This window comes from Phyllostomus hastatus, unplaced genomic scaffold, assembly GCF_019186645.2.
Source record: "Phyllostomus hastatus isolate PE091 unplaced genomic scaffold, TTU_PhHast_1.1 phas_scaffold_39, whole genome shotgun sequence".
In the NCBI taxonomy this organism is placed as follows: domain Eukaryota; kingdom Metazoa; phylum Chordata; class Mammalia; order Chiroptera; family Phyllostomidae; genus Phyllostomus; species Phyllostomus hastatus.
In genome coordinates, this window is record NW_025334028.1 from 29,849,556 (window position 1) to 29,921,644 (window position 72,089).

The following is a 72,089-nucleotide window of genomic DNA, read 5'->3' on the forward strand; positions in this document are numbered from 1 at the left end:
TTTTAAAGATATTATTTATTTATTTTTAGAGAGAGAGAAAGGAGGGGGAAAGAGAGGGAGAGAAACATCAGTGTACGAGAGAAACAACATCCATTGGTTGCCTCTTACGCACCTCCAACTGGGGACCTGGCCCACAACCCAGGCATGTGCCCTGACTGGGAATGGAACCAGAGACCTTTTGGTTTACAGGCCAGCACTCAATCCACTGAGCCACACCAGCCAGGGCTATACCAAAATTTTAAATTTTTCAGTGTTTACCTTAGGACCCAGCACTATAACTTCTAGGAATTTAGCCCAAAGAAATAAACAGATGTGCAAAGAGACAATCTTCATTGCTGGTGTTTCACAGCAAATATTTGCAAATAATCCAGATAGCCATCAACTGACAATGAAATGTTTGTGTATCTTTAAAAAGATAAGATCTTTACAAATTGACACGGAATGTTCCCCATGATATACTATTCAATAAAATCAGCATTTTGTCAAACACTAACTATAGTATGAGCCCATTTACAGTGGGTGTTATCTCTGGGAATGACATTTACTCTCTGCACAATTGTAGTGTTTAATTTTGTGAATCAATGAGCACATTTTACCATTTTGAAAACAAGAGTGAGAACAAATACCCTGCAGGGTGCTGGGTGGATCCCCCACCCCAGGATCCCAGCCCTCTCCCCGAGCCCCACCTGCCTTGGGTAAGGCCGAGGTTCCCACCCAGCTACACTACATTCCCTGCACTATAGACAGGCATGGTCTGTGTGGGACCCTGGGTGTTCATAGCAACCACAAGAGTTCACTGTAAGGATTGCAATTATATTAATGGAAACATGCATTTTTAACTTACCATTAGAGGGATAATTTTTAAATTTGTATAAGGATTCCACCTCATAGAAAACTATGGAGCCCAGTGGTTGCCCGGAGTTAGGGTCAGGGGAAGGGAGGAACAGACCTAGCACAGGGGTCTTTCAGGCAGTGAAACAATGGTGGGTGCAAGTCATTGGTGGGTGCAAGTCATTGTTCAAACCTGGGCGACGTGCAACACCAAGAAGTACACTCAGGACTTGATGCCTCAACGCAGGTTCATCGATGGTAACAAATGTATCACTGGCAAGAGCGTTGAAAGGATGTTGTGCCTGTGCAGAAACAGAGGCTCCTGGTAACTGTAATTTTACTGAATTCTGCTGTGAACCTAAAACTGCTGTAAAAAAATAAAGTCTATTTTTAAAAAATCCTGTAAGCATAAAAATGTTCTTTTGGGGAAATATCTTCTATTTCTCTCATTGGGAGAAAAATTAACCGGTGTGAGCTAAAATTGGAAAAGCTTTAACTACTGTTTTACTAGACAGCATGTTTCAGAATACCCACTGACCATAGCAGCCTAAACAACACCCACTCTTCTCACACCTAGAACATTCATCTGCCCAAGGATGTTTTGTGCTTAGAGATAAGTTTTCTCCCAAAGCTTTGCAGGCATAGATGAAATCAAATAGAGACAGTTTCAATCACTTGCAGTGCTTAAATATTTATAATCCTTTCTGTAGCCAAAGGCAGCTAGGCTAATTATTTACCAAGCAGGTGGAAATGACTTCCCCCCGGGATATGGCAGAACTTGTGCAAGAATGGGGAGAAAGATTGGTAGTTAGTTGGAGTTCTGGGAGTCTCAATAGCACCTTTGAGCAGCTCTCTTCCAGGCTCAGAGAAGAACGGGAATGTTTGCTACAAACGACACATTTACTACTGAAAAGATCAAAAAGGGTGCTGGGAGGGCTTCTGTAGCTACTAGTCCTCACGTCCATTTTGAGCATTTCCAAAGGGCTGAAGCAAGACAAACCTGCTCTCCGGGGCTAGAAGGTCCCCAAATGGAAACAGTCTCTAGATTCCAGGAGAGAGGTTTAATGGAGAGGGGAGATTACCGGGGCTCCACAAAGGGCTTTAAATTTCCCAGCTGAATCGCTTTTTATTGGTAATGATGGTGATTTTATGGGTTTTACTAATTAGAAGACCAATTAAAATTTACTTTCAATTTTTTTGCACAGCACAGTAACATGTAGACTTGAAGTGGATGCTTCCTGTCATCTCCCACCTCCAAAAATAACAACAGTAACAGCTTAGTTATATCCTTCCAGATGTTTGCCGATGCCTGTACACATGTATATGTTAACATCGGCTATGTATTTAGATACCACATTACAAATTTTGTTGGTCATTCCTAGCTCTTCTTGAAATGTCCAACTTAATGACAGTTGGAAGACTTGAGGGAAAGGTCAACAGCCTGGAATAACGTTGCCCAACAATTGATTGTCTAATGCTGAAATTTCTAATTTTTGCCTCATGTCAGTAATGGTAACACTTTCAAACATTGCCAGCTGTGTTTTCTAAATTTGAAAAACTGGTGAAAATTTTGCAAGCCAGAAACCTAGAGGTTATCCTTACCAATATCCTCTCCCTCACTACCGAGTTCGATCGATCCACAACTCTGTCCAACTGATTTGATATCCTTCCCTGGTCTTGTCTCTCCACTTTCATCATCACTGCCTTGGTCGAAGTCATTGAAATCTCCCATCGGAACTGCTTCAGCAGGCACCTTATGTTCCTGCCCGCTCTTAATCCATTCTCCACAAAACAGCTGGAGAGGTTTTTTTTTTAAAACATAAATCTAATCCTATCATTCACTTATCAAGGGCTTTGTGTTGGATATACAGCAAAATTCTTGCTGTTGCTGTTGCCATCAGCTCTTACATATTACTGCTCTGCCTCCCTGTCCAGCCTCAGCCACTCTCCTCTCATTTCTCAGGCTCCAGCCACTCTGGTTTTCAATTTCTGAAGCGCCATGTTCGCTCCTGGCCCCGGTAGGGGACGCTGCTGTCCTCCTTGCCTGGAATCTTCTTCCTCAGCACTCCCTACTTCATCCAGTTAACTTCCATTCAGTCTTCATATCTCAGCCTGAACACCACATTGTCAAGATAACGTTTTACCACGTGTCTGTGTGATTGTTTGGTTAATGTCTCTGTTGCTCAATAGACTGTAGGCTGCATGCAGCCAGGTCTGTTTAGTGTCCGGTTTTCCCCCACCCCCCAAAACTAACCAAGTGGCTGCCACATGGCAGGAACTGGCATATTTGCTGAGTCAAATTACTTCCCAGTGAAGCAACTTAATTTGCTAACAATTAAAGACCTAGTTCAAGTGAAGCTGCTGTACCTTGTTTTCTGGTAAAAGAGCCAAAAGTAGGAGTTTTCTCTGCTCTTCAGAGACCACCCCTGCACCAACCCATCCGGACTCCAGACTTGCCCATTCATGCCTAGATAAGCAGAGACATGACACATATGGATAGCAATACAGAATTACCCCCCTTTTTGAGGTGAAAGGAGGACATTTCAAATGTTTTACTTAGCTTTCATTAATTAATTTTTTAATAGTGTTTTGAACTGGGAAAATAAACTGAAGCCATCAAAAATTACTTTTTCATCCTTTGGCGCCCTCTATTGACAGTAAACTCAGTTGCAGTAATTTTATAGCGTTTTCTAGTGAGGAGAGCTAAGAGGAGGGTATTTTGGGGTCTTCTGCCAATATAGACTCTAGGTGAATTTATAGTCTTTGGGAAAATACTACTGCTCTTTTATCAAAAGCTGTGTTCATGCATCCAAACTTTTGTGCCACATCTTTAGGCATCTGTATCTGACCAATGTTAGAGCCCTGAGTAAAATTGTGATAGAATTTCCATGTCTCTGATAGTAAGAAAGAAATATCTTTGCCCTGCAGAAAATATACTCTAGAGCTGACAGATTACCTTTTTATTTTTCCGGTCTGGGGGAAAAGCAGACTTATACTGGAAACAAGAACAAAACAAATATTAAAACATAACATTTATTTAAATATTTCAACTTTGAAATAATTTTAGTTCCACAATATTGTTAGTTTTTTTCAAAACATACAGCCTGCTTCTCACATAAAAATGGGCGATTCTGTAGAAAACAAGATATATCTATTTTTGTATCTGATCTTCATCAGAAGCACAATCATTCAGGTAGAAACATTTTTAAGAACACTGAAAATTGAAGCAAAAATATAAGAAAAGTCCCCAAACTGAATTAACTATATGTGTTTGATTTTCAGAATTCTTAAGAGACAAGTGTAGAACAGAACCCAAGAACCTTAAGGCTGGCCAATTTAAATTCTTCAGTGGTCAGCCAAGGGGACTGTCCCTCTTCTTTTCCTACGAATGGTCAGTGGAGATAAGTGAAAGAACAATGAATGGCTGCATCAGAATCTACACTCGGTTTTGCATGTCAGTAGCTGTTTGGATGCTGAGCCACTGTCTGGAAAGCAAGAATCCCTAGAAAAAGCACTGGCTGCCAAGCCAGCCAGACAGGGTATCATCTTGCGTCTGTCACTCCCTTGTGGTTTGATTTTATGCAAATACATTAACTCCTGTCGTTCTCAGTTTCTTCATCTGTAAACTGTGGAGAGAGCATAACATGGTGATAGCTGTTGTACGTATTAAGTGAAATAAACTGTCTAGCCCAGTGCCATCCACTGGACATACAATGAAAGCCATATGTGTCACTTTAAATTGTCTAGTAGCCACACAAAAATAGTAAGAACAAGTGTCATTTTAATATTATATTTTATTTAACCCAATATATACCAAATATTATCATTGCAACATATAGTCAATACAAAAATTATGAGTGAGATATTTTCCACTCTTTTTTCCATATGGAATCATGAAAATTCTGTGTGTATTTTACACCAACCACACATCTCGGTGGTTGGTGTAAATTTCCAATGATTAATGTGAAATGTGAGTCTACCAAAGAGTGAAGTTGTCTTTAATGAAAAGTTATTTTATGCTGTTTTAGTTTTTAAGGTTAAGTAAGATTTGAGATTTAGTACCATGATCCATCTTGTCACATTTCAAGTGCTCAGTATCCCTGAGAGGCTAGTAGCTAACCATGATGGTTAAGTTTATGTGTCAGCCTAACTGCTACAGGTGTCCAGATTAAACACCGTTTCTGGGGCTGTACTCGAGGGTGTTTCTGGATGAGGTTAGCATTTAACTCAGTGCACTCAATAAAGTAGGTTGCTCTCCCCAGTGTGGGTAGACATCATCCAATCTGTTGAGGACTTGAATCAAACGAAAGGCAGAAGAAGGAGAAATTCACAACTTTTTCCTGCCTCACTTCTTGATGGGACATCTCATCTCATCTTCTCCTGCCCCTAGACTAGAATTTACATGACTGGCTTCCTTGGTTCTCAGGCCTTTAGACTCGGAGTAAGTTAAACTGCCACCTTTCCTGGGTGTCCAATTTATAGATGGCAGGTCTTGGGGTTTTCAGTCTCCCTAATCATGTAAGCCAATTCCCTCATGATAAATCTTCTCATATATTGTTTCTCTGGAGAACCTGGACTCTTATACTACTGTATTGGATAGTGGCATGGGTCTAACACATTCCCAGCCTATAGTCGTTTCTGGAAAATTCTAGATCCAATACCATCTCCACCCTGGCTCTGCCACCAACTAAGCATCCTTGACCAACTCATTGACCTCTCTGGACTTCCTTTTCCTCATCTGTAATACAAGAGTGTTGAACTACATGATTTTTGAGACCCTTTATAATCCATAAATTTTATATTTTTTAAACTCTTTCCCACAACCCTTGATGTCCCCCAATTTTCAGAAAGAAAAGAAGAAACTCTCTATTTATTCCTACACCACTAGTTCTGTTCTATGATCTCTTTTGAAGTATCAGCTATGTGAAGACCTGAAGACACAGAAGTGACTGTGGCTGGCCCTGCTTACAGCTGAGTGACGTAATTTACTATAACACATAGAGAATAAGCTATGTTCAAGCTGTGAACAATCTCTGTGGTAACACAAAGGACAGTGCAATAGTTCCACTGAGCTCACAAAATGATTGTTTTTATTTAGCAAATTCGGGGAAAAATCAGTTAAACCATGTGTTTGGCATCCCCAAACAAAATAACCAGTGCATTGGATTTTTTCTCATTTTTGAACCTATGCTCTCAGTTTCACTTAAATAGCTGAGAAAAATATACATACACCCTTTTCTGCAGCATGCTTTTTTAGATTTTATGTATTTATTTTTAGAGAGGTAAGTAAGGAAGAAAGAGAGAGAGAGAGAGAAACATCAATGTGTGGTTGCTGGGGGCCGTGGCCTGCAACCCAGGCATGTGCCCTGACTGGGAATCGAACCTGCGATGCTTTGGTTTGCAGCTCACGCTCAATCCACTGAGCTACGCCAGCCAGGGCTGAAGCATGCTTTATCAGGTCCATCGGGTCTAGGAACCATGTGGCCTGATCTGTTTACCAGGACTTTCCTGAGAATAGCAAGTCCTCTTACCAACATTTGCTGAGCAGATAGCAGCTAGTGAGTTGAAAGTTTGCATAAAGCAATTTCCCACTAAGGCAAAGTGTTCAGAGCCCCCACTGGTGTAGTCAGCAGTATCTCTTTCAACTCACCTTGTCCAAATGCTGCGCAAAGTCTGCGAAATAACTCATTTCAGCCTCAGCTGCTAAGACTGACAATTCACCTCTTCCACTTCAACTCTTTGTGACTTAGAACCCATGCTGGATCCATTGCTAATGGTGGCCACAGCCCTCCCTCCAAATTCTGTCATTGGAGGCCAAAGAGGTAGCTGTATATGTTTCACTCAACCCTAATGTGTAAATCTATTTAGTGTTTCTTAGGGCTCTAAAGCATTTATTTCTGCCCCAAATAGATGCTATTCTCTGCAAAAAAAATGGGGAGATTTCTCAAAAATCATTTCATGATCTAGCAGGTAAAAACATAAAAATGATTAAAACAGAGGCAAAGAATCCACATGTTGCTGTTACCTTAATGATTAAAACATGCAGCTCATTAATTTAATATGACAGCGGGCCCTTTTGTGGGTAGGCAACTTACATGTAATATCTGACTCCCGCTGAAAAGACTTGTCTCATGCTGAGTCTGGCTCCCCATTTCTTTTATTACCGAGAAGTCATTGGTACAATCCAAAATGATTAAAGACAAAGAGATCGAATCTCAGACAAAGAACTTAAAACTGGACCGGGGATGGGAAAATGAAACTTCAACTGAGTACAGGACTCAGGGGAGGAATGATTAAAACATTCAAGTTTTTTTTTTAGAAGCCAGAAGATTCAAAAATTCCTAGTTTATAACATGGTAGAAAAAATAACTGGCATAGTTTATTAGTAGATCAATACTTTTTCTGTGGGAGGAGTTCCTCCAGGGCCCCTAAAAGAGAATCCTTAAGATCATATATGTATTGTATGCAAAATGTCAGAAGTATAAAAAAATTAATGAAACAAAGATTCCTGGATTCAGCTCTCTTTATCCATGTGAAGTTACCTGTATAAAACTGGAGAATTTTTTGAAGTTGATTATTGGGATGACTATTAGCAAAATAGCGTCTTCTAAAACATTTAATCACAAAACACAACAGACTCAAATTAACATTTCCACAAAGTTAGAGAAAAATTTTTATAAAAATTCTTCAAGTAACTTCCATGTATCTAGACCATGAATAAGAAATTTTCCTATTATATCTATTCCTTTGCACAAATCAAAAACAAGTAATTCAAACCTTCACTATTACCCAAAAAGTCAAGAAAGTCTCTTCTATTGCTAATACTCTGCATCTCATTTTTAAAATCCATCTTAAATAACATCTTGGAGTTGAGACTTGTTCATTTCTCAGGCTACTTTTTGATGCTTCTTAAAAACCAGTGGCTCATGTTGGAATAGATCATATTTTAACCAAACAGGACACTGAAGTCTGCTAATCCATTGTTAGACAGTCAGTGCTTTCGATGGAAAGGCAATCAGGACAAATGCTGTGTGGGTCTTGCCCACTTAACTATGGGTGAGCTCTTCTTATGTCAAAATAAGCTTATCTTTGGTAATAAAAATACTCAAAAGCTCTTAAATGGAATGGTGCTGAAAGCAACCCACCCTGCCTGAGTGCCGACCTGAGAGCTGCGTGGCCCGCGGAGACGAAGAGGGTGAGGAGCTGGTGCTGCCGCAGGTGGTTTTTCTCTGTGTAGATGGGGCCTAGTTCTCGTCGCTATTTCTCCTGGCTTGGCAACGTCCAGGTGACTAAGAGTGATGTTTAAGGCAAAATCTCAATATTTTAAATAAATTCTTTCATTTAAATTTCTCTTTGTAACCTGCTGCTTAACATGTTTTACATTTATTATATCATACTTCAGTATTAGAACTTTTAGTTTGTGATTGACTCAAATAGTTCAGCTAATGAAAATAATTATTTTTTTCATGCCGTACTACCTGGTAATTGAAAGCATTTCAATTAAACAAGCTGTCTAATTAGAGTTCCTTGATGATGTACTTGAGTTTGCTTCAATTTTGTCAGAAACCCCAAGGATGCTATTGGGAGGCACCCTACCTTCATACCAACGTGCTAAGGAAGGTTACCACCCACCGAACATTTCAGAGTGCCCAAACGACCTGCTTTAAAAACCTTTGAAGCCATTTTGTGGTGGGAACCCAGAACAAATTACCCTTGTTCGATGAGTATCTTCCAAGTTGTGTTCCCCAAGAGATCCAAGTCCTACCACAGAGATCAGTTTTTTAAAGTCCATTTTTTTCTCCTACCATATCTTAAGATTATTTGGAAGCACACTGTATGTAAAGCTTTTGTTGTCCTGTGACGCTTTGTTTTTCATGGAATAGCCTTATAATGAATGTTATAACAAAAAAAGTCACTGTTTTTACATCATATTCCCTATCATTTTCCCCCAAAAGATTCTAGACTCAGTTGGACATTTCTCTAGAAAACAAAAAATTAAGTGCACAAACTTAATTGGTGAAAGTACCCAGATACTCTTAAAATAATTTAAATGTTGTTATTTTAGGTTGAATATTCAAATGCCTTTAGATACGCTGAAGGTTTAAAAAGAAAAGAAATTCTGTTCATTTAACTGTGGTTGAAAACAAATAAAAAAATAAAAATTTCAAGTTCTTTATATGAGAAGCGAGACATTTAAATTTTTTATATCACCAAAACAACTAGTCTCCTGAATTTAAATGCCTATTAGTTTAATTTAAATATTAGACAAACCAATTATTAGATAAAACAAATAGCACAATATTCAACTGGCTGAATTTTCAACTAGTTCTTTTGTAATTGTATGCTGTGGCAATAGAAAAGTATAAATTTTGAGATTTTGATTCAAATCCAATTTAACTTGTGAAAGTAATGCAAGTTTATTTATTCAGGCTTGCTATTAATAACACTATCTTTTATCTTGATTGCAAAGACCATTTCTGTATTAGTTCAAGCAAGTAATGCTGGCTGCTGAAGCAGACCCCAAGATCTCTGTGGCTTCACGCAATAATGATTTCCCTCTGACACAGTGTCTGATGTGGTCATTCCACCTTGTGACTTCAGAATAACTGGGGTCTCAGAGTCCTCTCTTGGATCATATAGTCTGAGGACATCAGAAAGAGTATGAAGATTATTGTAAAATTTGGCGGGAGGGGAGCCTGGGCCTGGAAGTAACGTGCTTCTCGTCTACCCACATTTCACTGGTCAGAACTCAGTTGTGTGGTCACAATGAAGTACAGAAGAGGCTGGGAAATGTAGGCTAGCTGTCTGGTCAGGAGGCAAGAAATGGATTTTGGTGGACAAGTAATGAACTTGCCACAAATCTATACAGCCTTGGCAGGAACATGCTAAAAGGAATATAATCTCCCCATGACTCATGCAACAAGAGAGATTATCATCTTGTCTTTAAATTGTATGATAAATACAAGCTCTATTTAGTCACACTTAAAGAACTATTTTAAGTAAAAGGTATTGTGTATACAATAACCATCTCCAAATATGATCTTTACTCACCTTTGTTTCAGGCACATATGGATTCTGTTTTTCTCATGACATTCTCTGAGTGTCTGAGTTCTGAAATTATTTTTCCTTTCCACTCACCTGGCCATCAAAAATGGCAGACACAGTTACTTTACCTTAACTTTAATCTTCAAAGCTGGAATGAATCAAGTTCATTATCACCCCAATGTTTTCTCCCCAGCCTGTGTGACCCAAGCCAGTGTTTGAAAAGTGTACCTCACAAACCAGTTTGAAGCTGAAGCTGTGTGTGTATTTTAACTTGTGTATTTTTGAAAGCTCGAAACTAGACAAAACCTCAATAGAATGTCAAATAGTCTCTCAATTGATATTTCATTGGGTTTAAGTTCCTACCAGAGATCTGATTTCACGAGCCCATGATAATGACCAAGCTTTCCTAGCTTTGTGCCATGACCTCTGATGCAGAAGACCTACCCATTGTATAACTAGTCTCCAAAGTGAAAATTAAACAGAAATTTGAGGCAAGTACTAAGGAATCTAGGCAAAACCTCAGAGCTTGATTTCTATCTTCTTTTAACTATCACAACCCCAGAACAAGACAACACATAATTGATCGGCAACATAGAGAAGAGTCATGGGCGGGATTGAAAACCTGCAAGGAATGGCCCAGAAAGAGACAGAAAAGGGGAGACAGATCTTACCAGAGTTCTGAGAGGTAGCCACATCTGAGATCTGGCCCTGTCCCATCCCTTGATGATCAAACACATTGCTCAGTGTTTCTACTGTGGTAACTCTTACTTTTTCAAATGGGGATCACGTGAAATGTGTTCTATTTCATCTCTGGGCTAAGGTGCATTCCCAGTACCTGCGCTTTTATGTAGCTTTTAAGCATTTGTTCTCAAAAACTGTGAGGACTGAGAAAGGGTAATGTTGAAATAGACATTGCTGCCTGAACCCAAGCTCCTCCACATGGAGCTCAGCAGATATTTGCCATGAAGCAGCTCTTTACTCACTGGAGCAGGAACGGCGAGTGTGTGGTGGTTGCGATGCCCAGCTCTCCTCCAAAATGTGCATCTGCACAGTCTAATGAACACCTATATCTGCTAATAGATCACCAAGCTCTTCCTCAAAGCCCAGACTTTTCCACAAAATCCTTTTCAAAAATACCTCGGATAGTCTCTGCTGACTTATTGGCCACTACTAATCTATTTCCACTCCCAGGTTATCATGTAGAGTGAAGTATATTTAACATAGGAAGGAAGGCTTTAAGAAGAAAAAACTGATGTTGACGTCTGTTTTGGTTTTCTGAGTCTAGAGACAGGGAAGAAAACCACTATGATTAAAGCCAATTCTTGATCATCTGTGATAATGGAGAGTGTAGTGTAGCATGAATGAATCAAATTAACAAATCTCAAAAGCTTCTATTAGAAATGAAGACTTAAAAGAAAATGATGTCTAAATAAAAAACATTAGAGGAACACAAGAAGCTTAAGTTTCATTTGAAAACGAAGAGAAAAAAGATCAATGTTATGCAACCTCCTCTTTTGTCTGAGCTTATTAACAAGTAACTAAGTCTACAGATTTTGTTTTCACCTCCTCTACCCTGCACTGTGTGTAGACTAGCAGGTGGGGTAAAGTACCTGCAAAGGACAAGAGGCAGGAAGGAACAGAGGCAACCTAACAGGGAAACCACAGGCATGTTGATTGGTTCTTGAATAATCCATATCTGTAAGACTATGAAACTTCAGGATTCAAGTTAAGGTAAAGTGTTTGTGTATCAGAGCTAAGGAGAGAGACTTGTTAAACAGCAGTGTGGGGACCCTACAGGGAAAAGCTAAAAATATTTCAAAGAAAAATCTAAGAGCTAGAAAAACATGTATCTCCATAAGCAATTTTGTTCAGCTCTTGGATACAGGACAAGATCATCTGTGTCAGCTCTGGGTAAGGATGCTCTCGGGCCACTGCCACTGAGAGAAGCAGGCGGCATAGCAATGGACAGACTCCAGAGCCAGACTCTCTGGGTTCAACCTCAGTTCTGCAACTTTCTAGCTTTGTGACCTTGGAGAAATTACACAACTTTTCTGTGCTTCAGTTCTCTTCTCTACAAAGTATGGCTGACAATAGAACCCACCTCACGATGTTCTGAAAAGGTTTAAATGAGTTAACATATCTAACATCTAGAACAGTTGACACATACTAGGTATTATACTTGCATATTTGCTATTTTTCTTAATGGCTATAGCTTATTAATATCAAATCTCAAAGGTATAATGGGTACTTTTAAAAAACAATAAGATGGTAGGATGTATTATTGAGTTTTGTTATCATGTGTTTTAGACACTTTGGAGAGTATATTGGTTTCCTATTGTTGCTGTAACAAATACCCTCCAATTTAGTGGCTTAAAAATACAGGTTTATTATCTTACAGTGCTAGAAGTCAAAAATCCAAAATGAATCTCACTGGGCTAAAATCGAGACGCTGGTCAGACACTGCCTTTCTGGGGAAAAATGCATTTCTCCTGCCTTTTCAGTTTCTACCAGCTGCCTGCATTCCTTGGCTGGTGGCCCCCTTCCCCTGTCAAAGCCAGTGATGTTAGTGCACACAGACATGGGGAAAGGCACCAGAACTGCAAGACTACCTCTGTGAGCAAAGGGCAGAGAAAGATAGATAGGCTGGCCATTCTAGTCTGCTAATTAAGAGATTCTTAAGAGAAATGTACATATGAGACACTTCTTGGGCAGCTGCAAAACAAAATGGATCCCTATGCCAGTTGGTATAATTAAAGAATTATACAGAGTAAAAGGGGATGGTCATGGGCACCAGTATATGAATGTTACCAGGTACGGGAAATTACTTCACATGTTTGAGCAGGTCAGGACGATGGCCTCTTCTAGGAACCAGCACATAGTGGGAGGGAGGGAGGGGTGCTGATTTATGTCCGAATGAGCATTCATGATGATCAGACAGTCTCCAAGGAGGGTTTGTGGTAAGCAACTCCATTCTGGCCCAGGTCCAGCCTGCAAGGTCACATCATGAAACAGTCTCTCCTCCACAAATGTCCGGTCAAGCTTTTCCCGCATGATGTCACTCTGACACTAACTCTCCTCCCTCCTTCCACCTTTCAAGACCTCTGTGAATACATTGGAATTCACCCTAATAATCCAGGAAAACCTCCTTATTTTAAGGACAACTGAGTAGCAACTTTAATCCCATCTGCTACCCTAATTCCTCTTTGCCAAGAAACAAAAACATTCACTGGTTCCAGAATGTAAACATTATGGGGGGGGGGGGGTGAGTTGTAACTTCTCCATGTATCACAGTGAATTAAAAAAGAATCTATCCTAAACACTGGAATGATTTATACAGTCAGAAGAATTCTGGAATGAGCTGGAATGAGCCAGCAAGAGATCTGAGTTTACAATTGTGTTGGATTAACTAGTTTTACGACCTTGATAAGTTTTCAGCCCCTAGAACTCCCTGGACCATTGTGCTATAAGAGTTGGTGTTGCTGTGCCAAAGTCTGCACCCCTATCTAGGTATTCACCTCAAAAACAGTAATTTAGTAACAGGGAGCACAGAGCAGAAGAGCATGAGATCATCGTCTCTAGTGCGAAAACAACTCAAGATGCTTGAGTGACAGACAATGGCCATGAACACTGTCTACCTGACTTGTGAAAAACAGCACATCTCTGAGCTCTGGTGGACTGCTAACTTTGAGACAGCTTCTGGTTCCAAGTGGGAAACAACAAAGGTCTTGCTGGCCTTTCTGATCTTGTCTGTTTTGAGTTCTTACAGAGTTACACAGATGGTTTTAGCCAGTGGTATTCTGTTGCCTCCAGAAGTTTGTCATTTACAGAATCTTGGAAAGTGGCACAAGTGCCCCCTGCTCCTCTTCCAGGGAAGAAAAGCTGTGTCACGGCAAATCCGTCAGGCGTCCAGCTGCTCCGAGTCCCAGACCTCCAGGATTGGCCGATGTTTCCAAGCAAATTTAAAGCTGCTCTCTTCTCTTTGTTCCCCGAGGCTATCTATGACTAGGGGGTGAGTCTCAGAGCTGTGTGGTCTTGTAGGGATATTTTGGACTAATAAAATCCATTGTGCTTAGAAACTTACATTCTTTTGGTACCACAATAAAGCTGCTGGGTTGAGTTTGCTTGTGCATGCCTGAAACATCAATGGGCCACTGAAAAGAAGCCAAAGCCCAACAAGAAGTGAGAGAGGGGTTGTGCCCAGCAGATGGTGTTGAGCGAAAAGGTAACACAGACTCTAAGGTGAGTGACTTAGCTTTATTGTTGAAGGCATGATCTTGAAAATATCATGAAGCCAGACACCACCGAGTGAATTTCACATAACTTCTTCATTCCCAAGCAAAACAAATCTCCTCTATCTTCTCATCATCAGAGTGGTTCATTAACAAAAATTCTGCCATTATAGAAACTTTTTCTTGCTTTCTCTAAGTTTGCCATGTGGAAAGAAATCACACACTGTATTTTAGATTTAATTTTCCTAGGTGGAAATATCTGGCTGTGCTAACAACAATGCATCAAACACATACACAGCAAGGTCAGTGGCGAGTCTCTGTGTTTAAATGATTTTAGTAGATGTGGCTCTTGGCCGGCAGGAGCATGAAATCTGTTTTTCTTTATTGGTTTTGTATACTAATATCCAGTGAATCCCTTCCTTTTGTCCTTGCATTTGAAATTTTTAATTGAACGTTATATGAGAGTTGGATGTCCATCAATGTTGTATATATTTTTACTGAATAATGGAAAAAGTTGTCCTGGCTGTTGTGGCTCAGTGGACTGAGGCCTGATCTGTGAACTAAAGGATCACCAGTTCAATTCCCAGTCGAGGCACATGCCTGGGTTGTGAGCCAGGTCCCCAGTAGGGTGTGTGTGAGAGGCAACCACACATTGATGTTTCTTTCCTTCTCTTACTCCCTCCCTTCCCCTTTCTCTAAAAATAAATAAGTAAAATATGTTTTTAAAATGATGGAAATAGTTGATTGATTAATCAGAATGCTTGATTACTAGTCTGAATAATTGTTACTATTTTTAATTACTAAGGTTCACTTAGCCAGAAAATCCTTTTTCTTCAACCCTTGTGAATAAAAACGTATCAGTTGACACTGGTTTGATTTCTTAAAATGGGAAGTATAATGCGCCAAATTGAATTTTTTTCCATGGTCACTACCATATTAAGGATTTTGTAGGGTATGCAAGTCAAGACTCTGGACATGGTTAGCCATTTTAAAGCCATGGACTGAAGATTGAAATGGAGTTGTACTAACCTTAGTGCTTGCCATTGTAGTTATTACTTTTTATCAAGTGACTGATATCACATTGTGTTTCCTAAAAGCCAAATGTAAATGCTAATTCCAATTAATTTATGGTTTCATGTCATTGAGTTCCACTTAAATGAGATTTTGTAACATGATCAATTCTATGAAATTTATCTGGAATAAAATTAACACAAGCAGGAAAAAAGCAAATGTCTTTAAAACTTCAAAAATAAACTTCCAGTCAAGATGAAAGTGTAGGTAAACACTACCTGCCTCCACACACAACTACAGCAAAAAGTACAGCTATACTACAAAACAAATACCACCCAGAACTATCAGATATTCTAGCTGTGTGGAAGTCTGACACCCAAAGACTTAAAGAAGCCACATTCATCCATATGGGTAGGAGGGGAAGACACAGAGAGAGGCATGGAGAGGCATGAGGACACAGAGTGGCTCAGAGAGGCATAGAGACAGGAATAGGTTGTACTACATCCACTTGTGGTAGGTGAGAAATGGGAGGGACACCTCAGGAGCAAGGTATCCCAGCCCCAGCCTAGACCACCAAGCCAAGGTTCCAGCACCAGGAAGATAAGTCCCCATAATTTCTAGCTGTAAAAGCCAGTGGGGGTGGGGTGGCAAAAGAAACTGTGTCCTCCTAAAGGTCCCACAGTAGACTTAGTACTCACACAGATCTGCCCCTCTTGAATTCAGCACCATGGCAACAGCTGGAAGGGCACCAGTGGCAGACAGGGAAAAAGTGAAGTGTGAGTGGGGAGATAGCCTCTCCATCCAGGCAAAACTCCAGAGGCCAGGCAGCAGCATTGCACCCTCTGTGAGCCCTCCTCCACATGGAGCAACAGAGCTGTAACATGGGTTGCCTGCCCTGGCGATTACCTATGCTCCACCCCATACAACTTAACATGTGTGCTAAGGCAGGAAGTCACAGCAGCTCTACCTAATACACAGAAACAAACACAGGGAGGCTGCCAAAATGAGGAGACAAAGAAATATGGCCCAAATGAAAGAATAGAACAAAACTCCCAAAAAACAACTAAATGAAATGGAGATAAGCAACCTATTAGATGCACAGTTCCAAAACAATGGTTATCAGGATGCTCCAGGAACTCACTGGGTACTTCAATGACATAAAAAAAGACCCAGGCAGAAATGAAGGTTGCTTTATGTGAAATAAAGAAAGTCTACAGGGAACCAACAGTGGAGGGGATGAACCTGAGAATCAAATCAATGATTTGGAACATAAGGAAGAAACAGCATTCAATCAGAACAGCAGAAAGACAAAAGAATTTAAAAAAATAAGAATAGGCTTAGGAACTTCTGGGATATCTTTAAATGTACCAAAATCCAAATCATAGGGGTGCTAGAAGGAGAAGAAGAAGAGCAAGAAATTGAAAACTAATTTGAAAAAATAATGAAAGAAAACTTCCCTAATTTGATGAAGGAAACAGACATACAAGTTCAAGAAGCACAGAGAGTCCCAATCAAGATGGACCCAAAGAGGAACACACCAAGACACATCATAATTAAAATGCCAAAGGTTAAATATAAAGAGAGAATCTTAAAAGCAACAAGAGAAAAACCAAGAGTTACCTGCAATGGAGTTCCCATTAGACTATCAGCTGATTTCTCAGAAGAAATTTTGCAGGCTAGAAAAGACTGGCAAGAAGTATTCAAAGTGATGAAAAGCAAGGACCTATAACCTAGATTACTCTATCCAGCAAACCTATCTTTTAGAATGGAAGGGAAGAGAAAATATTTCCCAGACAAGGTAAAACTAAAGGAGTTCATCATCACCAAGCCATTATTACATGAAATGCTAAAGGGAATCACATTTAAAATAAAGAAGATGAAAACAATGGACATTAAAATGGCAATAAATTCACAGCTATCAATAACTGAATCCAAATAACAAACCAAGCAAACAAGCAGAACAGGAATAGAATCATAGATATGAAGATCCTTTGGAGAGTTATCAGTTTTGGGGGGGGTGGGGATGGGGAGAAAGGTATAAAGATTAAGAAGCTCAAAATAGTTACAAAATAGACAGGGCGGTGTGAAGAATAGTATAGGAAGTGGAGAAGCCAAAGAACCTGACCCATGGACATGAACTAAGGGGAGTGGTTGCTGGAGGGAATAGGGGTACTGGGTGGAGGGAAGCAAAGAGGAAACATTGGGGCAACTGTAATAGCATAATCAATATAACATATTTTTTAAACTTAAAAGATAAGGTTTCTTAGAACATATTTTCTGCATGCCACACAGGTGTGCCTATTTTCAGTCAAACCTAACTCCAATCACCTCTTTTTACGTCTAGGAACTGGACTCTGATTGTGTCTTTGCTTTGGTGACACCCTGGTGGCTTCTTTCTGTTCAAAACTTGTAAAAAACAAACAAACAAACAAACAACCCGTGGAACATCCTGATGAACTCAGTCTGTTGGATGCATCACTAGGCCAAGCCTCCCCATCTGAGGAGTCCTGATCCTTATGTCTGCCTCTGAGGTTGACCCTGGAGCAGGACTTAACTCTGCCTCATTTTAAATCATGTGCTCAATTACTTTCTCTCTCTCAGATAATGAGAAGCCACCAAAGAATAGCTTAATGCATAAGGAAAAACAAATTCCAGAAAATTATCTATCTGCTTATAAATAACAGGTTAGTGTATACAAGGTACACAATATTAGGCATTCCTTCCATGAAAGCTAGAGAAATGAAAAGACCCCAGAATTTCTTTGTCATGCTTAAAAGTCTCCCCCACTCTAATTGCCTAATTTTTAAGAAGAGCTATTTGTTCTCTATTATAATCTAGAAATACATGTGCTTAATTGAAATAAGATGTACTTCTTAAATGATGAAAATAAAAAGTGATCAAAATAGATTTTTGTTATCCATTGGGCATTGGGAGTTTAAATGAAAACTGCATGACTTGCAATGTGGGGAATTAATTATTGGTAATTGTAGTTGTAAGCTTAATTCCCTGCTTGCTTCAATGAAAATGAATTCTTTTATTTAATATTTAAATAAGTACTACTAACCTCATAATCTAGGACAGCACATGCATTTAGCTGTTCAGAAATACTGAATGCTAAAAAAGCTTTATCTTTTAAACACTGAATTGTGATTAAAACAAAACAAAATAAAAATATTGGGAGGTAGATACATTAGCAAATAGGAGTTGGGTCTTTTTTTTTAGTACTCTTAATAGATCCTGTTTTTGTGCACGTGTTAGTAATCTATTTTGTATTCTAATAGAAGTCTATACCATTTATGAATTATTATATATTAATATAAATAACATAATTGATTATATGCAACTTATTATGTTATTGTGTAATTGTAAATAATTAACATATATATACTTTTTTAACACTTATCCTTAGTAAAATGTTTTAATTGAAATATATTCTCATATTGAAGCACAATGACCATTTAATCTATTCAGCAAATAAATTCACTGCCTGGTGTTTCTGCTGTGAGTTCTTTTCTTTCTCTGAGGAAAGAATGTGATGACCAAGCATGCAGTGGACTTTGCTCTCTGCCCCAGCCTCATCTCTGGCCTGTCTCCGTCTGTCTCATCTGTCTCTGTCCCTGGGCCCTGGCCACCCAGGAATGCCTCTGGGCGTCGGTGCTCACTGTTACTCAGGTCTGGCAGATAGGTCGAGCCCCCTATCTTCCCTTTGCCTAATTAACATCTTTTGCTCCTCTCAGACCTCAGCTCACATGTTCTCTTGAGATTGGGGCAAGTCCTCCTCTTTTATATTCTTATTACAGTAAATATCGTAATTACTTGTTTCATGATTGTCCCTCTGCCAGGGTATGGTTCCAAGAAAGCAGGGGCAGTGTCTGCCTTGTCCACAGCTAGCGCTCCAGTCACTAGTTCAGAACCTTGCACATACCTAGAATCAAAAATATGTTTGTGGGAAGGAAGGAAGAAAGGAAGGAAGCATGAATGTCAATTAAAGTCAGTCCCAGAGACCCTTGGCAAAATTCCCATTTCATGGTCCTGAAGTATCCATAACAGTTATCATACATTGTCTCACTTTTATGGGAAACAAATAGAATATTTTCCCTTTCTGTTTATTGTGCTTCACACTAAATTCACGAATGCACCTTCCTGGAAGACAATTTATCCATATTTCAATAATTAACACATGTAATTGTGTACTAAGTAAAACAAGAAAAATTTCTTGTTCTGAAATTAAGTTTGTTTACTGTTTAATGTGAGTCTCTTTAGAGGTAACTTGGACGTTGAACTTCCTACAAATGAGCAACAATAGTTTGCAAAAAAAGTGCGCATTATACATGGCAAAAAATGGTAGTTCATTTTCAGGAGTAAGTACAGCAGAAGGCCTCTGAATTGTGGGACATCAGCTATAATTGAAGGTGTCTGTATTGTTATCACACCAAACACAGAGAGATCACATGCCTGCGTGCATATTGAATGCTAAGTGCTAAAAACATTTCTCTCTTCCCTGACTTGGCTTCCAGAATGCCAGCAGCCTTACCATTTCCCTCTAGGCAGGAGACTGGAAGATTCTTCTGTTAAACATAACCAGCCTGGGAAGAAAGATTCAGAAATATTGACATCAGGAGTCTGCCAACAAATAGCCCATCGAGGTCACGCGACTGTGTTAGTCAAAGTAAGCACGCCTCACAAAAGAACTCGGAGCAGCCAATTATGATTTCAGTCCCTCATTCTTAACCATGAACACCTAAGGGAGGACGTCCAGATATTTGAGGAGGACCTCTAACACGGAAGACTGAGACCAAAATGAATAAATAGGAAAAAGCAACCTAGAAAAAATAAAGACTAGAGAGAGAGAATTAAACTTTAACAAAAGTATTAGTACCCTCAGAAAAAATATTATCCTTGTGCACCTGGAAAATGGCACTATATAAAGAAAGATTTGGAAAGTAAAAATAGTTCTTGGAGGTTAAAAACAGCTGAAACAAGATATTTCTCAATAAAAGTTGGAAGATCTAGTTCAAGAAAGTCCTGAAAAAGTAGATCAAAAGACAATAGTCATGGATATTTTTCCTAGAAAACATTTCTTAAAAATGAAGACATGAATTGCCAGGTGGAGTGGGCCCACCTAGTGCCCTCCCCTGCCCCGCCCGTAGATTCAGGTAGAGCTATAGCACAGAACCTCTGTGAAAGTTTAGAACACTGGGACCAAGATAAGACTCTACGAGCTTCATGAGAGGAAAGCACGTTACATACAAAGGGCCATGAATCAGAGAGACTTCAGATTTTTGGCTGCAACAGCACAAGGGAGAAAGACCTTCAAAATTCTCAAGGAAGAGTATTCCTACTGCAATTCTAGATTCACTCGAACTATTGAATACATATAAGAAAAGAACAAAGACATTTTCAGATATGCATGGTCTTAAATTTTTAATTTCTATGTACTCTTTCTCAAGAAGCTCTTCTAGTGAAGATATCATCTGACCAAAATGAAAGAAAAAAATCAAGAAAGAAGATACAGTGTGCTCAAGAGACTTCTGCACACTAGCCTGTATCACTGGAGGTGTGTCTTCACAGAAGGCCTCACAGATGCCATGCCCTGTGCGTGTGCTCAGCTGAAGAGTGTCTCAGTAAGGTTCCTGGAGGAGAAGAGGTACAAAGGCGGCCTAGGGCCCTGACGGGATTAAGAGACCTGTGAGGTAACCATAGCATCCAACTGTCACTCATTTCTATCTTTCCCTTACTTTTTCTTCTTACTTAATGTGAACATTTTATCACTTTGAGTGAAGTGTAGAAACCTGACTTTTATCAGGTCCCTTCACCCTTTCAGTTTTTCTTTAATCGAAATTTGTATTGAGATCATTGCAGATTCACGTGCAGTTGTAGGAGATACTCGAGAGGTGTTTCTTGTACACAGATTCCAGTTTCCCCCAATATAGTATTTTAGAAAACTCTGGAATAATATCACAATCAGGATACTGACATTGATATAGCCCACAGATTATATTCAGATTTCCCTGTTGGATTCGTTTATGTATGTATAATATATTAACTTCTACATAATTTTACCATGTGTGTGGCATTGGGCATCAACCACCAGGGTCAAGGTACTGTACAGTTCAAACACTGTAGGGGCTCCCCCATACTGTCTTTTTATAAGCATACCTGCCTCCCTCCTGCCTCTGTCAAACATTTTTTAAGATCCTAAAGAAACCCAATTCTTTGGGGGACTTCTTACTCCCCCAAACAATAATTAAATAAAAATTAAAAACATTAAAAAATAAAAATATAAAATATAAAAGCACTCTCTATATATTGACTTTGAAAACCCCACATCATAATCAGGATTTTGAAACTGATACATTTCACTGATAATATTCAGATTTTTTTATTTTTCTATATGTATATGTGTATATGGGTTTATGTACTAAGTTTATAAATTTTTTCATTTGTATAGGTTCATGTATCCACCAGCACAGTCAAGATATTCAACAGTTATGACCTGACTGGTGTGGCTCAGTGGATTGAGTGCCAGCCTGCAGATCAAAGGATTGCTGGTTCGATTCCCAATCAGGGCACATATCTGGGTTGCAGCCCAGGTCCCCAGTAGGGAGTGCATAAGAGGCAACCACACACTGATGCTTCGCTCCCTATCTTTCTCCCTCCCTTCCCCTCTGTCTAAAAATAAATAAATAATTTTTAAAAAGATATTCAACAGTTCTGAAGTCCCAATGATCCCTTGTACTGTAATTTTATAACCCATCTACCTGCCTCCACCCACTCTCCTGTGTGAACTTCTGACAGCCATTTGTCCTGGTTGTATGTCCTACATTTCTAAAATTGTGTTGTTTTTCTTTTCAAAAATGTTATATAGACAGAATCATGTTGTGTTTAACCTTTAGGAATGACTTTTTTCTCTCAGCATAATTCTCCAGGGATTCTCCCTCCTCACCTTTTAAGTGCAATGTCCATGCATAGTATTTCCTCTCCATACATTGGGCACCACATCAGATGGTATAATAATTTTTAAATCCTACAATAAGCAGAAAAATGTCCCCTCTTCCAAAGATGTCCACATCTTAATTTCAAGAACCACTAAATATGTTAGGCTACAGGGTAAAGAGAAATTACAGTTGTAGTTGGAATTAAAGTTGCTAATCAGTTGACCATAAAATTTAGAGATTATGCTGGATTACTGAGGTAAACCCAATGTAGTCATACAATTCTCACATGTAAAAGAGAGAGACAGAAGAGAGAACCAGAGAGATGAGTTGTGAGAAGGACTCAGCCACATTACTGGCTTGGAAGACGGAGGAAGGGAGCCAAGAGCCAAGTGGCCTCCAGCAGGTGGGAAAAGCAAAGCTGTGGATCCTCCCCTACAGTTTCCAGAAGGAATGTGATCCTGATGATGTCTTGATTTTAGTCCAGTAAGATTCATCCAAACTTCTACCTTAAGAACTGTAAGATAATACATTTGTATTGTTTTAGCAATTTTGTTTGTGGTTATTTGTTATAGCAGCAATAAGAAAACCAATAAACTGTCCAACATGATTTTAAAAACTAATGAGGTGAAGAAGTCTATTATATTTACCCCTATTTTTACCTATTCCATTGTTTTTTCTTCATTTTTGAAGTCTTAAGCCCTGTTATAAATTCCTTTATAGGCAGTCTTTAAAAAGTAGATGTGCTGGTAACAACTTCTCCTAGTTTTCTAGCTAAAAAATGTTTTGGATTCTTGCATACACAAGAGGGAGAAGGAGAAGGAGAAAAGGAAGTAGAAAAGGAAAGAAGGAAGGAAGGGGAAGGAAATGAAATAAAAACAAAGTCATTTTCAGACAAAAAGTTAGTAACAGAAATTCTTATTTCAGTTATGGAAATGTTAGAAAATTATGAAGGAAAGGCTAAAAAAGACTTTTCAAAAAGTGAAAGATCTCAACTAAGCCACCAAACAATTGCTCATAGACTACAAGACCTTTCTAACAATGTCAAAGATCGATTAATTCATAATTTTAAAAATTGCAACTACTTTTCTTTAGCATTACATGAACCATGTGATCTAAAACATTGTCTATTAATACCTGGTATGTTTGTTTCTCAAAGGACTTCCAATATTATAAAGAAAAGTTATTAAATCAGAGTGGGAACAAACAAAATTTGAGGTGCAGATTCTAAAAAATCTTTTACAGCCATCTAGCCAAAGAAGAATTTCAGCTAGATATTTTGTTTTAAGATCTAACCTGAAATATAGTGGTGGAGCTCTAGTAGGTCAAAAATCCAGACTTATTGGAATTTTAAAACAAGACGGCTCTTTCACTTACTGCTTTATTCCAGTATATAATACATTAAAAAGTATTTGTGCTCAGTTTTCTGAAACTAACTCTATGGAAAGTCTTATGGGTCCATTTAAAAGTCATTTGGTGCATATGCACAAACGCTCTGAATCATTGCCAAATTGTAGGACAGTTGAAAGAAACAGAAGACAGTGATTTTAAGTGGCGTTTTCAATATTTGTTCAAAGTGCTCATTTGCTCACTGATAGAATCATGGAAGGATCTTAGAAATATACTGTTCAGTCCAATTCAAGATTTTCTGGAAGCAGAAGGAATGCTTGCTAAATATTCGGTAACTAAACACAAAATAATGGTGCAATTGGCATTTTCTCACAGATAAGAAACTACATATGAACAAACTAAATTTAAAACACCAAAACAAAGCTTATTTTTTACCTAGCAGGACAAGTACAAGAATATGTTGAACTTGAAACTCTTCATAAAATACAAATTATTAATAATAGTTTTACACATTTTTATAACATGTATAAAATAGAGGAGAGTTTATCCATAATTGAGTTATGTAATTTGATTGCAAAAAGAAAAAAATTGAGAATGCTTTGCTAATATTGGTAAATTTAGAGTTGCTTTCCAGTTACGTAATAGCCCTGTGAACTCAATGTAATTATACTAAGTTGGTGCAAGAGTTAGTGAATTTATTTAAAGACGATTAATGTAGTTTGAAACTGATATGCTTTTGCTTGAAAGGAAAATCATTTTTAAGTATATTTTATTGATTATGCTATTATAGTTCTCCAGTATTTTTTATCACCTTTAAATCCCTCTGCCCAGTACCCCCATTCCCTCCAGCATTCTCCATGGTGCAACTGGCATTTTCTAATCAGCATTGAGTCTGATTAAGTCTGTGTGGGAGTTCTTTAAGAGGAATTGCTTGAGACTCCAGTAGTTTTTTCCACTGAGTCAATCCTGCTGGATTTTGCAGCCAGAAGTTATGGGGGTTTATCTTCCTGGTACTGGACCCCTGGGTAGGGGGGCCTGGTGTGAGGCTGGTAATCCTTGCTTCTGGGATATCCCTCCCAAATTTTTATCCACCACAAATGGATGTGGGGCCATCTCATTCTGTCTCTCCAGCCATCCTACCAGTCTGGCTGGATGTTGTTTCTTTAATTCTGTAGTTTTCAAAGTTCCATTCAACCTGATTTCTGTTGATTCTGAGTAATGGTTGTTCTATATTTCAGATGTAATTTTGGTATGGTTGTGTGAGGAGTTGAGCCATTTTTACTTATTCTACCATCTTGACCTGAAGTCTCCTGGCTGGATCTTTTTTATGCTGTTGAGGTCATCACTGAGTTTCTTGAGCATTCTTATAACCATTGTTTTGAACCCTGCATCTGATAGATTGCTTATCTTCATTTTATTTAGGTTCTTTTTCTGGAGTTTTGATCTGTTCTTTTATTTGGGCCATGTTTCTTTGTCTCCTCATTTTGGCAGCCTTCCTGTGCTTGTTTCTATGTATTAGGTCAAGCTTCTACGACTCCCTGGCTTGGTAATGTGGCCTAGTACAGTAAGTGTCCTGTAGGGTCCAATGACACACCTCCCATCACCCAACCCGGGTCCTTGAGGTTCTCCCTTTGTGTATACCTTACATTTGTAGTTGAGCTTTGATTACTGTTGGCAGGTCAATAAGAGGGATTCACCCAAGCCAGTCAGTTGCAAGGACTGACCACAAACCTCTGCCCTCTGTGGAGGTTCAGCTGGGTGGTGGTTCCCAAAGTGGTCTGTAGCTGTCTTCTGGATATGCAGGCTCTGGGGTTTCCCAAGTGGTGCAGGCCAATGTCAGCCCCCACCTGTGTTTTGCCCAGGGCCACCTTGCCTGAGCTACAAAGCAGTCTGAGATGGCTACTGCTAGTGCTGGAGTTGGAGATTCCCAGGCACAGCCAAGCTGTGAATCTGGGCAGGCTGGTGCTAGTGCCAGGCCTGGGACCACTTAGCAAGAGGTACGGGGACTGGGAGTTCACTGAGGCCAGCTGTTGCTTATTTCAGAGGATTAAGAAAGTTGTGAAGCATGAGCAAAGACCAGCTGTTCATATGGAAAAGCAGCTTGGGAGGGCCCGTAAGTTGCATGTGTGTGTTGGAGCCTCTGGAGATCTCCAGGGCATAGCAAACAGTGTTAGTCAGGTTGATAGAATATGGCACCAGCCTTCTGGCTCTGTGGCTCTGTGGGGGTGGGTTCAGAAAAGTGACAACGACCTCTGCCCACCTTTCTGTCTGGGAGAGAACTGTCCCCCAGCTCTCACCTTGATGCCATCACTTCAGTTTCTCCTCTAATACCACTGGTGCCTTCCAAGCTGCTACCCCACTTCTGGAGCTCAGAGGGAGTCAGTCTGAATAGGTGAGTCTGCATGTGGGTTCGTTAAAGATACTGCTTAGGCCTTCAGAAATTTCTTCTACCAACTCAGTCAGTCCCCACTGGTTTGTTGCATCTATCTTTGCTCTGTTAACTTTTTTTAGTATCCTTAGTTGAACAACAACAAAAAAAGCCTTAATATTGATGTAGTTAAATAATCAATATTTCATTTATTATTTGTGTTTTTATCATTTATTAAATATCACAAAGATATTCTTCATTTTCTTCTACTGGCTCTGTACCCTCACTTAGGTTTTTAACCCATCTGTAAAATATACGGCAGAAATCCAACTTTTTCTCTAGGTAATGAGCCAGTCTTCCTGATACCAAACAAAGCACTCTTTTCCAATTTTTATGGTGCCATGTTTATCATCTGTCTGAATCCCATCTACACACAGATATATTTCTGAACTCCTCATTATGTTCCTTTAGTTCATTTCTGCACCAGAACTATACTGGGTTTTTATGCTTTGTAATATTCCTTAATAATGAGTAATTTGAATCACTCTCATTCCTTTGCCAGTATCAGTTATAAGCATCCCACCAAAAGAGTTTCAATGTTTAATATATCAGCTAAAAACATCCCACCAAAAGGGTTTTTGTATTTTCTTTTTGCTTTATCTTATCAGCTACAGGACTTTTAAGTAATATTTATATACACTGCCATTGAAAATCTTTTTGTCTGACTTTTCTTTAAGGAGATTGGTTGTTCTCAGGGAGTCTTTTAGAATGTTATAAAGTGAAAATCTGCCTGTTCATTTTCAAATTGTCTGGTCTCATGAGCTAAATAAATTGGATAATATATACACCACACAACCAGGGACCCAGTAAAATAACCCTCGCAGCACAAGCTTTGCACTGGGGCCTGACCCACAAGGAATGGCTGCAGTTCTTCAGGAACAGCCTCCAGCCGCCACTGCTCCAAGTGGTATGACTGCCAGCTGTTTGAAACTGCAGTTCCAAAGGTCCATGAAAGCAGCCTATGACAAATTAGTAAATTCAAAATTATTTCATTCACTGATAGACCATTCTGAGGGATGGATCAGCCAGAGCTCAGTGATTCTTTATAGAAAATCGTCTATGTGCTGGACATTGGACTTTCAAAGAGAAATATAATGCATTTTATTTATACATCTATACCTTGCTTCTTTCTGCAGAGAGATCTGCAAGAAGATAAAGTAAATAAAATAATCTTCCCCTCAAGGATTTCACCATCTTGCAAGGAAAACACATGTCAAAATTACTACCATAATACCAAGTAAAAGTATTACAATACAGATATCTCTAACTAAGTAAGGAAAAATGAATATATAAAGGGAAAAGATGAAACTCACATTTGATCAAAGGATTGAAAAAATAAATTGCTTATTGTAGCTTATTTTTGTATGAATATTTATGATAGATAAGAAATTAAGAGTTTTTTTTAAAGTTTTTTCCCACCCCAGCTGGTGCTTCTCAGTTGGTTGGGTGTCCAGCTGGGGCATATGCTTGGGTTGCTGGCTCATCCCAGTCGGGGCACATGAGGAAGACAGCCAGGCAATGCTTCTCGCAGTGACTCCCTCTACTTCTCCCTCTCTTCCCCTCTCTAAAATTAAAAATAAAAATAAGTGTTTTTCCCCTGCACTTGGTAGGGTATAGGGTTTATGGATGAAAATTATGTCAGAGTAAGGGCATGAGACACACAAAGAGAAAAAAGAGGAGAGAAGCAAAGAAGCAGAAAAAGCTGGGGACAATTTTGGTGTTGGGGTAAGTTTGTTAAACACGTTGCAGAACCTTACCCTTCGGGAGTCCAGTACAGGTTGAGGCAGTGGTTTGAGAACTGGTATGATGCTGAAAAGGAGATACGGGGGCATGGTGGGAGAGGTGGGTATTGTGATTGAAAGGACAAGGCTTTAGGGATTATTAAATTCTTTTGGAGAGGAGAATAAATATATACAAAGTCTAGACAGAGCAGAAAATTCCTCAGGATTCACGGATTCATCTGTTCTGGTGTCATGGTGCTTGGGCCTACAACAGCTACAAGGATTATCAAGAAGAGTTCTGACTATATGTATGGCTTAGATAGGTTATATTTGGGAGTTAGAGTAACAAAAAAGAAAAATGATGAAGCAGGACACAAAATTGTGTGTGGCGGGGTTGGGTCTTAGAGAGTAAAAACCATTTCACTTTTTATTTGCAGTCCCCGGCACTGTACCTGGCACAAAGGGAACATTCAAATGAATAAACAGGTAAGTGGATGAATGAGTAAGTGAAGTAGCAAATGTCATAATTTGTGGGCTATTTTAAAGAATTCCAGAGATGTTATAAATTTGCAAAGGTAGGAATGATCATGAAGGGAATATTTTCACATAGTTCAGTTTAACTAAGTACAAGGTCTGTCCAAAAGGTATCCAGCCATATAATATGAAAAATAGAGACATGTATAGAAGATACACGATACAAGGAACATTGTACATAAGACAACGATGACTCAGTCCCTTTTGAAGTAGACACCTTGGGACCTCACACAGTTCTCCCAATTGCCATCAGCTGCGCCATCATATTTTCCTGAATCTCATCAATGGTCTGAAATTTCTTCCTTTTCAAAGGTGATTTTAGTCTTGGAAGAAGCCAGAAGTTTTAGGGTGCAAAATCTGGGCTGTAGGGGGGCTGAGTCACCTGGGTAATTTGATGTTTCACCAAAAAAACTCTGCATGAGACGTGATGCATGAGGTGTGTTGTCATGATGAAGCTGCCAATCACCGGTTGCCCGCAGCTGCAGCCCTCTGAGTAATCGGAATAGTTTCCATGTAGGAATGTTCAAGCTTAACGCAAAATTTGATGCAGATTTGTTGTTCTACTCACTCAGTCCTTTTGAATGTGAAGGCCACACAGTACACATGCTCACTCAACAGTGTCTACCGCCCCCACTGACTAGTACAGTGAAGTTGTCATTGCTCATGCATGTACATTCCAATCCACTCTCTTTGGCTGCCAGGGTACATCCATGTCACCCAAACTTTTCTTGTTACATTAACAATGGCTGGACTTTTTCCGGACAGAAAAAGTATTTGTCAGGTACACACTCTGTGTGCTGCACCTGTACTTGAGGAGGATAGAAAGGCATAGTCGCCACCCTTACATAATTCACAGTCCTATATGTACATAGGGAGAAATAGGTACATTATAGCAATGATACAAGATGAAGACATCACACAGCAAGAAAGAAGTAAAACTGAAGTATAAGAGAAAGAACTTGAAGGAGAACTCATGTCTGTTGAGCAGAAGGTTAGAATAGCCAGCATTAGGGATGTGGTATATGAAATACGCCTTGAGGCACTGGTAGCATTTCCAAAAGACAGAAGCATTTCAGGAAGAACGAACAGCATAAACAGCAGCCTGGAGCTGGGAAATGCAGCATACGCCCAGAGGGACAGGCAGTGATCATTTTAGTAAGACCCTGAATCCCATGCTAAAGAATCTGTGTTTAATTGTAGGTCCTGGAAATTGCTTAATGTTTCTCAATAGGACAGTGGCATGGTTAAAAACAGTGTTTTAAAGATGAGTTTGTCACAGTTTTGCAGGACCTTGCTGCACAAAGACCAGTTGAGGACCAGCAGCATGAGCTTCACTTGGAAGCCTATTAGAAATGCAGGATCTCAGCCCCTCTCCCTGCCCTGACCCACTGAACCTAAACCTACAGAGCAGCACGAGCCGCCAGGTGACGTCTGCCCATTGAACTTAGAGAACGTGTAGCAAACTATGTGTAGCAAACGATGGAAGAGAGAGATTCGACCTGAGACCGGTGGAGGACTAGGCCAAAGAGACATGAACAAAGATGGCAGCGGTAGAGAGACCCCAAAGCTAATGAAGTTGGTCAGAGAGGGAGCAGAGTGACGCAGAGTTTCCAGGCGGGATGGTGATAGCCTAGTTCCGCCTCACTCATTTTCCCCATGGAATAATCCTCTTCCCTTATTTGTTAAAGTTGCTGTTTTCTTTTGATATGTTTTTCTTCTATTTTTTTTTCCTTCTATTCATTAGCAAGCACTGCTTCTCTCTGCTTGTGCTCACAGGCCATAAGGCAAATGAGAAATTGTCTTGTGTATCGTTCTTTGGGGTTGCAGACTGTAACTACTGCCCTGCCACACACCAGAGAGAAATCACATAGAGATCAGAAAGGAGAAAGAAGAAAAGTGAAAGTATCTTCTCATGCAGTTCAGGGCTTTCCTCCGTTCTGAGTTTAATGCAAATCAAACAGGTGTGCACTCACAGCCTGCAAGTGTGTCTTCATCAGCTTTTAATCATCAGCTTCAAGAAAATTCAGATCTCCCAGAAAGGAGGAAAAATAAACAGCTGAGCAGTGTGACTCATTTACACTTCAAATATACTTTGAATTGGTTATTCCTCAATTAATCAAATAGCTGGTGTATCCCTAAAGTAGTATAAAATGACACGCTGTGTGAAATCAATTTTTCTTTCCAAAATCATTAAATCCAGTAGCCTGTGACTACATCCCTGCTAATTCTGGTACCAGTCCTTTCATCCTCCATTAACTCTGGCACGCCTAACAGGCTGTCAAGAATAATTTCCCAGGACGTAAATAATTCAGAAATTAAAAATTAATAAATAATAACAGAGAACTACTGGGAAATAGGCTGGGTCAATTAGTGTGCTCTGCATTCTGTTTCTTCACAGCAGGGGTGGGCAGCCACATTCGTTACTTGAATCTTTCCTTCGATTTTGAGGTCTGATTTACAGCTCTTCATTACTGGATCCAGTCAGACACAATTACCTCCATCACTATCTCAGTTCCTAACTTCAAAGAAACGAGCGTTTTCTTGTCTGCTTTTTTTCTCCTTGCAGCAGGCTCAGCTTGACATCCCTGGAATTTCTTCCACGCAGACTAATTAATAAGTCTCCGACTTACCATATTCACTTCTCGTCTTTGATGTGCTACCTTAGTCAATCATCCCACTTAATTAGAATTTCAATGATAATTTTACTTATCTTGTGGCTAGATGGAAATTAAAATAACAGGATTTTAATTCTCTTTCCTATGAGGTTATGACATTTTGGAAGAAAAAGTTTCAACACAAACATGATATTATGTACTTTCTATGTGGGAGTGGAGGAGCATTCTGTGAAATTACTTTCCTCTTGCTATAAAATAGTATTGCTGTCAAGTAAGCAATGTGGTAATAATGCATTGGCTTTTTCTACAGCATCATTTCACCTAGTCTTTCATGGGAAAAAATATTGTCTTGATTTGCATAAATAATTGGAAAGGCACAGGTCATATGGCTGGCAAAGGCAGTAGATATGTTTTGAAGAAAAAAGTATCTCCATAAAATCAAGGCTTTGATATATTAACACATTAAAGTCTTTTTGCCTTTTTCTGTCAATCCATGCTATTTTCCATTTTAGTGAATTCTATAGTGGTGGGGTTTTTTTAGGCTTCTTCCAAAATATTCCACAGGGAAATAAAAAGGTTCTCTCACAAACACAGCAAACACTAATAAGCACAGATGTGAGTGACAGAGATGTGCAGAATTTGTAAAGAAAGTGTTTCATTTCTAGAAAACAATACTAAAGCCACTATTTATTAAGTTTCCACTATGGGCCAGCCTCAGTCACAAGCTTTGCTTCTGTTAGTTTGTTCTCCCAGTGTATCTGTAATACAGAAGTATAACCCCCATCTGAGAAGGAAACAGTCTCAGTGAGGTTAACTCACTTTTCTAACTAAGGTCACCAAGGTAGCACACGAGGAAGAAGAAATAGGAGAGTTCAAGCCTGTGAGCATAGCATTTAAAGCCTTCCATGATCTGGCTTTAAACTGTCTGCTAAACTCACGATCCTTCTACTTCATTACATAGACTCATCCAAAATACAGCTCCAGACACTGGCCCTGATGTTTGCACAATATAAACCCTATTAATACATTGTTGATGGTTGTGTTAACAGTTACAGGCACTGGCTGAAATTTAGTCATTGTAGTTATAAATAATAATCTCAGCCATCATAAGTATGTACATTATTTTTAAATAGCAAGTACAAAAAATCATGTAATATGCTATATACAAGTTTTAGAAAGAAAATAAGCTTTTTTCATCTCATGTTTTCTTGTACTATTTTTTTCCCAGAAATAAAATGATTAGCTTTTTTGTTTGTTGCTATTTTAAAAAAAGTCCCTCTAAAGATATGCACAAACCCATAGACACAGACAACAGTGCAGCGATGGCCAGAGAGAAGGGGAGATGGGGGGGAGGTGGGCAAAGAAGGGGAAATGGGGACATCTGGAATAGTATAAACAATAAAACAAAGTAAAAAAAGTTACAATAGGAACAACAATGGGAATTTCACACAACCATTCTCCCTCTGGTCTCCCAGTCTCTCCCCAGCGACAGTGCCCACTGAGACCACAAGCAGAGGCTGCAGTGAGCAGCAGAGACTTATTTCATCAGTGAGACAGAAACCACTGCATTAGTGCCACTTCGAAGCCAACCTTTCAGGGATTTAATACCCTTGTTCTTTAACAATAGAACTTGGTTCATTTGCTACTTAAGACGTGATTATTTAAATTAAAGTTAATTGGTTTCCTTACTCTGCTTTAGGGCTTTAGGCTCAGAAAATTTCTATTAGAAAAATCTAATTTGTTTCAAATTCCTATTTCTAAATTTTAGAATAATTAAATGCTCTGATATTTTAATTCTCGGTAGCAAAAATTGTCTCTAAATTACAGCTCAAACTAGCAAATCTACTGAAGGTGCAGGTGACACCCTTAGAAAAGGGCTCAACAGCAGTTCAGGAGAAGGCAGGGGCTGCGGCGGAAGGTGCCAGGCAGGCCTCTCCGTGGCTGAGGAAAGACGGGCCCACTCCTCTACTTTTCTTGAGGTTTCTAGTAAAATTTTTAAAATTACGTATTTTAACTGTTTATATGAAACCAAGCAATGATTTTGGTACACAGAATGCGGTGTAGCATAATCGGGCTGTTCAAACTACCCTCGGGGTTAACGGAATGCTGTAATTCGCGGAGTGCCTCGGGCTGGGACGCCCGCCCCGGAACAAAGCAGAGAGTCCTGCAAGGGAAGACTTTCAGTCTTTCCCAGCGTCTTGATGACTATCAGCATAACCTTATCTAGAAATAATGTTGGAATTCTTAACTTCAAGCTCTTCTCGAAGAGGAGGCTCCAGGCAAATAAATGCTCCCTCTCACCATTCCTTGACAGGCTCCAATCCTTATTCAGTTAAAAAAAATTTTTTTTAGTGCTTCTTATGTGCCAGGCACTGCTATAGGCATTAGAAATATATCAATCAAAAGAATTTTTAAAAGGACAGAACTCCCTATCTTGTGGAGAGTACTTCTAATGGAAACAAACAACATATAATAAGTATAATAACTAAACACATATAGTATGCTAGGAGGTGATATGTGCAGGGAAAAAGTAGAACGGTGTGGAGGGAAGTAGGAGTCCCAATGAAGGATAGAAATGTGCAATTGAAATGGGATAGTTAGGGAGGGCCGCACTGAAGACGTGACCATGAGTGAAGCAGCAAAGGAAGTGCGTAGGCCATGCAGACATCTGGGGAAGAGAAAGCACAGAAATAGGAACACCTGTCTGATACCTGTGCACAGATCAGAAAATGTGCTCCTCCACCCACCCCCCAAATATTATTGGCCACATTAATTTATCTAAGGAGAAAATTTAAATTATTGTCTTAATAAAACCTGAAAAGGAAGTTAAACAGCCATTCCTGACATGACAAAAAGAATTAAATAGTTATCAATGGCTATTATTTTTATTGATGTATAATCTACATACATTATAATAGTTACAAGCATACAATAAAATGATTCAATATTTGTATATATTGTGAAATGATAACCAAAATAAACTTAGTTAACATCTACCACCATACATAGTTACAGAATTTTTTTTTCCTGGCAATGAGAACTTTTAAGATTTACTCTTTCAGCAACTTTCAAATATGCAATACGGTATTATCAATTATAGTCACCATTCTGTATATTATATCCCCATGATTTATTTATTCAATAAATGTAAGTTTGTACTTTTTGACCCTTCACCCATTCCCCCATCACCTGCCTCTGGCAACCACAGATCTGTTCCTGTAACTACAGGCCTGTTGTTCTTAGATTCCCCCGTGTAAGTGAGGCCATGTGGCATTTGTCTTTCTCTGTCTGACTTATTTCATTTACCATAATGCCCTCAAGGTCCATCAGTGCTGTTGCAGATGACAAGATGTCATTCTTTTTAATGACTGAATGCACACACACACACACACACACACATACATATTTACATATATCTCCATGTATATAAAATGCTACATGAACACTGGGGTACATGTGTCTTTTCAAATTTTTGTTCATTTTCTTTGAATAAATATAGCAAGTCCTCCTCCAACAGTGCCATTTCATACAACATTGTCCTGTTATAACATTGATGAGATGCTGTAGGAACTTAACTCTTATTTGTATCAATAACCCTACAGTAAAATTGATTTAATTATGCATTGTCTTGCTGTAGTTCCAAGAACCTATTGATGGCATTAAGTGAAGGTTTACTGTACCCAGAATTGGAATCAGTAGATCATATAAATCATATAGCCATTGATAATGATAGATCATATAAATCTCAAAAAATGGAAAAAATATTGTTTTCCATAGTGGCTAAACCAATTTACATTCCCATTGACAGTGCCCAAGGGTTTCATTTTTCCATATCTTCACCAACACTTGTTATTCCTTGTCTTTTTGCTAGTAGCCATTCTAACAGATACGAAGTGATATCTCATTGTAATTTTGATTTATGTTTCCCTGATGATTATCTTTTTATATACCTGTGGGCAATCTGTATGTTCCTTTGGAAAATGTCTATTTAGATTCCCTGCCCATTTTTTAATTGAACTGTTGTTTTTTTGTTTATTTGTTTGTTTGTTTTTATTTTTTATTTTTCTCTTTTCTATTGAGTCGTGTGGGTTCTTCATATATTTTGGATATTAACCCCTTATTAGATATGGGATTTTCCAAGACTGATGTCAAGGAGCTTGCTGTGTATGTTTTCCTCTAGGAGTTTTATGAATTCAGGTCTTACATGCAAGTCCTTAATTTATGTTGAGTTAATTTTTGTGTGTGGTGTAAGATAGTGGTCCAATTTCACTCTTTTCTGTTGTCCAGTTTTCCCAACACTATGGTGAACCCCATGGAATAAATAAAAAGACAAGACAAGCACATCATTGTGAAGCTAATAGTTGTGGGAGGAAGTCTGTCCAGCAGAGCTCTCCCGTCTGCCATAGATGAGAAATAATTCATCCTGGACACAATCTTGCTGTTCCAGCAGGAAATGAGACGGCAATTCCGTCTAGTGGAGAATGCCCGAGCTTTTCTCCCAAATGGCTTTATTGGGATCGGTATGTGTAGGTGTATACATCATACATGCATAGTCCATCAATCAATGTCAATAGGCTACAGTCAGACAAAAACAGGTATTATCTATAGATAACAATGGAAGGAACACAGAGATCTGTCATAGGTCAGGGTCTGTTAGTCATGCTGACACCAGAGGGTCTTTAAGACATGTTGCATGAGATAAGGAGTTTACTCCTTATGGCTTGGACTTGGTTTATATCAACAGGGTTACAATAGGCAGAGCAGGCTTCAAAGGACAAAATGTACATTTCAGGCCTGATTCTCACAGTAACCCTCAAGTGTTAGAGTCGGGTCATGTCTGCCACCTGCGTTTTTACCTGGTTTTCCAGGAAGACTTATTAGCCCCTTTCAGGGCTTGCTCTCTCGGGGCTACAGTCTCCAAAACCACACAGAGCAGTCCCCAACAAATAGAAACCAAATCTAAAGAGATAATGTTGCTAAAGACAGCCAGGAAAAAAAGAAAAAGGCAAATCCCCTTTAAAGGGACAAAATAAGAATAATTTAACATCTCAATAGACCATAGAAACCAAAAAACAATACAGTGGAATTTTCAAAGTACTGAAAGAAAAAAATAGCCCTAGCTGGTGTAGCTCAGTGGATTGAGCGCGGGCTGCAAACCAAAGTGGTGCAGGTTCAATTCCCAGTCAGGATACATGCCTGGGTTGCAGGCCATGACCCCCAACAACCGCACATTGATCTTTCTCTCTCTCTCTCTTTCTCCCTCCCTTCCCTTTCCAAAAATAAAAATAAATAAAATCTTTAAAAAAAAGAAAGAAAAAAATAACCAGCAACCTTGAATTTTATATTTAGCACAGTAGAAGCTATTGGTGTCCCACATCTCATTCCTTCAGCCCAATTTTAATTTTTATTTTATTTGGGATCAACTGATTGGTAACCTTAATTACACCTTCAAAATCCCCTTTGCCATGCATAGCTTATAAGAGTATCACAATGGACAGAAGTCACTGGGGCCATCTTAAAATACATAGCCTTCCACCTACCACACATACCCTATCACCCATCAATTCTACTTCTAGGTATATACCCGAGTGAAATGTGTACATTATCTTCACCAAAATACATGCTCTCCAGTGTTCACGGAAGCACTGATCATAGCAGCCGAAACTCAGAAACTACCCTGTGTCCCTCAAGAGAACAGTGGTATGTTTGCTCGTTGGAAATCTACATAGGAATAAGAATAAAAAATAATATAGATGAATCTTACAAACATAAAGTTGAGCAAAAAAACAGATGCAAAGGATATTTTTCATTTATATATAGTACAAAAATTGATAAAACTTATCTATGGGTAGGAGTCAGAATGATGGTTCCATCTTGGAAAAAGGGGAAAAGAATGGAAGGAGACATTAGGAGGCAGACAGACAATATTGTGTCCTGAGCTAAGTGTGCTCAGTTTGTGGAAACTTATGGAGCTGTATTTGTATTCTATGTGTGAAGATTTTAAATTACTGCTTCAACTGAATCTCAGAAAATCCAAAAGAATCTTCACACAAACTACTAAAAATAATAGAAGAACTTATCAAGATGGCTAAAAGTAAAATGAATGTAAAATTACATTTCTATATACGAGCAACAAAAAACTAGAATATATAGTTTTATGTATTTTTAAAATCTGTAGTTTTAAACACCACCCATAACAGAATCAGAAAATGTCAAGTATCTGGAAATTCATCTAACAAAAGACATGTGAATCTCAATGGAAACATTATAAAACTTAATAAAGTTTTAACTTAATAGAGAGGTGTTAAAGAGGACTTAAATATACAGAGAGATGTACTATATTCATACTTACAAAAACTTCATATCAAAAAATGTCAATTCTTTTCTAATTGATCCAATGCAAATGCAAACAGATTTCAGATTAGCTGACTCTACAATGTATCTGGAAGAGAAAAAGATCAAGAATTTCCCTTCTGAAAGAGATAAACAGGTAGGGCTATTTGCCCTTCCAACATTTAGGATTTGCTAAAGTATTCAGAAAATGCAGAACTGACAAAAAAAACACAAAGTGGCCAGTGGAATAGAAAAGAACCAAAATCAGACCCATACATGTATGGAACTTCGGTACTTACTGGATTGGCAGGGGAGGAGAGACTACAAAGTAAATGAAGTTGGAAAAAATAAGGTCATACATATAGAAAGAAAGAAAAGTGCTTCCCTAACTCACTCTATACAGTATACAAAATTCAACTCTTAAGACTTTAAATCATTAGAAAAGATAGGTGAATATCTTATAGACCTTAGAGTAGAAAAGCATTTTTAAAGTGAAATACAAAAAGCACAACTCAGAAAAGATAAATTTAATCACATTAAAATTAATAACTTTTATGAAAATCCCTTAAATAAGTGAATTTTAAACCTCAAAGCTTCCCAGCCCAAGGCAGAAAAAATTGAGGTAGGTTTATCTTATTTCAATTTCACAAAAATTCATAAAATATTTAGTAAGTGTACACAGAAATTAATGAACAGAGAACTAAAAGAGAGAAAGATTAATAAAAACAAATGTGGTTCTTTGAAATGTTTAATAAGATCACATCTCTGGCAAGACAGATCAAGAAACAATGCAAATACAGACTGAAAGAGAAGAAAAGTCACATTACAGAACTGGGTTAAGTATAATAAGGGCAAACTGTGACAGTGAGACCACTGTCCTAATATACCAGGGTGGAAGGGAACACAGAAAGATAGGTGAACTCCGTTACAGTGCATTAAGGGCTCCCACCACCTGTTGTACTCATCTACCCAGCAGTGTCTCTAGGAATAAAAAGAATATATTGCAAGTAAATGAATTCATTTGTTCATTCATTCAAAAACTGTGTTTGATTCTCTATTCCAGCCTCCATCTCAATTCCTGGTACAGAGATGAAAGGGATTCCAGAGGACAAAAGTTTGAGGACTGGGAAAAAGAGGAGTAACTCACTACTAGGTCAGGGAGAAACAGCTATTTTGAGTCCGCAAAGGCAAGAGTATAACCCTAGCCTTTTATCTGGTGTGGGGACAAAAATGGCAGGGATGTGAAGCGTGATGGAATCAGAAGGCCTCCCTGATGTCTTCCCTCAGTCACTTGCCTGTTTTCTCACCTCAATAGTTGCACGGAAAATCTACAAGGAAACTGGAGTGACTACTGGGATGCTCTTTTCAACTCCTCTCCTCTGAGTCCGTGCAGCTGGCTCACAGCTGCCAGCCTCATTGGACATTGCTCTCAGCTGCAGGAAACTGCCTCACCCACCATCTGGGGGCAGCCAGGCTAAAGAATGGCTGATGTGGGAGCACAAAGGCCTGCTCCCTGCCTTTTTGGGACACCTATGAAGAACCATCCTAATTCCACACTGCCGTGTTGGACAACCTCAGTTGCACATTGTGGGTCCCCTGATCCTACCACCTTCCCGTGTATTTTTTTTTTATTTCACTTATTTTTAGAGAGAGGGAAAGAGAAGAAGAAAGAGAAGGAGAGAAACATAGATGTGAGAGAGAAACTGATTGGTTGGTTGCCTCACATTTGTTCCCACGCTCCTACAGGGGAGGAACCACAACCCAGGTGTGTGCCCCGACAGCGAATCAAACCCGCGACCTTTTGCTTTGCAGGGTAACACTCAACCAACAAAGCCATGTGGGTCAGAGCAATGGGTATTCTTTTGTTTGATTGTTTTGTAAGATTTTATTTATTTATTTTTAGAGGGGAAGGGAGAGAGGGGGGAGAGAAACATCAATGTGTGGTTGCCTCTTGTGCGCCCCCTACTGGGGATTTGGCAGGCAAACTTCTTTACTTTCTGGGAGGCCCTGAACACCTTTGTCAATACAATGAAAGCTAAAGACCCTCTTCTCAGAAAAAAATACATACAGGCTCTTAGTGTAAACGTTTACATACTATTTTAATATTTTAGAGAGTTTTTTTTTCTTCCTCTCATCTTTAAGGTCCAGTTCAAACTTTACCACCATTTGAGGCCTCAAGTAGCTCTTTGTACATAATCATAAGATTAGCCACCATTTATTGAGCACTTTCTTACAAGACACGTGCTAAGTAAGTGCTTTAACTTCATGCCTCTGATCTTGACATAAGCCTGCAGGGTAGTTACTAATATCTTTCTTTTAGAGATCTAAGAACTTGCCCAATGTAACACAGCTAATAACTAGCAGATACTGAGTTAATACCCCAATTTGTAAATCTTATGCTTTGAATGGCAAGGAAAAATAAGAGAAAGTTGATGACAGTAACTCCTCAAAAGTCGCGTACTTAGTAGTGTCAGAATTGGGATGTAAACCCAGGTCTAATCCCAAAACTGGAGCTCTTTAGGTTAAATGTGTCACAGCGTCCTTAGAAACGAAGGACAGTGATTTTTGTCCTGCCTCTGCCCTTCGCAGCTCCTTTGCCACTTGCATTTGCTCCTAAGCAACTCCCCGAAGATCTTCGCGTGGCGAAGTCAGTCTCTCACACAAGAAGCGACTCGTCGTTTGCCGTACAACGTGGCGGCGCTATGCCTCCTCGTCCATGTGGGAAGGCTGCGTTGTATCCGTACAACATGGCGGCACTCTCGTACCACGCCTCTGGTTCTGACGTAACCTCCTGTCGTGCTTAGTCGATTGTACCTTTGAACTCGGAAGCGCTCTCCTTTCCTCTTCCGGGAACGGTGTTATTAGGTATGGTTGCTTTTTCGTTCTCCCTGTAGTTTCTCCTGTTACAATCGGCTGCCATCCAGGGAGTTGCGGCAGCCGAGATCTATCAGACGCAGTCTTTTTGAGTTGGCGTGGGGGTAAAGGCTCTGGAGGAAGGTTGGTGGTGAGCAGGTCCCCGACTTTTAGCTTCAGACACCTCTTCACCTTAACCTCGAGTGTCGTGAGGGGTTGGAGCTCGCAGCCCGGCACTTCGCCGCTAGTGAAGACCCGCGTTTGGAGACCTACGGTTTGTGGTGCGGCTGGTCGAGATTACGGGAAATGGCCGAACAGTTTCGTACTTAGGCCGATGTTTTAACACCGCTCCTGTGGATGTTCTCAGGCTTGTGGATGGCGGACGACCGACATGTTTCAAACGTTCCCCTTCTCCCCTCAGGCCAAATAGCAAGGAAGATTTTCTTTTTAATGTGTTAAAAAGGGGTTTTCTGTAGTAGTTTTAGAGATGCAAACGCAATAGTGGTTAATTGGGTCACTCACCTTGGCCTTCCGTTTAGGTATTGTTGTCTAACAGGTGTGTTTTAGTGTAATGTTAGTAAGGATCCTGTAATAATAAATGCAGGCCGTTTTCAAATAACAGGACTGTGATGTAATGGCTACAAAATTCAGGAAAGAAAATGAGGCTGACTCAAGTCTTGCTTATGATTTCATGTTACTTTGTGTAGTTCACTGAATAACTTCAGTCATTCATTTATATATTGGATTGACCCAAAAGTTTGTTTTGTTTTTTACTTACCATGGTTCTAACAGTGTTTAGTTTAACTTCATGGGAAACAGTTTTGTTAGATTGTATTGTGACAGCTGTCATGTCAGCATATGATTTCAAAAAAATCAAATTTGGTTAGTTTTTGTGTAGTTACTTTAATTTGAAAATGGAAGAAAATATGCAACATTTCCAGTGTATTATGCTTTTTATTATTTCAAGAAATGTAAAAACGCAACTGAAATGCAAAAAAAAAAATTTGTTAAGTATATGGAGAAGGTTCTGTGATTGATCAAACGTGTCAAAAGTAGTTGTGAAGTTTCTTGGTACTACTGACATTTTGGCCAATAATTCTTTGCTGTGGGGCTGTTTCATGCACTGGAAGCTGTTTAGCAGCACCCCTGGCCTCTACCCACTAGAAGCCAATAGCGGGAGATAGCTGACATACTCAAAATATCCAAATCAATAAAGTTATTAATGAACAGGAAAATGTGTCTTTTATTTTACAGAGAAAAACATGGATTTTTTTTTGGCCAACCCCGTATCTGTATAACCAATTTCCTAAGTGTTACCGAAGTTAGTTTTAAATGGCTGGCACTTAAGTTGAACCAGGTGCTGCTTTTTGGGCAAGATGAGCATCTGCTATGTGCCAGGCTAATAAAAGTAGTTTCAAAAAGTGAACCCCTTTCATAGATAACTTAATTAAGGATATTACGGATAGGGATAATGGGTAAATTGAGTGATGCTGTTTTGTTTTGAAGTGAATTATTTCTGCAATGACATTTTATTCCTTCTTAATTTAGGGATTCACAATGGTCCAGCGTTTGACATACCGTCGGAGGCTGTCCTACAATACAGCCTCTAACAAAACTAGGCTGTAAGTATTACTAAAGTTTAAAATACGTGTTGTCATTTACTCTGCAGAATGCTGAGCTATTGTCTGTCCTCTCATATTCTAGGTCCCGAACCCCTGGCAATAGAATTGTTTACCTTTATACCAAAAAGGTTGGGAAAGCACCAAAATCGGCATGTGGCGTGTGCCCAGGCCGACTTCGTGGGGTAAGTGAGCCGGTTGCTCCGGAAGAGTTAACGGGTTGAAGTTTTGAGCATTAATTTCTGGTATGGAAATGTTGAAGGAGGGGCCACCATTAGGGGAGGTGAGAAATTACTGAACATCCAGACCTGGTAAGAACATAGATTTCCTTTTAAAGCCAGTATGACAGATAAACTGAAATGTCTTTCACATATATCAGTATACCATTCCCTTTTGGAACCCAGTTTAATGTTTGCACTTAACCACTTTCTGAAAAAGAAAAAAATTGGCTCTGTTTCTGTAAAAAGTATCACAAAAATAATCTCAGCATTTTCTATACGCAGGTCCGTGCTGTGAGGCCTAAAGTTCTAATGAGGTTGTCTAAAACGAAAAAACATGTCAGCAGGGCCTATGGTGGATCCATGTGTGCTAAGTGTGTCCGTGACAGGTAAATATAACTCCTAGATCAAAAGGGATTTCTTAGGCAAGTGTGTGAGTCTAATTGTGCATGCTGTTCCTAGAGGACAAGTGAAGAAGATCATTTAAACAGAAGTTGCATGCTTTAGGATCCTTCCTAGACTAGGGATAATTAGTGCAGTACAAACTAATAAATGATATTAGTTCAAAATAATTCATTAGGATTTTGGCCATCTTTATGCTAGATTTGGAAATTAAAATGATCCTGGTCTTGTGGGGGAGGCAGGTAAGAAACTATTGATTATTGGGCATTAAGATAGATGGAGAGTGGGAAGAATTAAAAGCAGAAACAAAGTAGATGTATGTAGTTCTAGTGTGGCTGGAACAGAGAATAGTGGGAGCTGGTGGACAAGAAAGGGGGGAAAGTCCCAGATCATGAAGAACAATTTTTAGCTTGATTCTTAAAAATGAGGGAAATTGAAGGGTTTAAGAAGGGCAGGGAAACCTTTGGTGTGCCAGAAACTAAAACTACAGCAGGATGGATGCTGAAATCATTCTTTCAACAAAAGGCGAGTAGTGCTTGGAACAGTTTCTCTAGTTTGTCAGAGCTAATGAAATGGCCCTCATTAAAACCTGGAGGCTGGAAAGGAGTGGTTCAGGTCGACAGGCTAGGTCTTCTGGGTATGTGAAAGCAGGATAGACAGGAGTAGAAGCAGTGGAGTTTATGGTGGTAACTTTTTAAGATTTTGTTTATCTATTTTCAGAGAGAGAGGAAAGAGAGGGAGAGAAACATCAGTGTGTGGTTGCCTCTCACATCCCCGCCCCCCGCCTCAGCCCATAGCCTGTGAACAATCCATTGAGCTACACCAGCCAGGGGTACTCCGCATTTTTATAATGAATGGTGTTGCTGGTTTTTGTTTTCTTGTGAAGAAACCAAGACTTGTTGCTTAAATTCACATAGCTGGTAAGGTGCAGCCCTGGGAATTTATACTAGGCTTCATTAAGACCTTGCTCTTAACCCCACTGACTATATTAAATTGTCTCCAAAGGCCTAAGTGGCCGGATGATGGGTTTCTGCAAGTGAAGAAGGTGGTTCGGAATAGTACTCTGCCTCCAGTCTATTCAGATAGTTCTGTAAAGTGGTCTGGTCAAGTTTCTGAACCAGATCTGACACACCAGCCTTTGCAAATTCATTTTGCCTTTTAGGAGTTAATTTGTAAGGGGATGGAAGGCATGTTATGTGAATACAAATACATGATAAATACAGGGCCCAGCACAAATAACACCCCCTTTTTATTACAAAACCATAAACATGTAATTCTGTAACATAACAATGTCACACAAGCACACCATACGACATTTTAGGTGAAATGTCGAATTAAAACTATAAATTACTGCACTCATATTATTGCCCTACCAACCACACTTAAGCAGGCCTTCTGCCGGACACTGTATAACAGGTGAAATGCAGGAGAACTTAACTCAGAAGTTTGGGAGGAGAAATTACTTGCAAGTGGCTGGGAATCTAGGAATGGCATTTAAGGTGGAAACCAAGAGGTTGTAGGGGCACTGAAGGCAGAGAACACACATAGGCTTGGTCTGGCACACTGAGGGTATGAAAAGCATAAATGAAACTGGAAAGGCACATTGGAGATGAAACGGTTATACATTTCCAGCAATAGGAGTTTGGCTTTTCACTGGTCTTCCCAGACTTTGGCAGTCATGCTCATATGGGACGTTTATTAAAAGTACAGTTGTCAGGCCCTAGCTCCTGGAAAGTTGGGTTTGAATCTAGGACACAGCATTTGGATTAGCATCTGCTATGTTAAGTTTAGGGAATTTTTAAGTGTCCCGAGAAAGAGTGGCATCAGTCGTATTTCTGTCGTGTGATTGCTGCAGGAATCCCAGCGTTTTGAGTCTAGGTTACTAGGTAACCAGAGGTACCAGTGGTGAAGATCAGCGGGACAAGTTTCTGTGGGATTAAATGAGTGTTTTAGCTCTGGAGGTAACTTTGCTTTAACAAATAGTGTAGTGCCTGTTCTTTTCCAGGTCCTGTATACTACTTGCAGTGATTGATAAAAACGTACTTTGTCTCTAAATGGAAATTCAAAGTACAGAAATTGCAAATCCTTCCAAATTTAATCTTTATAAAAACTCTGTGAAATATGTATGAAAGTATTCTGTGCTCTATGATGGAAAAGGTAGTTTGCCCAAGATCACAATGGTAGATTTGGCCTCAGACATTCAGTCTCCAGAATCCTTGCTCCTGATAAAATACCTCTTGCAAATATGTTTTACCCCTTCATTTTGGTTCCCAACACATAACTCCTTCCTGTGTTTTTACTGGAAATTTTTGATAATGCGGTGAAAACATTTTAAGACATTTTATAAATCAAGTAGTGTCATTGGCCCTGGATCCTGATGAAATGCAGTTAAATAAAAGCTACTACAGTAGCAGAGAGCAGTCTACTGTGGTGGTGTTCTTATAGTTTATCATGACTCCGAAGGAGAGGAGAAGTACTGCTGGCATAGAGAAGAAGAATTACCTGCTTTAAATGCCAGTGTGTAGGGAGAGACCTTAGGTTGAAAAGGTCTGTCCATATAATTTCAATTTTTAATTTTTATTTGTGGGTTTTGTTTACTTTTCTGAGTGTCTTTCCTGATAGCTTTCCTTAGTTCTTTTCTGCCTTTTCCTGCCTTTGTTAAGTCAGTGTTATTTGGGTTTTAACTGTATTTCATATTTTCCTTTCTAGGATCAAGCGTGCTTTCCTTATTGAGGAGCAGAAAATTGTTGTGAAAGTATTGAAGGCACAAGCACAGAGTCAAAAAGCTAAATAAAAAATGGAGCTTTTCTGAGTAATAAAAATAGTTAAAAGGCTTGTTCTGTTATTTGTGTTGTAATTTGTTAGTATACCGGTTAGATGCAGTCTGTATCTGGGGACCCTCTAATTTCTAAATTTTTACTTTTTCTGACTGATACTGTTATACAGAAGAGCAGTTGGGTCCAGATGCCCGCCTGTCATCCTCTAGGCCAAAGGTGGCAAACACAAGGGCTGGATCCAGTCTGGCACCTTGTTTCTACCCAGCTGCAGCACCAAGCTCCTTGCCTGTAGTTAAAGAGTAGTTACATTGATACAGTCCTAAAATTACATTCAGCCCTTTAAAGGCAACTGCAAGGCTGATATGGCCCCCTGGTGAAAATGAGTTTGACACCCCTGCTCTAGGCATAACCCCAGAGGCAAAGGTTTGGTGATAAAGGAAAGGAGTCCTTATTCAAAGCATCACAATTTTGGAATAACAGCTTTCCACATGCATTAGTCACTTAAACTTATCAATTAAGGCTGAACTTCAACACCTCAGTTCTATAATTTACGTTTAAATTATCTAATTTCAATAGGATTAGTTTACAAACCAAAACAACGTAAGATACAAAAGCTACACATTTTAAGAAGAGGAGCAGTCTTCTGCTTCATGTCCCCTGTAAATCACCCTGCCACCCTCTGCCAGGGCAGCCCAGTCTGGGGAGATGCAGGCAATTGCCCCAGGATCATCCAGGTACCCTCAAGGCAGAGATTTCTGGCCAGTCTGAGCTCAAGAGTGCTGCTTTTGTTTAAGATCTCGCCCATAATTCCATGCACTCGAGGCATTCAGTTTAGCCAGTCCCATCTGAGACTTGACCATTGCCTCTGCAAACTCCTACATCCCTTTCCCTGCTCCCCATTGATGTGATCAGAGAACTATCAAGCAGTGATTTTCTTTCAACCTTTTCCATATCATGGCACACAAAAAAAATTGTGGTACACCAAAAAATGTTAACTAATTTTTGCTAATCTGACAAAATAGGTGTAATTTTGATTGACTTACAAAAATGTATAAAAAGTTAAGTGCCTATACTTCTATATAAGGATTAACCAATCAGGTTCAGCCTTATGCACATGACCGATAACAACTATTACATGATCTGTATATTTATGGTTCAAGAAAGGGCATTCACAGTAGATACTTTTGTGTTGGCTGTTGTCACTCTTAGCTAAAGGAAAAGGTCAGTGCCCCTGAGTAATACTAGTCAGGTATTGCATGTTTTAAAATTCTGGCAGTACACTTTTGAAAACCACAGTAATGAGAAGTCAATGATAGAATTTTTTTATGGCAACTAAAGGAAGTTTGAGAAGAGTGGCCCTTAGAGCTAAAGGTCTCTGAATACAGCTTGGATCATTCATGTAACGGCTCCTTCACCAAAGTGTGTAGGACAGAGACCACAGTGTTCAAGTTGGAATGGAACTTTTTACATCATTAAATCCTCTATTTCCTAGGTTTATTTTCAAAATGGTCTATTTTGGAGAGTGAAACTCAGCAAATAACTGTGTACAAATCATGTCTAGTGAATTGAAATTCAGATTTATGTTGGGCCTGTAATGCAAATCAGAGCATTAGAATAATAAAGGTATACAGGGTGGGACAAAAGGAGGTTTACAGTTGTTTGTATAGGAAATTAATAGGAGAATGAACTCGTACTCACAGCTGTAAACCTACTTTTGCCCTACCCTGTATTTTTCTCTGAACTACGTAATACTGTTTCTGACAATTTGTAATAATACAAAGGTATATAAAGATTTTAATAGTTCATTCTTACAGTGCTGAGACAGTACCAAGCATCCATCCAAATATTCTACATGCATTACTTCTGAATTGTCCTCCAAGACCATTTTTTCAAGCCATGTCAATCTTACTTCTAATCTCAAGAGTAGAAAGCAGAGCCCCCAGGCTACTTGCACAAGCCAAGAAATCTAGAAACTCAGCTGAAAATTCTGTAAAATTTGACCCTTTTTCTGTAAACATTGCTGTTGGCCTGATATTTATACAGGGGAGCATTTTCTCTTTATAATAAATGCAGTGCCCTTTTCTAAGGAAGGAAAAAGGCAGAAATCTTCCTTCCCTCTTGAAAATTTCATTGCACCACACTGTCAGCTAACTTCTTTGGTTGATTTTTTATCAACATTTTGCAGAAGAGAGCAAATTGGCTAGGCTGGCATTTGAACTGAGACAGTTAAATATCTCTTTTTAACAATATTGATAGTATCTCCATAATGATACCTATTTGCCATGACACATCAAAGTGCTTAACATCTTCATTTAGTCTTCCCAACACCCCTGTGACACCTTTGTTATCCCCATTTTATAAATGTTACACAGATGCTGTGATATTACCCATTAGAATTTTTGCACATGTGTTTAGGGAGTTGAGATTGAGTGATGGCTCACCCCTAATAAATACTTTAGCACAGGAAGTGATACTGAGGCCCCTGTTTACATTGTCTCAGGTGATTGAGATCCGTCATGTTTCCCCCAAATGCCTTTCCACTTGGATTGTTAAACAACCAGAACAATATGATTATTTTAAGTAATGTTTAATCACAACGCAAGAAGATTTTTAATAGGTATATAATTGAAAAGCATTGGATTCTGAGGTAGATTAACAGCTCGTTTCTCCATGTTTTAGTGAAGCTGACAGGTACCTCATGGGTCTGCTTTGTGATCATGTAGGGTGTTTGGTGTAACGATCTAAAAGTTGTTACTTGTAAAATAACACTCTCAAAAACAATGACTTAAAATTTATATTTAGTTATTTAATTGCTTTGTAAATGAATCTAGTTTTTGAAATGCTTGAGATGTAATTTTTAGTAATAGCCTTGGAGGGAAAGCCTCCCTTTGTCTGTCAGGACTCTTCCCACTGAGAAAAGTTCTGTAAACAACGTGACTGAACACAGGCTCTAATGTGAGGACTATCGAGTTTCAACAAAATAAACGGGTTAACTTCGAAATTCGAGAAAACTGAAGCATTAAATTTTCAAAGAATTCTTCATGTTAAATGGTTTAACCTTTTCCAAATTGGAAATGTTTTCACTTTTCTTATAAAACATCTTTGTAGGCAATTTAGAAAGTATGGGAAAAGAATGAAAAAAATCCCCTTTAATTTCAGTATGCAGATAATCATTTTTAACAGTTTGATGTCTTCACATTTTGTTTTCTAGGTATAAGACAGACATTTTAAATCAAAATTGGAAGCATGGCTTATATATAAATTTGCAACATTCTTTCTACCCTTAACCCCTGTGAACCTATTTCTTTTGAAAAATTAATTTAGTGACTGAAAATGCCATCAAATCTATGTGCCATAATTTAAGTATTCCCTTTCTTTTGAATATTTGAGCTGTTTCTAATGTTTCCGTATTTTAACACTTGTGAGCATTCTTATATATATAATTCATTTATGCTGTTTGTTTTAATTCCTAAGGTGGCATAAAATACAGTACTTCAACAATCAAGTTTAATTACTGGGGTTACAATGATGTCTCCTAGGTGTTTTAGCCTGCTTTAGTACTTCGGTAACAAAGTACTGTAGACGGGGTGGCTTAACAACAACCATTTATTTCTCACTGTCCTGAAGACTGGGAAGTCACGGTGCTGGCAGATTCAGTTCTCGGTGAGGGCCTGCTTGGTGGTTTGCAGAGAGCCGTCTTCTTGCATCCTCACATTATGCAGAGCACAGAGAGAGGCAAGCTCTCTTGTCTCTGCTCTTACAAGGGCACTAAAACCATAAAGAGCGTTCCAACATCATGACTTAATTACCTCCCAAAGGCCCCCACCTCTTAATACATTGGGGATTGGGGGTCCACTATGTGAATTTTGGAGGAACACAAACATATATAGCACTAACACATTTCACATGCATAACAGTAAGGATGTGAATTGTGCCTGGTTGGTGGCCATTTCTTCACCTGTGTTAGTTAGCCACTTATGTCCTTGACCATAGATCATACTTCACCCTCCCTTTGCTAACGCTCCCCACCTCCCTCTCTCACTCTCCCAGTCCAGTTCTCTCCTCTCACTCCAACACTCGCAGGGGTGCTGAGCTCGTGTCATGCCAGGCAGATGTGGAAGACTGTAGTCTGGTGTGAACACAGTGCTAGTTCTGTCCAAGTGACCAAAATGGATTCTACACTGTTCTAGGTTTTGATTTTATTTTTCAAAAAGTTTTATTGAATCCAGTTCTGTGTGTATGACTTGAAGTATTTTTGACAGGTTCCTAAAAGGACATGTGAATGTAGTCAGTGGTTCCTTTTTAGAGTCTAATGTTTCTCCTTCCATTGAATTGCTTATAGATTCTATTGGAAGAATGCAGGGTGGGGGGTAAGAGGAGTGTTTCGCCCTTAAAAGCAGAAACTATTCATATATTTAAATAAGTAGATCAAGTTTATTTTCAGCAGTGTAATAACATACACTTTTTACCCTAATGATTTGGAGCTTGGGCTCCCAGAACTTTGACAGGCAGGGCTGTACCCAGCTCTATGTAAACCATTTTATCCTACTAACTAAAATCACATGCAGGCATACCTTAGAGACATTGCGGTTTTGCTTCCCAACCCCACCACAATAAAGCAAACATCACAATAAAGCAAGTCACATGAAGTTTTTGATTTCCCAGTGGATATAAACTTATACTATACTGTAGTCCATTAAGTGTGTAATAGCATTATGTCCAGAAAAAGGCACATGCTTTAATTAAAAAAATACTTTATTGCTAAAAATCACTAACCATCATCTGAGCTTTCAGCAAGTCCTAATCTTTTTGCTGGTTAGCCTTACCCTCAATTTGTAAAAAAACACAGTATCTGTGGAGAGCAACCAAGTGAGGCACAGTAAAAGGATGCACACCTCTACTGATCTCTGCAGGAAGATTGTGAAGCAGGGCTGAATACTGTGATTTTCTCTGAGTTAGATCACTTACTGCTGGTCAGTAATTATTAGATATCACCGATAGAAGCAGTGGTGCATGGCTCATCCTGGGTGTCAGAGCCAACTGCGTGTCTCCCTTTCCAGCGCCATGTTGTGATGTCAGGTGCATACCTCGAAATTGGCACGGCAGAAGTATTTACACTTGGGACACCAGCAAACCACTTCATGAGTTTTCTTTCTAAAGGATAAGATTCACAATATTTCTAGATCAAAAGATGCTTTCTGATTTCTAAAATATTAGCTACTCAATTTTGAATAAATTTTGAATGTTTCTGGTTAATTTGAATGACTACATAGATATTTTTGCCATTCATTTACATTCTTTTATAATTTGCCTTAGCTTTCATTCATCCACTCAACAAATATTTATTAGAAACCACTATGTTCCAGAAATTGTGCTGCTGGGTATATATTAATACAACTGTCAACAGAGCGGACTCTTATTCTGCTCTCATGGTACATGGGGAGATCATGTTAAATGAGGATACAAATACGTTTTTAATTGCACACATTAGGATAAGAGTCATAAAAAGAAAGTACACAGTGCTGTTAAACAGTAAGAATGGAATCTCCTGGGAAGTTAAGAGAGGCTTTTCTGAGAAGTGATATTTAAGCTCAGAGCAAGAATAAATGTATGTTCGCTGGGTGAAAAGCAGGGAGAGCATTCCAGACATAAGAATCAATGTGTATGAATGTAAGAAACAGCTTTTTAAAAAAAGTAGTTCATGCAACCCAATTCACCCTCAATATTTAGAACCCAATTAATCTGGCATGTGTGGACAAATTGTTAATCACTGAGAAGGAACATTCCTGTTAGCAAATAGCTTTTAGTCACCTACGAGGCCCCCAAAGATCTGTGCCACCTTTCCTTCCCAAGGGAGACCAGTGAAGGAAAAGCTTTCTTAAACTTTTTATTTTAGTTAGGAGCAAAGGCACCCACTCTACTCCGCATTAGAGGATATTTTTTCTAATTATACAATCCCCTAAATAAGGAGGAAAAGATCGAAATTATTGACTGAATTCCCCAGATGTGCATTCAGCTTCTATATTCCCAGGCCTGTGCAAATAGCCTGAGGGCTCTGCACTTTCTTCTCTCCTCTCTCTCTCTCTCTCTCTTAGAAATAAACTTACAGCTTGACATGCCTTAAAGAACAAAAAATCTTGAAGAAAACTCAAATGTTCATTGCATCAGTGCAAGTTGTACAAAGACTATAAATTATAGGGTCTATTGCAATTACTCACTCTAGTGATATGTGTGGAAGCAGCCACAGACAACACTTAATAAGTGGTTAGGGCTGTATGCCAATCAAGCTTTACTTGCAAATACTGATGTTGGGTCAGATTTGGTCTGCAGGTTGTAGTGTGTGGACCCTCCCTGTTCTGGATGACCTGTGCTTCCAGCTCCAGCTGCCATCTGATGGCAACTGCACAGGAAACCTCAAGCAAGACCAGAAGAAAACTGCCTTGTTGAGTCTAGTCAATCCAAAGGTTGTTCTGTCCCGTTAAATTTTGAGGTGCTTTGTTCCATAGCAATATACCACTAAAACAGTAGTACAGTACAATGGTCTTCAAATATTTTTTTTGTTTGCATATCCTTTAATGAATTTTGGAAAGCATATAGACCCTTGCACATTTTTAGATTATCATCTAAAACTTTTTATTATAATTTTAAATTGTTGAAATCAGGATATAATTTCCAGCATAGTAAAATATGAATATTTTTAAAAACTTGTTCTATCACTTTGAAAATGTATCAAATAGAAGCTACATAGCAACCATTAAAGAAGAAAAAGGAGGAGGAGGAGGGGACAAAAATCAGCTCTTCTAACAGTTGGAAGTTTTATATTGTAACTCTTTTCCTGATTCGTAATTCCCACCATTCTATTTCTAAGAAAGAAAAAGTGAAAGAGGGAGGCATGGAGTCTTGCCACCCATTTGCCCTCTGGATGAAATAAGGCACCACTGCCTTTTCATCTGTGTTTTCTTTGCCTGGCTCTGAAGGAGCTCTTTCTCTCTCTCTCAGGAGTAATCCATTCTTTGACGTCTGGGGCAAGATGAAAGAGGTGAGGATGTTACGTGAAAATTGTCATCATTCCCTCCTACTCCGTTCTACATTATATCTGTATTTGGGTCATCCAAATGTGCAGTCCAATATCTAACTAACATCTGCCTTATGTGTACAACAGGAAAAGATACAAAGCCTTGCCACTGCTTTTGTTTTATTTCTTTAAAATCAATCAGTCAAGCATTATTTACCGTTTATTTACTATTTATAAGGAGCTGTTCAAGGCACTGGGATAAACAAGATAGACAAAAATCCCTGCCTCATTGGAGATTACATTTCAATGAAGGGAAACAGACATGAATGAATAAATGAAAGAATAAATAAGTGAATATATGAGCTATATGGCATGAATGATATACGCTATAGACTCCAAGAGAGATAAAGCAGGGAAAGGGCATAGAATGCAGGAGAAAGCAGGGGGTTGCCTTTTTAATAGTGGTGTGAAGGAAAGCCTTCCTGAGAAGGGGACATTTAAACAAAGACCTAAAGGCAGTGAGCAAAGACCATGAGGACATCTGGAAAGAGCATTCACAGTAGAGAATAGTCCGGAGACAGGAGGCTGCCATGTGGCTAGACTGGAGGAGCAGATGAGGTCAGTGAGTTAACAAGGTGCCAGGTTGTACTGGTTCCTACAGCTCTCTGTTTGGGCCTCTACAGACCTTAGACCTGGGCTAGAGAGACCTCTTTCCTGAGCCCCACACTTTAGAAGCCCTGATCTGGCTTCTCTGTGGCAACGCCCCACCACACATGCAAACAGGACTGAATGTACACTTACTTCCCTTTGACACCCCCACTTGGGGGGTAAGTACACATGGGCCTAGAAACCCCTGCCCAAGGCACCCAAGTGCCCTCCCTGGGCCTGAGCACTCTTCCCGGGCCCGTCTGTCAGGGAGGATTGAGCCCCTGAGATGCTCATCAGAACCTGGATGGTGTTGGCAGGGGCCATGAAAAGAGCTCAGATGTGTGGGCTAAGCTGTACATGTCCCTGCACATGAAGCTCCCCAGGTAGGGCGGACAACCAGAGGCGCAAAGTGGGCCATGCAGAGAGCAGGCTCCTACATGGTGACCATGTTCCAACAAAAACCTCCCCAAATCCCTAGATTCCAATGTTGAACCCAGATTTAAAGACCTTTGGGAAGTATGTTTGTCAAAGTGAGAGGCCAGAACTTCTCCTAGTGAACCATGTGTCAGCTTGATTTATTAGTGTTTGCACATGGTATTTGATGTGACATTAGACATCTATTCGTACTCCTGGGCCAAGTCCTGCAAATGTTACCAGCAGGTCATTGGCTCTTGAGTGGACAGACGGCCATCCAAGGTGCTTTGTTTAAAAGAGGCTAGGCTTACCCCAGCATTTAAAGTTGTCCATTTACTTCTCTCAAATTTTATATGCATCTAGTCAATGCACCATGGAGCACCAGCTGGATGTGGGGTTCATTTTCTTTTGTAAAATGGAGGAAAAATGATTGTAAAAGGGAGAAACAGGAGATCAATGAGTACATAGGGAAGCTGATAATCTAGAAACTTCTTTCCTTAAAACTAGCAATGCTCCAGCACCTCTTGGGATGTCTTCAGGTACCATGATTGAAGGTATGAGGAACCAAATTTTTTAAAGTATTTTTTAAAGATTTTATTTATTTATTTTTAGAGAGGGAAGGGAGGGAGAAAGAGAGAGAGAGAAACATTGATGTGCAGTTGCTGGGGGCCGTGGCCTGCAACCCAGGCATGTGCCCTGACTGGAAATCTAACCTGCAATGCTTTGGTTCACAGCCCTCACTCAATCCACTGAGCTACACCAGCCAGGGCAGGAACCAAATTTAAAGATCCCTGATTTGGTAGAAAGAGAATTTATACTTGAGGCAAAGAAGCCTGGACTATATATAGTCCTGGTTTGCCACTAGCTATTTCTTTTATCTCGGTAAAGTCACTTACCTGCTCTGGAAGATTAGATTAGTGGGTTCATTAATTCATTTGATTTGTCCTAGTAATGAATTAAGTCTCTGCTGGGCTTCGGGCACTGGATGGGGCTCCCAAGGTGAATATGATGCTGCCAGGGCCCTCCAGGATCTCACCATCTAGCTGTTCAGTTCAGCCACATATGTGGTTTTTTTTTTTTCATTTTTTAAAAACTGATTTTAGAGAGAAATGGGAAGAGAGAGAGAGAAACATTGATTTGTTGTTCCATCTATCCCTGCATTCATTGGTTGATTCTTGTATGTGCCCTGACCAGGGATGAAACCTGCAACCTTGGTGTATTGGAATGATGCTCTAACCAACAGATCTACCCAGGCCGGGCAGGCCACGTATGCCTTTTGATAAATTAGTTTAAATGAATGGTTCAAGCCAATGGCTGGCACCTATGCGGCATTTTGGAAATTTGTTGGGGCATTGTTGCAACACGTTCTGTTCTGTATAGGACAGTCCTCTCAACAAATTGTCCCCAGTCCTACGTTACTTTCCAATATCCAATTAAGTTTTTATGTTGGTGAGAAACCTGTTTTTTATTATTGAAGCCTTAGTAAATTCCATTTAAATATAAACAAAAAGTATTTTTTGCATGGTTTTAATAAATACTGAATTTTCTAGGAATGTACCGTCTAAAACCAAGGGCGATTATATTTTTCTCCTCAACATTATCTGGAGAAATTCAACATTTTGGAAAAAAAATCAAACCATAAACCTTTGATCTTCTGCAAGGTAATCCAATACTCCCAATTTTTAGAAAAAGAACTCTAAATGAATGGGTGAATGTGTTGACTTACATTTTTTCTTAAGTCTTTGGTACAGGCTATTGTTTGCACAAAATCTGATTAACAATAAATTAAATTGTGCATAATATATAAATCTATTGTATTCTGAAAAGAGCACCATGGTTTCTAAATGTTTTGCTTTCTAAACAAGTTAGAGAACTGTTACTGTGGGCAACTGGGAGACACCAAGGAGTTTTAAGTACATTAGCATTTAGGAGGTTCTCTGTATTGGCATGAAGAATTCACAGCAATTAATTCAACAGACCCTAACTGTGCCCTGGGCATACACCAAGCACTGGGCTGGCATGGACCCTGAGAAGATTCCTGGCATATACAGTCTCCCATCTCCCCATCTCTCTTCCTTGCCCCCCCGCTTGTCATACACACATGGGCTTGATATTGAGGACAAAGCAGAAGTTCCACTGCTTACCTGTTACTTGCCTTGAGAAGCTACTTAAAATTCTCCGAGTCTCTGTTTCATGAACCCTCCAAATGGGTATAAAAATAACTGTCTTCCAGGGTTGTTGCAAAGATTAAATGTGCCTAGCACCGAGTAGGTACTTAAAAACTGCTAGTTCTGAGTCTCTTTCCATCTCTTCTCACCATCTTATCTCAGAACACATCTGCCCTCAGCCATTATGTGAACATAAATCAGTGTGTACCCTGTGGGCAGTTTACATTTTGGCTTTATAATTACTGATGGTGGGCTGAAAGACCAGCTTCTGCTAAAGAAATTTCAAGAGGGTGAAGCTGATAATGTAATCTGTGGGAGTCAAGGATCGCTCTATCGAATATAAATACAAAGCTAGTAGGTAATGCCAAGGACACGTTGCGGGGAAGAACACGCTGGGATTGCAACCTCTTTACAAATAGCTTCAGTAAGGTTTATCATATGAGATTTCTATTTCTGTTTTAAACATCTGAGCATTATGACACAGACAATGGCTCTCACACTTGAGATTTACTTAAGAGTCTGCTGGGGAGATGGTTAAAATGCACATCTCTGAGCCCCATTTAAGACTTTCTCAGTCAGAATCTCTGAAAGTTGGGCCCCAAGCCTACATTTTAACAAGCTGAAGTGGATCCCGGCCTGCCCTTTCACATGATACAGCACACAATACAATATATAGATGATGCATTATAGAACTGTGCACTTGAAACCTACATAATTTTATTAACCAGTGTAACCCCACTACAGTCAATTTAAAAAGATACTGGAGAAGGCATCTATAATTTGGTGTTAGACAAATATGGGTTTAAATAAATCTTAGGTCCACCATTAACCAATTAGGTGACTCTGAGCATGTTTCTTACCCTCTGTAACCCGCAGTCCCCTCACCCACAACATGGAGATGACATAACTTCAGAGGTTCTGTGGGCTCAGTGAAATGTCCTGTGTTATCCACCCCACAGACTGGATGACCTTTCCTGCTCCCAGTACAAGACCGGCCCTATTACATGCTTACAGAGAAAACAAAGTGCATCAAGATAGCCACAATGAAATCTTCTCATTTTGAATGATTAAAGTGATAATGTTGGAAATAAACCAAAATGTCAACAGATATCTTATCCTCCTACATCATGTTTTACCCAAAATTTTCCTCTTTGTAAAGAAATATATACACACACACACCACCACCCCCCCGCCCGCTGGAAGTGCCAAGCTGTATTTGATTAGTTCTGGGCAGAAGCACGTTAGGGCATCTGAAAACCACAACTGGAGACATCTATTCTGATGGGCCTAATGCTCTGGGTATTTCCTTTCAAAACTGAACTTTGGGGAAAAGTACTTTGATATAATGTACATATGGAAATATTTTACAGCATTCTTAAAAAGTTAGATATTTTATTCAATATATATATATATAAAACATACTTTTCTCTTCAATGTGTGCAAATATGGACATATCAGTGTCTTAAAGGGTCTCTTGTCATTTCTGAGCAGAATTGTTTTGTTTTGTTTTGTTTTGTTAAATCAACGTAAGTGTGTATGAAAGGGTGAAATTGACAGCCATGGAGACAGTGGTCTTTTCTCTGGGCTTCTGGCAGCCAGCAGGAGCAGCTGCTGTTCAAATGCATCCCAAATACCTTACCTCTGGAAAGATCATTTGTGGAGGTGAGAAGGCACTTTGATTTCTTATACCCTCTGAAAGGTGTTGGTGGGGGATGACGGTGGTGTGGCAGCCATCGCGCAGGCCTTTGGTTCTGAAGTCGTTGCCACATTTCACATGTGCAACCAAATTGCAATCTGGGTTCTGGCTCAAATTCTTTTGAAAAGATTAAAGTCTGTTGTTTAAACGCCGTTCCTAATCTTGGGGTTAAACATTCCGTGGAAAATATTCTTCATCACAAGAATCTATTAGTAGTGACTACTTTCCAGGGAGAAGGAATGGGCAAGGGAGAAGATGATAAGTGGACAGTGGTGTTTGATTTTCATATTTTTATTACTTGTGCTCTGAATTTTAGAACCGAACGTGTAATCTTATTTTTAAAAAGAACAAGGGTCATCTGTGTGCTGGTATTGTAGGTCACTCTTGTTATTTATTCTTTATAAATTTCTGAATTGAAAAATGAGATCTAAAAAGTTGACTTTCAAAAGCTTCACTAGAGGGGAATTTAACTAGATCTCAGTATTCTTTAAATGCTTAAGTTGTATTATCAGTTTATTCTTTTGAATAAAGTATAGAGCTTTTCTGTTACATTATCAAAAATACCAATAAACTTTATCATACTCACAAAAAAGCTTCACTAGAAATTATTTCTTTTAAAAAAAGACTTAATAACCAAAACGTGCCAGACAAGTACACATTTCTTTTTTTCTTTTTTTTCTTTTATAGGCTATGTAATTTGCAAGGCAACTAGATGTAAAAGAAAGTATTCTGGGTTTCATATTTTATTCATCTGAAAATGTTGCTTCCACAAGATTTTCCTTTCATCATTAAAAGAGTAAACCATTTGCATTTTAAAGCCGCGCTCGCCTGCCCTGGGAAGCAGCCTTTTCCGTTTGTGTGATGTTTCATTGCGCTTGTTTGATCACGGCGTTGAGACGAGTTTCTTTTCAGTAAGTTTGCCTTTTCACTACACTCGCGAGTACAGTTTGGAAATCTCCAGATAGCGAAAATACGTTTTGGCGAAGTTAAAACTTACAGGGCCGTGACGCCTGTAAAAGAGAATTCCTGCCCTGCTGTGGCTACAGAAAGGAATTACACGTGGGCAGTTAGAAAAACTCGCAGTTCATGGAATCGCATGTTTTGCAGGAAAGGTAAAAAAAATATACAGATTACGGTTATTTTCATTTAAAAGTGTTAGTGGATAATGCATGAGTGTGTACATGTATTACAGAAAATCCCTTTCATACCCAGTTGGAAGGATAAATTCTATATTAAATCGCTATTATTTTTAAAATTCCCAACCACTTCTCTCCTTTGCAGTCTGGTTTCTCCTAACATGATGCTACTGAAATTAATGAGTTAATTTGCCAAACATGTATGAGCATCGATCATGACACCATGTTCTCAGGCTGTGCCCAGTGGCTTCTGTTCAGTTCCACCCCACCTGACTAGCTGGGAACCACCCTTTCTGAGCCTTCTCTGCTGCTGCTGCCGCTCTCCCATGCCTGTTCTGCTCCTTTGTGGCTGTAGCTACTTTGTAGTAACCTGGTAATCACCTAGGTGATTCTTAGGCATCATCTTCAGCTCGCTTCCCTCTCACTATTTTATCTTTAGCCTGTGAACCTCTATAATTGTAGCTACATCTGGTGGGTATGTGTGGACATTTTTCTGGAAAGAGAGTTCAAATTTTTTATCAGCTCCCCAAGGAGATCCGTGACCCCTCCAAACAGAACCCTTGCCTGCTCCATCTTGTGTTTCAGCATGTTTATCCGTTGATACAATTCCCACCATCACTCAGATACTGCTGACTCTTTTATTTCTAACCCCAGCCACTTTCCCGACCTTGCCAAGGTCTCCTCCTGGTGGGTCCTTCTAGAACAATAATGCTCACCAGGCTGACGACGGGACCTCAGCCTCCCACTCCTTGCTCCTCCCTCAGAGAGGCTTTGAGAAAGCTGGGGGTGATGAACAAGGCTTACATATATCCTCAGGGTCCCTGGGGAGGAGCAGCTCTGCTCCAACCTGGTTCATGCTATCCGCCCAAGCTCTGCTTGCCCCCGGCCTTTCCTCCATCTCCTCCGCTGGCTCCAGAAGCAGCCTTCTTCTTTGGTCCAGCTCTTGGACACAGCTGCAGAGTCTCCCAGAGACATTACTACACAGTGCACTTGCATCATAGCCTCTCTTTCCAGAGGGACCACCATATCCATCAGTTGATTACATTCAGCTGATTCTGCCTGAGATAGATCTTTCACAATCCTTCTGTTACCACCGACCTCCCTGTTGTCCTCATTCCCACAGTACCACAGGCCCTCATCATCTCTTAGCTGGACTCCTCACACTCAGGGCCAAGTTCTCTCTGCTTCATGTCTTTCTGCTATCCCACCCACCTTCCAAACACACAACTGATTATTTCCATTAAAAAATCTTTTAATGTCTTCAATATAAAAATTTATATAAAATCTAAATTCATCATGGCATTGAAAGACCCTCTACCACCTTTTCCTTTTTGTTTTTTTAATTATATTTTATTGGTTATGCTATTACAGTTGTCCGAATTTTTCCCCGTTTGCACCCCTCCACCCAGCAACCCCCACTCCCCACCCCTTAGTTCATGTCCACAAATCATGCATATAAATTCTTTGGCTTCTAGATTTCCTATACTACTCTTAACATCCCCATGACTATTCTGTAACTACCAATTTGTGCTAGTTAATCCCTTCACCTTTTTACCTATTCCCCAATATCCTCTCCCATCTGATTGCCATCAAACCATTCTCTATTCATGATTTTGTTTCTGTTATTTTTGACTGCTTAGTTTTTTTAGCTTCAATTGCTGATAGATATGTATTCATTGCTATTTTATTGTTCATAGTTTTTCTTTTTCTCAAATAAGTCCCTTTAACATTTCATATAATAATGATTTGGTGATGATGAACTTTAGTTTTTTCTTGTCTGAGAAACTCTTTATCTGCCCTTCAATTCTGAATGATAGCTTTGCTGGATAGAGTAATCTTGGCTATAGGTATTTGCTTTTCATCACTTTGAATATTCTTTGCAAATACCTTATATCCTGCAAAAGTATCTTTAAGAAATCAGCTGACCCTCTTATGGGAACTCCCCGGTTGGTACTAATCTCCTTTCTCTTTCTACTTTTAAGATTATCTCTTTATCTTTAATCTTTGGCATTTTAATTATGATGTGTCTCAGTGTGGTCCTCTTTTTGTCCAACTTGTTCTGATACTCTGTGCTTCCTGGACTTGTATGTCTATTTCCATCATCAAATTAGGGAAGTTTTCTTTCATTATTTTTTTCAAATAGATTACCAATTCCTGGCTCTTCCTCTTCTCATTCTGGCACCCCTATGATGTGAGTATTGAAATGATTGAAGATGTCCCAGAAGCTCCTTATGTTTCCTCATTTTTCTGGCTTTTTTTCTTCTTGTTGTTCTGACTGGTTGTTTTTTGCTTCCTCATGTTCCAAGTCATTGATTTGATTCTTGGCTTTATCCACTCTATTGTTGACTCCCTGTAAATTGTTTTTTATTTCAGTTAGTGTATTCTTCATTTCTGACTGGATCTTTTTTTATGCTGTTGAGGTCCTCACTAAGTTCCTTGAACATCCTTATAACCAGTGTTTTGAACTCTGCATCTGATGGATTGCTTACCTCAATTTTGTTTAGCCCTTTTTCTGGAGTTTTGATCTATTCTTTCATTTGGGCCATGTTTCTTTGTCTTCTCATATTGGCAGCCTCCCTGTGTTTCTTTCTGTGTATTAAGTCAAGCTGCTATGACTCCCTGTCTTGGGTGTGCAGGCTCTGGTGTTTCTCAGGTGGTGCAAGCCAAGGTCAGCCACCATCTATTCTGGCCAGGGCCACCCTGCATGAGCTACAGAGCAACTTGCAGATGGGTGCTACTTGTGCTGAGCTTTGAGGTTCCAAAGCCAAGCCAAGCTGTGAACGTAGGCTGGCTGCTGCTAGTGCTGGGCCTGTGGCCACTTAGCAAAGGTATGGGGGCTGGGAGCTCACTGAGGCCAGCTGTTGCTTTTTTAAGAGCTTAGACAAGACATTCATATGGAAAAGCCACTGTTAACAGCTTGGGTGGGCTTGAAGTTGGGTGAGGCAGAGCCTCATAGAATTTCCAGGGTAGGCCAAACAGTGTTAGCCAGCTTATAGAGTTTCAGATATGACACCTGTCTGCCACACTGTGGCTCTGCAGGCATAGGTTCAGGAAAATTACAATGGCCTCTGCCCACCTTTGGGTCTGGTGGCAGGGTCTGGTCTAATAGGTGGTGGTGGTGGTAGAGAGGAGGGAAGAAACTAAAGAGACATTAAGGAAGTGCAGTTGTTAAAATGACACACTGAAGGATCAAATAAGATGGAAGGGTCAAGGGTTTGTTCATTGATTTATTTAACAAATACATAATGAGTACCATTATGTGCCAGCATTGTGACAGATGCAGGGAATCCAGTGATGAAAAGCATATTATTGAATCCACTGAGTTTCTGATTCTATAGTTGGCTGTCTAATGGTGCATAGTGATAGAAACACAATTGGGAAGCATTATTATTCATTCTTTACAGAATACAGCAGTGAACAAAAAATACCTGGGTAGACAGATATGCTGACATAAGACTAGAAACAAGATATCTACTATGTTCCAAAAAAGTAGTTTTTAAACTTTGTTTGAATTATAAAAATAATACATGTTTATTAAAGAAAATTAGTAGATACATGTAGTTTCAAAGAAGGGAGAATTAATTTGTCATCTTACCATATAGCTATTAATCACCTTTATGTCCCTTTAGAATTTTTCAGTGCACAATGTCTAGGAAATACATACAATAACAAACTGGCCAATACCCTACACACAATTTTACAGTATTATTTTCATCATTTAAAACCTATTGTGAACATCTGTTTTTTTTCCAGAAAATAAAAGTGGACAGTATCATTTTTAATGGTTGCATAGTATCTATTACATGGATGAAATTCATTTAATTAATCCTCTATTTTCAGTTGCATATTTTCAACCTTTCAGAAGTAACTGATGAGTAGGTGGATTTTGTTTCCAAATCATAGATTTGCTCCAAAACTCCCAGGTTCTGTGCTGTGATTCACCAAGAGTGATTTGTCAAAAGCTGCATAGAGCATCCCTATCTTCAACAGATATAAAAATAATATTGGATCTGCTGAGTCATGTGGCTTACTTAAATAACAGAGCAGTTTGCTTGACAGCCTGGACCTTTCGCCTGTTCTGGATCCCACTCAAAACTAGCAGCTTATTGGATTACTCAGTAAGTAGGCAAAAAGAGTATGACCAAATGAAATGTATGCTGCCTCCAAAATCCTAAGTAGTTCCCTAAACATTTTATGTCTTTCTTAGTGGAAGGTGTAGTCAGATGCACCAAATAACCTTTACCTTGGAAGGGATATCTCTTGTGTTACAGGTCATGGGCCCCTAGAGATTTCCCTGAGGATCCCCTGATGTTTATTTTGCTCACTGTTCCTCGTCCAGCTTCAGGTACTGATGTACCTAGAGAAGTAATTACTTAGCTCACTAGGTTCAACCAGCACATTGTCAGGACAATGGCATAGTGTGATGTCTTGTGAATGAGAAGGCAGTAAGTTGCCTACAAATCAGACTATAACATAGGGCTGGACTTCATATATAGCCCTATGGCTGGACTGTGAAGGTGCGTTGCTGACCCTGCCAGCTGAAAGCAAATTTCTTCTGATGGCCATTACCAATAGGTATAAAAAGCATTAGCCAGATCAATAGCAGCTTGATAAGTGTTAGGGTATGTGATGATGCGCCCCAACAACAAAACCAAATGTAGAGTAGCAGCTGCAACTGGAGCCACCACATAGTTAAGTTGACATTAATTTGCCATTGTTCTCCAAGCTCCACCTGCCATGTGCAAGGGCCAGGTTGACTAACTGAAAGGAAGGTGGTAGGAATTGCCACTCCGCATCTTTCAAGTCCTTGATGGTGACATCTAAGAGCCCTCACTGTATGATTCAGGAAACGAATGTGGAGAGTCTTACATTTCGAAGCATGTTTATTCCAATTGTGCATTCCAGAAATAATTCCAGGGTTCTCACTACCTCTGGAAGGAGAACTGAAATGAGTGGTGATGAAAGGAGACTTATTCCATATGTGTCTCTGGTCTTTAAATTAATTAGCTAACTAATTTACATTGGTCATGTACCTATGTTGTACTTGGAAATTTTAATTTTCAAAATTTAAAATAATGACAACCACAACAAAATTCACAATTTAATATTGTATTATGAAGGTTTTTTGTTGTGGTCATGAGACATAATAGAGTGTGACAGAGTGCCTGGCACAGAGTTGCCACATGACGAATGGTTTCTGAGCTGGGGAAACAGGCATACGCTGCTTGTACAGATGCCAGGAGGAGAGAGCATAGTCCAGGAGACTAACTACACTGCATAATGTTTTCTGAATAAATCTTGGCTAAAGCTCTATGTTATTATTGTATGAAAAACAAAGCTACTAATTTTTTCTCTAAAACATATTAAATAAACTGAAATCAGCAATATTAATAGTCATGGTAGCTCCGGCCTGCTTAGAATTTAGTTAAAAACTTATTTGTGGGGTTTTCCTTCTCTTTTGACTGGCAGAATCATTCCTGATTTCAAGGCTTTTTATTAAGATTTTGTACATTACACATGAAAATCTTGGTAAATATCAGTTTTAGGTTCCTTTCTTCCTTGGGTATAGATTTGCTTGTGCACAGTATGAATTAGTCATTTTAAAATTTTATTTTTGGTTTAAAATGTCAGGCTCTACCGTGTATAATGTTTTAAAATTTTGTTTCTACCAACAATTGTCCTTCTTCAGCTATGTAAAATAGCCAGTGACTAAATGATTAGAATCTAATTTCTATAGTTTCTTTGGTTTTCAGTTAGAGTTTATGTTGTTTAAACAAAACATTTTCTATAGGAATATTTTGGTTAGGACACAGAGGGTAACAGATGTATATATTTTACTCAAGAAAGTTTTCTTTTATACCTGGCTTGTAGAATATTAAACTCAATTGAAGTATATTTCAAACTTTAAGATGTTAAAAACAATAATGAATTGGTTCTTGGAACAACTTACTTTTTGAAACAGAATAAAAAAGTGACAGTAATAATTCAACATATAGATAAATGTGATCTGTTCTGACTTGGCATTTTTATTTTTTCATTAAAAATTATATAAGTAAAACTGTGTTTTCCATCGTGTATATAGAATTATTTGGTCATACAATATATAGGAAGAAGGATGACACCTTAAACACCTTAAATCTGTCTTACGTTTAGGGCAATTGCCTTTTGGTGTCATCTAATTACAAACCATACTATACTTTTTGAGCTTATCCCATTTCCCAAGCTTCAGTTTAGTTTTTACCTACTAGAATTGTCATGAAGACTGAATAAGGACCAATGTAAATCATTTAACATAGTATCTGCCAAGCAGTAGTTAATTAATGTTAGTTTTCTTCCTGAAGTTATAAAGAAAGCTTTAAAACTTTTCATTTCTATTTTTACTCATTTTTTTCAAGGCAACATTTTTAATTGTTCCAGTCTTCCTTATTTATAAAATTACGAGAATTTCAGAAACACTATGCTTTACAGTCCCCAGAGAAACTTCTTAAGTACAAATGCAGATTCTGGTGTAAATAAATATACTTCGTTATTGGTGTTACCAGTGACCCCTTCAAAACCTAAGATCAGTGTACCTTCCTTAATACAAAGCTGAGTAAGACTCTGGGGAGTCTCTCACTATTGAACTGTAGGATCAGCAAGCTGCATCTATATTTAGAATTGGATATTGCAATGTTTCATAAATATCTTCATTATTATATTTAAACAATCTCTCAATAATTGAGTCATTAACTAAATGTGAATAGATTCATGTTATCCTGTGAAAACCAGGAGTTCACTAACAAACCAACAAAAACAAAAATCCATGTGTCAGTTTGTTCTGGATTTATATAATCAGACACTTTTAATTCTTACTCTAAAAGGAAATTGATACTTGCAGAATCTTAAGAGAGTGTATTAAAAAAACAAAGCAAAAAACATTTTTTGATATTTGTTCTATTCCCAGAGATCATATATTTCATCATATATTTTCATCACATGGATTATGAATGTAGCCCAGGCAACAGATGCTGTGGCTGTCACTAGGGTGATAGCAATGGAATGAAGAAACGTGGGTGAATTGAAGATATTCTTGGTAGTAAAGAAAAACACCTGCTGATATTTTGGGTGTGAAGGTTTAATAAAGAGAGCAGCTAGCTGATTTTAAGATTTTCTGCCTGAAAGATTAGCATTTACGAGCTAGGGATGGCTCAGAGAAGAACAAAGTAGAGGGGAGTATGAGGTTTATTTAAAATAGTATTTTAGCCCTGGCTGGCATAGCTCAGTGGATTGAGCGCAGACTGCGAACCAAAGTGCCACAAGTTCAATTCCCAGCCAGGGTACATGCCTGGGTTGCAAGCCACGGCCCCCAGCAACCGCACATTGATGTTTCTCTCTCTCTCTCTCTTTCTCCCTCCCTTCGCTCTAAAAATAAAAATAAATAAAATCTTTAAAAAAATAGTATTTTAGTCAAGTCAAGATATTGACTTTACCCGTCTTGTGGAGATTTCCTCTTGACATTTGTGATAGATCTGCACTGGATATTTTTAAAATTTTGATACTATATTATTTTAGCAATTATTAATAACAATTTTTATTATTACTATCACTACTAGTGCATCGAGAAGTAAAAGCTCAGCAATCTAGTGCTTTCTCAAGCTCCTGAAAAAAACGCTATTAAAAAAGGAAGAGCTTTCCAAGCGTCCCCATTCATCCACTAGTTTGGGGAAACCTCGAGCGCCCTGGTCCAATCAGCTTCCAAATCCTTAGCGCCACCAAGTGGGCGGGCTCAGATGGATTAGGTCCCCTCAGCACGTCTAGCTTGGCCACGTCAGAAACCGTACAGGTCCTTGAAGGTACATAAATCACGGAAATTTATTCCCAAAAATTGGGCTGCTTATTCAAATTTGTGCATAAAATTTTAGTAATATATAGCGTTACTGCTGTATTTTTTGTTTTTAGTAGTTTCTTATTTTCTTCTATGGACATATAAACTGTCTCTGAGTGTTGTGGACCTGCCGGTCCCTACTTGGCGCACGCGCAAAAGAAAGGAAGGACTGGTCTGTTTCCGGGTGGCGCGTGTGGCTTGAGACCCACAGCTGTCCTTGCCACAACCAAGATGGAGACTTTGTACCGAGTCCCATTCTTAGTGTTGGAATGCCCTAACCTGAAGCTGAAGAAGCCGCCCTGGGTGCATATGCCCTCGGCTATGACGGTGTACGCTCTGGTGGTGGTGTCTTACTTTCTCATCACCGGAGGTAACTCGGGCTGGCGGGGTTCGAGAGGCGCCGAGCCGTGGGGAACTCGCCCCGGAGGCTCCTCTTCCTCTGACTCTCAGCCCCCGGGCAAGCATCTGTCTGCTCTTGATCGTTTCAGAGAGTGGAGGGAAATTCTGGGGTGCCAAGTATTAACATCCCAAAGGTTTATTTGCCCGGACGCCCACTCCTTTTCTTGGCAGCACTCGTGTTCTCACTCCTATTGCTTTTCTTCTTCTAGCCTCTTAACCTGGAGATCCAAATTGAATATATTTTTAAGGCCAGATTGTTGCTCTTTATTGATTGCCATGGTTGACAAAGTCTAGATTGGGAAAGTCTAGTCTGGCCCATTTTACTTCCATGGTTGGCCCAGAGAGTGTGGGACTTCTACCTTTTCTTTGTCCTCGGTCTCTGGAACCTTGGAAGACACTTGAGAATTCTTAAGGTTTTTTTTTAGCTCAGACCTAAGGGTTCGGTGTTGCTTTTTGTCCAGGTCAACAGTGAGTATGAATGGAATTTTCTAAAACCGTGGTTTTCTATAAATATTTGAGATTGGAGATAGATTTTCAGGTGGTATTGTATTTCAGAGAGCAGAAGTTGAGAGTTTAAAGAACAAGGAAAATAGCATTACTATTAAAAACTTATGAATTGTTGTCATGTTCTTTTCAAATATAGAAAGTTGCAAAAGGGGCGTTGCTTTCTATAGTGGTGAGCTGGCAATCCAGCTAGTCCTTTCAGAGCCACCACCCTTTCAAGCCACAGTTCCACGATTTACTCGACTGTGCTACTGTTAGGTTTTGGAAAGTGGAATACTTTATTTGGAAGTTATTACAATCAGTTCCGCAGGTTAGGGACAGTAAAAGTGGTTTTTCTTTTAAGGCAGTAGTGAGACATCTTCATTTTCATTGATGATTTGTGAGAATATTTATACAAGAGGGAAGAATGTGAAACTGTGAAAGCTTAGTTCTAGAATGTATCTTTCAATTACATACCCTCCCCCACGGAAGAGTGACAATTTACTTAACGTTTGTTTAAATAAGTTACATTAATTTTTCTTATGTGTGTAAGATACTATCCTAGCATTGCATTAGCATTAACACTTGCTCAGCTCTCCAGTGGCATTGTATTGAATAAATGAAATTTGAAATGTATGTCTTTAATTTTTTTTTATAAGTAAGAGTGTCTTCATGGGCTTTTATCCGCTAGTCTCTTTTCTTTAATCCTTACCTCTCTTTGCTAGATGCCTCACAGGTTTTATTTTGACTACCTTTTCCATGTTGATTGTACCCCTCCCATGGGGGAGATTTTCTGCGCTAATCCCTGGGGAAAGTGAAAAGGACACCTTTATAGTGGCCGTTGCCATAAGGTATCTCATTCAAGAAATTGGTTTTGCCACTGGAAAGGTGTCTGTTTGAAAAACTGAGTGTACCTTTATTAATAAACAGTATTTACTGCAGAGAAATGTTCAGCCAATAATGTATCAAGTTCCTGTTAAGTTTCAGGCAGTAGGTACAACAGTGAATGAAACAGATAAGGACCCTGCCCTGCTGAAGCTTATAATGTCATGGTTGAGACATGTTAAATATCACATACATTTGTTTCTGTTACGTTACTATTTTCATTGCAAAAATGCCACAAATGCATTGAAGGAAAAGAATGACAGGTTATGAGAAAATAATGGGAGTTGGGAATGTCATTGGAGTGTGGTTCCTGAGGAAATGGCACGTGAGTCAAAATCTGATTGGTTGGGGGGAAGGCAGAGGGAGAGGTATGGACAGGTATGGGACCGAGAGACTGATTAGGTGGGTTTTATAGTTGACTTAGACCAGACTAGGTGGGTGGCAGTGCAGATGGAGAAAAATATAATGGAAGATATCTTGAAAGTAGATTCAGTGGGTCTTAATGGATTGATTAGAGGTAGGGGGAGAATGAAGTGTGAATGAATCTTACTGGTGTCTGGTTTGAGCATCTGAGTAAATGAAAGTGTCATTTTCTGAGATTGAAGAAATGAAGTTTTTGCTGGTGGAGAATGGTGAACCAGAGGTCACTTTGGGATATATAATAATTAGACATAACCAACTCTAATTAATTATATATATGAATTTACAAGTATGAGTCTAGCCTTGAGAGAAGTGGTCTGTGTTGAAGTTGGTTAATAACATGTTTTCTGAACACCTCCATAAGTGAGATCTTGAAGAACATAATCAAAGCCCCTGTTCTTGGGGGAATTTACATCTAATTCTAATGGTGCTAACATTATTTGATAAGTGTTGGCATACTGGGAGTCATTAGCACATTGAATTGAAAGCTGTGGAGAGGGATGAGTTCATTTTGGGAGAGAATGTAGAAAAAGTGGATAGTGGATCAAGCCCTAAGGAACTTTTTAAATTGGTTTTATGGAAGAGGAGGCTTGGCTAGAGAAGTAGCAAGAAATGGCTAGAGAGGTAGCAAGAAATCATGGACAAGAGTGTTACAAAAGCCATATATCTTCACAAGAAAATGGATTTAGAAAGCTGGATCAAGTGCTGCTGGAAAACCTAAGATGAGAACTGAAAAATGGCTATTGAATTAAGCAACTTGAAGGTCATAAGTGACTTTGGCGAGAGTAATATCAGTGGTGGCAGAAGCCAGATTGGAGTGAGCTGAAGAATGAAGAGTAAATAAAGACTGGGAGACAGCAAATTTGCCAAATTTTTTTTTCCCAAAAGGAAGCCTGACTCTTTCAAAAAGGAAGCTTAAAAATGGTATGTTAGCTAGGATGGTTTGAAGTCAATGGAACAATGATGTAGGGAAGGGCATGTTGAAAATACAGGAGGGAGAAGAGCTATCCAAAGGAACAAAGTCTAAGAAGGCTAGACGGGATGGAGACATGGTAACTGGAGAAGGCATTCCACCTTCATAGGGGGAGGCATTCTTCCTTGATTGTAGTGTGGACGGAAAGAGGTGAGGATAGATGGAGGTACCAGTTAGTAGTTGGGAGAGGGAGGATTAAGGAATTCCAGTATGATTCTTTTGTGAGTCCGTGGGGAGAGAGACACAATCTATTCATCAGAAAAGCTGGAAGTGTTTTCCATTGTTGGAGAACAATGGAGAAAAACATGTTGACAATGAGAGATTTGGAAAACTTAAAATTTTGATAGATGTTAATATCAATGATGATGAATCTCTAGTGCTAATGGTGTGATTTAAAAATGTTTCTTTATTTTACATTTAAGCAAGATAATTAGTAGCTCTCAATTTATAGAAACAAATCCAAGCTTTTCTAGAACATTTTTTGAACTAAAATATAATCTTTAATGTTAAATCTCCTTTATTGTGGAGTCATTTTTGAGTATTAGAAACAGTCACTAAATGAATTTCTTTTATGAGACAATACTGTTTTACAAGTCATTCTAAAGTATTGAGATGAATTTCTGAATGGTTTTATCTAAGGTTTAGGAGATTAGCTGTGCCTCATTGGATTATAATAATATATCAGAGCAGTGCTATTTAAATAAAAACGAATCTTTAGAGACAGAACTAATTCTGTTTTAAAAATTAGGAACTCAATCTAATCTCACTGTTGTTTTCCATATAGGAATAATTTATGATGTTATTGTTGAACCTCCAAGTGTTGGCTCTATGACTGATGAACATGGCCATCAGAGACCAGTAGCTTTCTTGGCCTACAGGTAAAAGATACCTTTATGAATGATTTGGTGGTGGGAAAGAAGGTTGTTGGACCATGACTGCTTATTTAAAAATACAGCAAAACCTATAGAGTCCATCTGTATTTAGACAATAGCTGTTTTAAAATGCTAAATTCAGAAATGGCGTGAAGTGGGCAGGAATAAGAGAAGTGTATTATCTATTCATCTATTAAGAAATAACATTTCACAATGATATGACCATTTATTTAAAGTAGGGTATCAGTTTAAAACATGTTTGTACACTATTCTGGGAATCAGCAAACCAATTTTAAGTAAAGCTTTATTGGAACTAGGCATGCCCATTTGTTTATATACCATCTGTGGATGCTTTCAAGCTACAGTGGTAAGTATGGCACAAACCATATGGCCTGTACTGTACTATCTGGCTATTTAAGAAATATATGTTATTGAATAAGAAATATAATTTTTGAGACTGAACTTGGGAGTTCAGTTTCAGTAATGAAACACTGTTTCAGTGTGGTTTGGTTCACTTGAGCAATGCTTATTGTATTGTTTTCTACAATCCACTTGATAACTGTCTACCTGAATGTAGCTATATATTTGTATTTATGCCTTACATTAGCGGTATTCTATGCTTAGGATATTCCTGGAATAAGTCTTGTGACTCTTTGGGGAGAGATCTAGATGACACATGATCTCTATGGTAGAGAAACCTTTCAGTGTTGTGGTTCATGTGGTGGGAATTTTGAACCTGGTGCATATATTGAGTTTTCAGTTAAAGCAATTAACAAAAAAATGTGTACTTTCCTTGCATGTGCCCATGTATAAATCACCCATTTAACAGAGAAAATTGTTTTGGGGGGCTCACAGACTCTAAAAACCAGATACAATAATATACAAAAATTTGCACATAATTATAGGGGTTTACCGATCACTGGGAATCTGGGGGTGGGGAGGGGTCAGTGTTCATGGAGCTTAAGAACATCTGCTTTTAAATTTTTGCCTTTGAACTTAGAAGTTTATTAATTATTATAAAACTTGGCCAAAACATTTCTAACCAGTTCAAAATTAATTTGAAATTCATAGAAATTTAAATAGCATAACTTTTAAAAGCTAAAGTTCTGTGTAAAGGATTCATATTGATACAATAATTGGCTTTTTAAGCTAATGATTAAAATATGAGTTTGATTTTCACAGATAGTTGTGTTAGTTGAGTTTTAAAACTTATTTGGACATTTGCCCCATGAAGACAAAGCTTTTTGTCTGTTTTGTTCATTGTTACAGCCCCAGAAGCTAATAGGCTCTCAATAAATATATATTGAAACAAATATCCAGAAATGTCATAAAATAGTGTAAGGGTAAGAAAAAGAAATTAGCACAAAAATGTTTTAGCACAAGTGGGAATTTCAACCTAAGGAAAAAGTTTTTATTTTGCTGTGGTCTTTCTTTTTCAGAGTAAATGGACAATATATAATGGAAGGACTTGCATCCAGCTTCCTGTTTACAATGGGAGGTTTAGGTTTCATAATCCTAGACCGATCCAATGCTCCAAACATTCCAAAACTCAATAGATTTCTTCTTCTATTCATTGGATTCGTCTGTGTCCTATTGAGTTTTTTCATGGCCAGAGTATTCATGAGAATGAAACTGCCGTAAGTTTTCCTAAGTATTTGTGTAATCAACAACTTAACTTCTCTTGAAAACTGGTAAAATAATTACCTGGCTAACATAAAATTTTAGAAGATTTAATTGAACTCATTTAGATAGATGAAAAGTTATGGAACTAAAAAAATTGGTTACTTGCTCATGGTTACAGTTAAAAATCAGACCAGTAGGTCTTCCTGATTGTTATCTTCATGCATGGTCATGAGAAAATTTAGTTATTTTGCTGTAGCATCACTGATCACTGTTTCTCTAAGGTGGTTTTTGATTAATCTTTAGCATATGGGATTCTAGCAGTAATGGTATAGTAGGGAATATTTTCAAGACATTAATTGCTGCTGTTCCTTGATATTACTATGAGGAAAACCCAGTAAGTCTTGGATGGGAAAGGAGAGTTGTTGCCCCCCTAAAAAGATAGGAAAAGGAATATATATCATTTTAATTCAGAAAACTTAGTATATCTTTAGAACAAAGATAATTTCATTTTATGACAACTTTTATAATTCCAGCTGAGATCTCTAATTTGAGATGTGGCTACATCTGATCAAATTGATCTGAATTCTCACTT

The 72,089-nt window shown here is 38.9% G+C and overlaps 2 protein-coding genes across 2 annotated transcripts in view; both read left to right on the forward strand.

The window, feature by feature from the left end:
* The first annotated feature begins 39,840 nt into the window (after positions 1 to 39,840).
* Positions 39,841 to 44,959, forward strand: RPL34 (ribosomal protein L34). Its single transcript, XM_045820458.1, has 5 exons — positions 39,841 to 39,897; positions 41,434 to 41,507; positions 41,590 to 41,689; positions 42,008 to 42,111; positions 44,834 to 44,959. The coding sequence occupies exons 2-5, from the start codon at positions 41,443 to 41,445 to the stop codon at positions 44,916 to 44,918; spliced, it is 354 nt and encodes a 117-aa protein (XP_045676414.1). The 5' UTR covers positions 39,841 to 39,897; positions 41,434 to 41,442; the 3' UTR covers positions 44,919 to 44,959.
* Positions 44,960 to 66,028: 21,069 nt separating this feature from the next.
* Positions 66,029 to 72,089, forward strand: part of OSTC (oligosaccharyltransferase complex non-catalytic subunit) — a 12,853-nt gene continuing 6,792 nt past the window's right edge. The window contains exons 1-3 of the mRNA XM_045820253.1: positions 66,029 to 66,212; positions 69,787 to 69,880; positions 71,314 to 71,511. Of these exons, the coding sequence (XP_045676209.1) occupies positions 66,074 to 66,212; positions 69,787 to 69,880; positions 71,314 to 71,511 (431 nt within the window). The 5' untranslated portion in view covers positions 66,029 to 66,073. The remainder of the gene's footprint in view (positions 66,213 to 69,786; positions 69,881 to 71,313; positions 71,512 to 72,089) is intronic.

Excerpts from the sequence above, each read along its gene's own strand:
- RPL34 (XM_045820458.1), top strand. The coding sequence starts at position 41,443 with ATGGTCCAGCGTTTGACATACCGTCGGAGGCTGTCCTACAATACAGCC. Across the intron at positions 41,690-42,007 it reads GCCCAGGCCGACTTCGTGGG|GTCCGTGCTGTGAGGCCTAA; the intron begins GTAAGTGAGCCG and ends TTCTATACGCAG. Across the intron at positions 42,112-44,833 it reads GCTAAGTGTGTCCGTGACAG|GATCAAGCGTGCTTTCCTTA; the intron begins GTAAATATAACT and ends TTTCCTTTCTAG.